General features: G+C 52.3%; 6 protein-coding genes across 7 annotated transcripts; all 6 read right to left on the bottom strand.

The window, feature by feature from the left end:
* Positions 1 to 14743: 14743 nt before the first annotated feature.
* Positions 14744 to 19424, bottom strand: KLK8 (kallikrein related peptidase 8; the record flags this gene model as incomplete). Its single annotated transcript, XM_081119023.1, has 5 exons — positions 19354 to 19424; positions 18687 to 18888; positions 18195 to 18454; positions 16129 to 16262; positions 14744 to 14905 (listed from the first exon to the last, which is right to left on the bottom strand). Exons 1-5 carry the CDS (start codon positions 19397 to 19399, stop codon positions 14744 to 14746), a joined length of 804 nt encoding a protein of 267 aa, XP_080975149.1. The 5' UTR covers positions 19400 to 19424.
* Positions 19425 to 21102: 1678 nt separating this feature from the next.
* KLK9 (kallikrein related peptidase 9) lies at positions 21103 to 25659 on the bottom strand (the record flags this gene model as incomplete). The annotated part of the gene is made up of 5 exons (XM_081120028.1): positions 21103 to 21255; positions 21619 to 21755; positions 22832 to 23097; positions 25217 to 25373; positions 25548 to 25659. The coding sequence occupies 5 exons, from the start codon at positions 25657 to 25659 to the stop codon at positions 21103 to 21105; spliced, it is 825 nt and encodes a 274-aa protein (XP_080976154.1).
* A 3555-nt stretch (positions 25660 to 29214) lies between these two features.
* KLK10 (kallikrein related peptidase 10) lies at positions 29215 to 34649 on the bottom strand. The gene is made up of 6 exons (XM_081120021.1): positions 34183 to 34649; positions 33743 to 33839; positions 32894 to 33074; positions 32014 to 32288; positions 31704 to 31837; positions 29215 to 30432 (listed from the first exon to the last, which is right to left on the bottom strand). Exons 2-6 carry the CDS (start codon positions 33828 to 33830, stop codon positions 30280 to 30282), a joined length of 831 nt encoding a protein of 276 aa, XP_080976147.1. The 5' UTR covers positions 33831 to 33839; positions 34183 to 34649; the 3' UTR covers positions 29215 to 30279.
* Positions 34650 to 35721: 1072 nt separating this feature from the next.
* On the bottom strand, positions 35722 to 40075 carry KLK11 (kallikrein related peptidase 11). Of its 2 annotated transcripts, none has more exons than XM_081120027.1 (6): positions 39891 to 40075; positions 38187 to 38262; positions 37597 to 37753; positions 36954 to 37219; positions 36273 to 36409; positions 35722 to 36123 (listed from the first exon to the last, which is right to left on the bottom strand). In XM_081120027.1, exons 2-6 carry the CDS (start codon positions 38224 to 38226, stop codon positions 35971 to 35973), a joined length of 753 nt encoding a protein of 250 aa, XP_080976153.1. In that variant the 5' UTR covers positions 38227 to 38262; positions 39891 to 40075; the 3' UTR covers positions 35722 to 35970. The 2 variants fall into 2 exon arrangements, with proteins under 2 accessions (XP_080976153.1, XP_080976152.1); XM_081120026.1 differs by lacking the exon at positions 39891 to 40075 and adding an exon at positions 39049 to 39132.
* A 765-nt stretch (positions 40076 to 40840) lies between these two features.
* On the bottom strand, positions 40841 to 44832 carry KLK12 (kallikrein related peptidase 12). The gene is made up of 6 exons (XM_081120022.1): positions 44718 to 44832; positions 44497 to 44552; positions 43865 to 44024; positions 42803 to 43062; positions 41759 to 41892; positions 40841 to 41194 (listed from the first exon to the last, which is right to left on the bottom strand). Exons 1-6 carry the CDS (start codon positions 44744 to 44746, stop codon positions 41039 to 41041), a joined length of 795 nt encoding a protein of 264 aa, XP_080976148.1. The 5' UTR covers positions 44747 to 44832; the 3' UTR covers positions 40841 to 41038.
* An 8011-nt stretch (positions 44833 to 52843) lies between these two features.
* KLK13 (kallikrein related peptidase 13) lies at positions 52844 to 60893 on the bottom strand (the record flags this gene model as incomplete). Its single annotated transcript, XM_081120020.1, has 5 exons — positions 52844 to 54047; positions 54398 to 54534; positions 55720 to 55988; positions 56254 to 56443; positions 60842 to 60893. 5 exons carry the CDS (start codon positions 60891 to 60893, stop codon positions 53859 to 53861), a joined length of 837 nt encoding a protein of 278 aa, XP_080976146.1. The 3' UTR covers positions 52844 to 53858.
* Between the last annotated feature and the right edge of the window lie 3310 nt (positions 60894 to 64203).

The raw sequence follows: 64203 nt of genomic DNA, 5'->3' as shown, positions 1-64203 counted from the left end.
CACACTTATAATCTGCTCCCTGTGTCTGCTTTTTGGCTAGGTGGTGACAGGTAGTGCGAGCCTGGGACTCAGTTGACCAGTGGTTTCGATGCAACCAACCCCATTAGGATAGGGGCTCATACAGGCTGACACCTGGGGCCTGTCAGAACCCCACAGGGAAGCGTCGAATTAGTGACTGGAAGTAGAATTTATTTTCCTTCCTCTTTTTTATAATACATTTTTATTTTAGTTTTCAATTACTGTGGACAGTCAGTGTTATTTTATATTAGTTTCAGGTGTAATACATAGTGGTTAGACAACTTTACAAGGTACACAGTTTCCCCCTAATAATTCTGCTGCCCACAGAATTCATCTTTCTGATCAGCCTTTAAGCAATAGACTTGTGGGGAGAATTGTCTACCAGGCACCTTCCTGAGCCAGGAGCTATATGCTCACACCTCATTTAATCTCCACAGCAGGTTTTGGAAGGAGGGGTGCATTCATTCATCTCATCATTTACTCATCCAACAAATTCACTCAACAAATATTTATTGAGCATCAACATGAGCAATAGAAACACACAATAAATAAAATAGATATACCTCACACAGAGGAAACCAAGGCCCCCTCCTCCCCCCAAAACAGGAACCAAGGCTCCCAGCCTGCTCCACTTTCAGACCCAAAAATTAAGGCCCTAGATTCTCCTTTCTCAGACCCAGGGGTCCAGGTCCCCAGCCTCTCCTCCCTCAGACCCAGGAATCCAGGCCCCCAGGTCCTCCTCCCTCGGACCCAGGGATCCAGGTGTGCACCCCACCCCCCCATTCCCAGGATTGTGGGCCAGCAGCACCCTCCTGACTCAGTCCAGAAAGATCAAGTCTTCAGGCCCATCTTCCCTCAACCCAGGAGTGTGGTTCTTTTTTATTTATTATAATTATTTTTCTTAGCAGAGTGAAAAGCTTTTATTTCATTCTTAACATGCTTAAGTTGTTTTTACAAAGCAATTTAAATACGACTGTAAGAAACCTAGAAGCACTTTACTTTGGTACAGTCAGTACGTTTAGAAAACCTCCGGTTGACTCTTGTTTTTATTTTCGAAGGTTCAACGTGAACTGAGCAAGACCTCCAGGTGTTTTAGTTGAGTAACAGGGCTGCTCAAGGAAATGAGATGGGAGGTCAGTGTCAGCACAATCTTGCTCTGATCCACGAAGGTGACTGCAGTGGCCTTGGCGTGGCTCGAAACGCAGGGATGCTATCCTTGGTCAGAGGCTCGTCGCCCACTATGCCGGCGCTTATAAGGCCTAACCACATAACCCTTTCCTGATTGCTGATTTTGGCATACCCTTTTTTGTTTGTTTTTACCAATTCTGGACTTTTCAGAAAATGGCCTGTGACAATCAAGAATGGCCATTCTGCCCTGGCCCACGTGACTCAGCGGTTAGAGCTTTGGCCTGTGGACTGAAAAGTCGTGGGTTCGATTCCTGGTCAAGGGCACGTACCTGGGTTGCAGGTTGGACCCCCAGCCCTGGTCCAGGTGTGGGTGGGAGGCAGCCAATCTCTCTCTCTCTCTCTCTCTCTCTCTCTCTCTCCCTCCCCTTCCTCCCTCCCCTCCACTCTGTCTAAAAAAAATCAACGGCAAAAATATCCTCAGGTGAGGATTTAAAAAAATGAAAAGAATGGTCATTCTGACTCAGGCTGCTTTTGGTGAGCTTCTGTGAGAAGAATTGCAAAATTGAGGTTTTCTTCCCATTCTTTCAGAAATGACGGATGTGAACAAAATCTTAGAATTTTATTAGCCAATGTTACCCCAATACATTCAATAAAAATTGAGTAAAATGTAAATCAGAGCACCCCCCCCCCCCATGAAGAAGTGAAGCCGCAGTGAGAAGCTGCTGCCAGGCCTTCCTGTTCCACTTGCAGTTTCCCAGAGGGAAGAGCCCGACCGACAGCCGCGCTCCTGGCGGGGTTTTGGGTCACAGGACACTCTGTACGCATATTTCGGAGACACTGGAAGCCTCCTGTCACCAGCGCGGACTGGAGCAGATGCCCCACTTGGCGCGGGTCCCTGCAGGCCGGAGCAGCAGCCGAGAGCTCTGGAACACACCGGGCGCTCCCTGGAAGACAGCGCTGGGTGAGGTTTCTGGGTCTGCTGCTCCTTGAAGAGAGCCTGGGGTGCCCGGGGTGCGGGCACTGGGACCCGACAGCCAGGGCCTGTCAATGCTGAAGCCTGACCCCCCGGAGGAGCAGGAGGAGAAGCAACCTGAGGGGAGCAGGCCCCGAAGGAGAGCAGGCACCCCCTGGACCAAGACCCCAAATTAGCGCCCTGAAGCGAGCAGCAGCAGGCCCCTGGTTTCACTCTCCAGGAGTGTGAACTTTTTTTTTTAAAATTTTATTTTAGACAGAGAGGAATGGGGGGAAGGGTGTTGCTGTTCCATGTGCTTATGCATTCATTGGTTGATTCCTGTTTTATTTACCTATTTAAAAATTTTGTTGTTGTTAATCCTCACTTGAGGATATTTTTTTCCATTTGAGAGAGACGCATCAATTGGTTGCCTCCTGCACGTGCCCGGACCGGGCCTTGGGGATCGAGCCTGCAACAGAGGTCCATGCCCTTGGCCAGAATTGAACCCAGGACCCTTCAGACTGAGGGCCAACGCTCTAACCACTAGCAAAACTGGCCAGGGCTGGTTTCTTTTTAAAAAATATGTGTTTGAATTGATATTAGAGAGAAAGGAAGGGGAATGAGAGAGAGGAACATCCGTGTGAGAGAAACATTGGTCGGCTGCCTCCTGTATGGCCCCTGACTGGGGATGAACCCGAAACCTGGGCCTGGGCCCTGACCGGGAATCTAAGCAGCAACCTTTTGGTTCACTGGATGGTGCTCAACCACTGAGCCACGCTGGCCAGGGCCACTGGTTGATTCTTGTATGTGCCCTAACTGGGGATGGAGCCTGGAACCTCGGTCTATCAGGACCACGCCCTAACCCACTGAGCTACCCTTTCAGGGCCAGGAGTGTGATTTTTAAGACACTTCTTACCCAGACTCAGGAGTCCAGGCCCCAAGTGTCTCGTCCCCCAGACCCAGGAGTCTGGGTCACTAGCCTCATCCTGTCTCTGGATCAGTGACAAGTTGAAGGAATGTCTGGGGTATTTGGCCACCCCCTCCCCCCATAAAGCTCCATCACCTTCTCCTCTCTCCCCAGCATGTGACTCCAAGTCAATATTCAATCTGAAACTTTTATAAGTAACAGAACACGGAGTTGCACTAACTCCGGAGACGCCTGGCCCTGCCTCTCAGCTCCTGTGTAAAGTCTGCGGGTGGAATCCTTTGCAATGACTTGGGATCGTCTTGCTGAATTTTTAAAAAGTAAAGCCGGGAAATCTCTAGGATTGGCTAGAAAGTGCAATGGAGAGCTGCGTGTTTCTTTTCCAGGTGATGCAGGTAGTTAGCATCTCACGTAGATAGTTTCCCAGGTTATGAGGGTAAAAGATATCGAGGAATGTCGGCGTCATCTCCTCCCAGTATCAAAATATTCGATCTAAAGATCTAAAAAAATGATATCATTCTGACATTTAAAGTATGTTATTACTTCAGATGCACAAAAACAGTGGACAGGGCTTCTCAAGGTGAAGGTTAACCTATCATACAGGGCTCAGGATGTGACTTCCCGCAATGACCCGCTCAGTTAGGAATTTTTATGATCGGAACATCTCGTTTGGTTACTTTCAGTTACTGAGCTTGTCAGACTTGCCAGATGGTCCCATTCCTGGTCCTATTTCTTTTCATCTTATCAGGCCTCGAGTATCTCCTACCCCCGCTCCTCCACCCTTCCTCATATTGTAGAAATTCTACAGCTGCTGATTCCCTGCACAAAGAACATTAAGACCCCTCCTCGCTCAAAACATACAAGCCAAGTCTCCGAGACCCTTTTCCCTCAGACCCAGGAGTCCAGGCCCTCCTGCCCCTAGAAGAGTCTGGATTTCCACTGAGGTCCTCCCTTTGGACTTTGGAGTCCAAGCAGGTATCCCTCATCCTGCTTCACAGTGAAGAAATTGGGGCTCAGCAAGAGAAACAATGTGATTCACCAGGAAGCACCAAAATCAGGATTTGGGTTGCTGCCTGTCTGACTCTCACTTCTAGGGAGACCGTGGGAGGCTGTGGAAACATGCAAAACATGGCTCTGTCCCTTTTCCCTGGACGAGTCCCTTTCCATCTCTCAGCCTCACTTTCCTCATCTGCAGAATGGGGATAACTAACCAAGAGATTTTTAAGCTCCAGAAGGGCTTGAGTTATATCTATATTCTCCATTGTGTGTTGCTAGTGCTCAGAGTGGTGATCAATTAATATTTGTTGAATGAATTTGTTGGATGAGTGAATGATGGAATAATCGAACTTATCCCTCCTTTGAAAAGCTTTTGTGGGCTCTCTGCTAATCAATGTTTGGTAGACGGCCTTATCTGCTGAGCAGTGCCAGCTATGATTCTAAGACATCATGGGGAAGGTCAGAGTAAACAGACTTGGCCGTATTTGGCACTTGAACACCAGGGCTGCTTTGAACTCTGGAAAAGTGGATATTGTCACCATCAGTGACCGCTTCATTGACCTCAACTACATGGTCTACATGTTCCAGTATCATTCCACCCATGGCAAGTTCAAAGGCACAGTCAGTGCTGAGAGCAGAAATCTTGCCGTCAATGGAAAGCCAATCTCTATCTCTGGGGAACAAGAACTTGCACGCATTGAATGAGGGGATGCTGGTGCTGAATATTCAGTGAAATCCACTGGTGTCTTCACTCCCTTGGAGGAAACTGAGGACCCGTTGGAGTTAGGAGCTAAGAGGGTCATCATCTCTAACTCTGTAGATTTCCCCATCCATGTTAGTGATAAGTGTGAATCATGAGAAGTGTGACAACCTCCTCAAGATTGTCAGCAATGCCTTTTTTACCACCAGCTGCATAGCCTCCATGGCCAAGGTATCCATGACAACTTTGACACCACGGAAGGACTGGTGACCACAGTCCATGCCATCACTGCCACCCAAAACACAGTGGGTGGCCCCTCTGGGAAGCTGTGGCATAATGGGTGAAGGGCTGCCCAAAAGATCATCTGTAGGCCCAGAGCCTTCTACAGAGGCTGCCAAGGCTCTAGGCAAGGTGAACCCTGAGCTGAATAGGAAGGTCATTGGCATGGCCTTCCCCATCCCCACCCCCAATGTGCCGGTCCTGGATCTGACCTGCCCCATGGAGAAAACTGCCAATCACATTGACATCAACAAGGTGGTGAAGCAGACATTGGGGGACAACCTCAAGGACATCCTAAGATATACTGAGGACCAGGTTGTCTTTTCAGACTTTAACAGTGACACACACTCTTTCAACTTCAATGCCTGGGCTGGCATTGTCCTCAACAACCATTTTGTCAAGCTCATTTCCTAGTATGAAAATGAATTTTGCTACAGAAACAGGATGGTGGATCATATGGTCCACATGGCCTCCAAGGCGTAAGAGCCCCCTGGACCACCACCAGTCTTGGTGAGGAGAAGAGGTGCTCAGCTACTTGGGAGTCTTTGCCCCAAATCGATTAATCCACACACTGAGAATCTCCTGACCTCCACAGTTTTTATCCCAGACCCACTGAACAATAGAAGGAGCTTAAGGAGCTCTACCTTGTCATGCAGCATTAATAAAGTTCACTAAACTCAGCCCCCAAAAAAGAAAAAAGCTGTTGGTGAAGATTAAATGAGATGTAAGCATATAACTGCTGGCACCAGAAGGTGCCAGATTGATGTTATCTTTATCAAGTCTACTGCTCAGCTGTTAATAAGAAGATAAATTCCACTTTCAGTCATTAATTCAACACTTACCTGTCTCCACCCACTGGAATGAGAGCCTCTGTGAAGGAATTTTGCTGTGTTGTTGATGCTGGGTCCTCAGAGGCCAGACTAGATTCTGGCTCAGCCAATGCTCAGGGGATACGACTGGAATGAATGAAATGAGCAAAGGTGAAAACACAGAGAAAGTCATCACATCATCATTATAATGAAAGCCATTCAAATGTACTGCAATGTGAAACAGATCATATACACCAGAATGAAACTAGAGTGTAGACTATTATACAACAGTATAAAGGAAGGAGAAATGACCTAAATGTACTAAGAGGAACAATTGTTGAAGATGTTCTATAGAGTAAATAAAATGTTACATTAGATAATGCTCAGTACAGACATTTTTGTTACAAATACATAGTATGTATAGAAATGAAAGTATAATATGAGACACAGACTAAATGAAGCCATAAACATTTAGTAGGTTGATTAGGAAAGCCTTTTTTTAGTCTTACCCCCTTAGTAGGGTTGGGGTTGGGTTCGGGCTCAAAGATAGGTCTGGGATTCCACCTGGACAAGTTCCCACAGGCTGCTCAGAGTTAGGGTGTAGGGTCTAGGCCACCCTTGAGAAGGGCTGAGGGCAAGAAAATTGGCCATAGTGGAGGACTCAGGACCTAGCCTATTCCTGAGCTGTGCAGGTCCTTAACTCCTCCTCCTGCCCCTCAGCATCAGCTCCTGGTCCCTCCCTTGGTAGCTGCCACCAGGGATTATGGAGCTAGAATGTGCTGGGGCCAAACTCATGACCTGGCCTCAGGAATGAGGGTGGAGACAGAGTGCAGGCATATGGCTTTAGTTGCCTCAGGGGTTCCAGATAAGAGCAAGTGCAGGTAGGGTAACCCCAGAGCTGGGTTCACCTGAACTCCAGGACCCTGAGAGATGGAGCGGGGCGGGTGTGCTATAAGAGGGCCACTATGCACAGAACTGGACACGGTTGACTCCCAACCCAGCCTGAAGACTGGATCAGACCCACCGCAGGTGAGGAGAAATCCCATTTTGGGTGGGGTAGGTGGGCCTGGATGGACAGCTGACTTTTGCTCCTGAGGGGAGAGCAGTAGGGGCCCAAACTTCTGGTTGTGAGAAGGAGGGGCTAGAGTTCTGGAGTTTTGGGTCTTTTACCTAAAAGGAACTTGGGACAGAGAATTATAAATGGGGAGGGATAGGAAGCTCAGTCTCTAGGTTCTGAGTAGAAGGGTGTCTCCGGCCTGGACTTTTGAGTCTGAGGGAGGAGGTGGGTGCAGACTGGGGCTTCTGAGTCTGAGTGAGGAGGTGGGAGCAGACTGGGACTCTGGGGTCTGAGGGTGGAGAAGGAGCTGGGGACAAGAGCTCCTGCTTCCTGAGCTCTTTGTCTTTCCAGTCCCAGCAGAAGAGGCCTTTCCTTTGAGTGACAGCCAGAGGCTCAGAGAGGACACATGGCAGGTCTCCTGCTCCAGTCCCTGCTGATCCTACTGCTATCCTTAGCCCTGATATCTGCTGGACAAGGTGAGGGCTGGACTGGGAGACCTAAACTTGCCTGGGCCACATAGCTCCCTGACCCTCCCCAGGGCCCCTCTCTCCAAGGAGTCCCTGAGTCAGGACCCCTCCCCTGCAGCAGCTGCCTCCCATGGAGACAAGATCTGCTGTGGCCCCTCTCTTCCTGCTCCCCCCGACTCCTGGGGTCTGGGTGCCCTCCAAGCTGCTTCCTGCCCTCAGTGTCTCTCCCATCAGATGCTGGGGTCACCTCCAGGCCAGCTGCTGTCCTCAGTGTCTGAGCAGGCTCCCTCCATCTGTCCCCATCTCTGCCGGCAACTGTCTGCACTCGGCTCAGCTTCTGCCCCTGCCCTTCTCCATGTCGCTCTCCATCACTGTTACTGGGAATCCCTCTGCTGTGGCCTCAGTCTTCCCCTGCTGCCTGCTACCCATGTTTTTTTCATGTCTCCCTCCAGCCCAAGATACCAGGGCGAGGATTGTGAATGGAGTTCCGTGTCCAAGAGGCACCCACCCTTGGCAGGTGGCCCTGTATGATAAGGGTGTGTTCCAATGTGCAGGAGTGCTGGTCAGCAAGCAGTGGGTGCTCACGGTCGCCCACTGCCTCCTGAGGTATGTGGCAGGGAGACACAGGCCTCCATTGTTCACTCTGGTCCTTGCCTACCTCTCTTTCTCTGGTTCTATGTCCCTCTAGGTCCATTTTCCCCTCTCAGTCACAGTGTCTCTCTCTGAATGTTACCTGTTTTTTTTCTTTTTTTTGAAGTGAGTATGTTGCTCAAATGGGCAGCGATCTTCTGGTTGATGAAAATGCCCAGAAGATCAGGGTCACAAAGTTGTTCCTCCACCCTCGGTATGACCCAACCACAAACATTCATGACATCATGCTTTTGAAGCTGAGCAGCCCGGCCAAGCTGTCACCCTCCGTGAGGACGATCAGTGTGCCCTCCAGCTGCAGACAGCCTAGGAGAAACTGTGCTCTCTCTGGCTGGGGCAGCATCTCCACACACGTAGGTAAGGCTGCCTCTGTGGCCCAGAAACCCAGTCTACAGCTCCCGTATTTCTAAGGCACAGGAGACAGGTGACAAACCCAAGATCCCAGACCCTCAAACCCCTCCTCCCTCAGACCAGGGGTCCTGACCTCCAGATGCCTCCTCCCTTAGACAAAGGAGTCCTGGCCCCAGGACACTCCACCCTCAAACCCCTTCCTCCGTCAGAACCAGTTGCCCAAGAGATAGGTCCCTTTTCACGACCGTAGTATTGAGTCACTCAGCCCCTCCTCCTTCAGGGCCCCCATTCTTTTACATCAGCACCCACAGGCCCACCGGACCAAGCCTCTGACTGCCCCCTAACTTCCCCAACAGTGAAAAATCCATCAGAGCTCATGTGTTCGAATGTCCACCTCATCTCCTACAAGGACTGCAAGAAGTTTTACCCGACCCTGTTGAGGAAATTCTCGATCTGTGCTGCTCCCCACGACAAATTCTCTGTTGCCTGCAAAGTGAGTCCCCTCCTCCCCTGCCCTGGGTTCGACTTCCCGCCACGCAGAGTCTGGGGGCCTGACCCTGGTGCTGAGCCTTCCCTCACACCTTACCAGTCCTGCTTTCCTGCTCTACTCAGTCCTCTGCCTGGGCCCTCGTGGGAGCCCGCGGGGAGCCAGCGTGGCCTTGGGGGTGGGCACCAAGTTAAAGGGTAAAAACTGGAGGTGGGAAAGGTGCAGTTGGGACTAGGGAAGGCAGTGAGGCACCGCCTACGGGCACAGGCTTTGAGGGGACACCAAAAGACGAAATATCAGAATTTTCAGCAAAAAGCAGCAGCCGGAATTGACTGGATTTTCCACCCAGTCTTTATTGAAAATTGGAATTCCAGATTCTTCATGGATTTTTTTTTCACATTAAATTTGATTTTTAAAATAGGCATTAAAATGCTCATTGCAGTCCCTGAGGTGTGCCTGCGGCTAATGTCCTCCTTAGAGATCTTTGTGCCTGGCCCTAATTCTGAAGAAAGGAGGAGCCCCTTTTGTTCTGCCTTCCTAACCTCTGTGACCTCCTCTGCGTCGGAGAATCGTCTTTCCTCATCTCTATTTCGCCTCGGTTTTTCCTTTTCTGGTTCTCCTGTGCGTCCTGTCTGTGCTGGGATCTCTCTGTCTCTGTCTCTGTCTCTATCTGTCTCTGTCTCTGTCTGTCTCTGCCTCTGTCTGTCTCTGTCTCTGTCTCTGTCTCTGCCTCTGCCTCTGCCTCTGTCTGTCTCTGCCTCTGTCTCTGTCTCTGTCTGTCTCTGTCTCTGTCTGTGTCTGTCTGTCTCTGCCTCTGTCTCCTGCCTGTCTCTCTGCCTCTTTCCCCACCCCCAATACTTCTGCTCCTCTGCCTCCCTCCCCTCCCCCTCTTCCCTCCACCCTTCTCTCTACCTGTCTCCCTCCCTCTCTGTCTCTCTGTCCGTCTCTCGCTCACCCTTTGCCTCTCTGCACTCCCACTATTTTTGCTCACACCTGCACCTCAGCCTTCAGGGGCGGCGAAATGGTGTGTGTTAGAGGGGTGACGGCACAGGGCTGTATGTTCCAATAAAATGGGGAGCTCTCCCTTGCTCCCCCCGCGGGACCTAATCTGTAATCGTGCAAACTGCGGGGACACAGAGCCGCACCCTCCGAACAGTCCCGCACTCGGTTTAAGGCGCTCGCTCGGTGTCTTCAACTTCATATATTTGGTCTGGTGGGACGTGCTTCTCGGTTGCACTGGATCCTGTAAATTAGGGAACTGGTCCTGCCCACCCCCCTCGGTTCCAGGACTTCCCTGCCCCCCACCCCGGGTACGAGAAGGCATCAGGTTCCCTGGAGCCGAGGCTCCCTCTCCCAGTCGCTGGGGAAAAGCGAGGCTCTGACTTCCTGAAAGCTCCGCCCCCTCCCTGTGATTGGCCGGGGCTCCAGCCAATGTCTTCAGGAACCTGGTTTGTCCGGGCCTGAGAGCGTTCGTTCCTGATCTCCCATTGGTCCACAGAGACGATGCGTCTCTTCCCATTGGACAGGGCTGGACCCAGACATGATCACCGCGGGCCGCAGGAGACCTCAGCGCTGGCGGCTCTGAACCCCAAGCTAATCTGCTCTCTCCCCCCCAGGGTGACTTAGGGAGCCCCCTGATGTGCCAGGGTTCCTTGCAAGGCCTGGTGTCCTCCAATTATTTCCCTTGTCGACCACCCTTCGACCCGGTCATCTACACCCGTGTCTGCAGGTACAGCAAGTGGATATATGAAACCATGAGAAAGAATTCCTAATCTCCAAACTCCCCTCTCTCGGTCCCTGTGCCCTGAACAGGAACTTCACAGAAATAAAGACATTCATGACTTACAGCCATATTTGACTTGACCATTTTTTTCAAAGTCACATTCAAACCTCAACAATATTCTACTAAAAAATTAAAATTAGGGGCAGAGAGGATCAATGGGGGACAAAGGGGAACATCTGTAATCCTTTCAACAATAAAGATTAAAAAAATTTTTTTAAATTAAAGTTAACAAAAATCTATCAGCAAAACAAACAAACACAAAAACCTCAGTGCTGGTAAAGATGCGGTGAGACCCGCAGCTTCCGCCACAATTTTTATGGAAAGCAGCTGGGCAAGGTGAGTCCAGAGTCTTATTCAACAGTTTTGACCTAGTAATTCTACTAAATCCAAAATGTTGGGTAAGGTTTGAATTTATCACAACATTGTCACAGCAAAACAGTGGGAACACTGAACATGTCTCAAATTATTGAATTGTTTATGTAAACAGTAAACTGATGTAGGACAAGATACTAACAAAGCTGTTCAGGATAATAATTATGCACAATTGTTAGTGTAATGCAAAAATGTGTATGCTATTTGATCTTAAATGAAAACAAGGAAGATACAAAACTATATATGCTCCCTGGCCCATGTGGCTCATGGTTAGAGCATTGGTCCAAGCACCAAAGGGTCACAGGTTCAATTTCTGGTCAAGGGCACTATATCTGGGTTGCGGGTTCGCTCCTCAGCCCCGATGGGGTCACATGCAAGAGGCAACCAGTGGATGTGTCTCTCTCACATCATGTTTCCTCTCGCTCTCTCTCTACCTCCTCCCCCCTCCTTTCCACTCTCTAAAAAGCAGTGGAAAGAATATCCTCAGGTAAGGTTTAACAACAACAAATGTATATGCATGTGATCCTCACCATATAAAATGAAATATTCACAGAATAAAATCTGAAAGAGCATGTACCAAACTGCATGTGGACGTAGCCATTGGGTATCTCCTTCCTTCCATTTCCCTTTCTGTGCCTGTGCCCTTTTAGAACCTGAAAAATACGGGTGGGAACCTCTGAAGAGCTAAGGTTGGGGAGAGGAAACCTTAAGAGAGAGACAGGAAAAGAAAATGTAATTGATTTTGAACCCTAACTCTGCCTCCTGCCCCCACTGATACAATGGAGTGTTTCTCTACATTTCCCAGGCCTCAGTTTTCCCATTCCATAAAACGAGAGAGAGAGAGAGAGAGGGAAGAAGAAAGGGAAGAAGGAAAACAGAAAGGCCTATTTCATAAGTGTGCAAAAGGGTGTGAAAATGGTTCTGAAGGCCAATTGTTTCTAACTTTCTGGATTTACTTCCCTGTCTTTCAATAACATCTTCCCACTTCTTGTGAAGCTGTCCCCTCATATCTTTTTGGTGAAACTGCTTATACTTCTCTAAGCCCTCCCACCCTTTGGGAATAGATACATGGCCCAGGCTAAAGTAACAAGAGCACGGTCTCTTCCCAGGAAATAATGATTGATTTAAGGGGAGGGATCTGTTCAAGCTGGACCAATCAGAGTTCTTCCCTGGGATTAATATCAAGATGCCAGGGGTAGGAGGTCATTGTTTTTGCTGGGTTTGCTTAACTGGGTCTGTCTGTAGCTGCTACGTTCCCTCCAAATCTACAGAGGCTAGAATGAGATACGCAAGAGATGAGGAACAGCCAAGAGATGTGGGAGAGGGAAACAGAGGCAGAGAGAGGCGGGCAGAGTGAGAGAGAGTGTCCCAGAAAGACAAAAAGGGGTGCTGATTGACTTAAGTTACCATTTAAACAACTTGAGACTCCTGTACCCATGCTACTTCCTCTGTCATCATGGAGCCATGCCCACAGCCTTCTTAGCCACCTGTGAATCCAAGCTCTCTTATGCATATGCCAGTTTGAACTGAGGCTCTGACACTTATATTCCATAGGTGCCTGACTAAGGCTGAAATAAGCTCCCTGTCTATGTGAGTCCTTCAGGGTTTTGTCTATGTTTTGTCCTCTGATCCTCTGCCAGATGCCACAGTCCACAATTCTATCCCTGAGTTTTCTGTTGACCTTGGACAAGCCCCTTCACTGCCTTGACCTCACCCACCCACCCACTTAATACCAGAAACCAATCTTCAAGTCCTCTCTGGTTTATATTCCACTGGGGACATTTAAATATTACCTAGATGTTGGGTGATAGGAAGGAATTATTCTTAACTCTGTATGGTGTGATAAGTAAGTTTGTTGTGTTTGTTGTTGTAGAAGACTTCACTTGGGGTGGTAAACACACAATACAATATACAGATGATATATTGTAGAATTGTATACCTGAAACCTATATATTTTTATTAACTAATATCACCCTCTTCTACCTCCCCCCTTCCCTCTGGCAATCACCATACTGTTGTCTGTGTCCATGAGTCTTTTTCTTTGTTTAATCCCTTCACTCTTCTCCTCCAGCCCCCAATCCCTTCGCCTCTGACAGCTGTCAGTCTATTCTCTGTATCCACAAGTCTGCCTCCACTATGTTAGCTTATTTTGTTCATTGGATTCCACATATAAGTGAAATCATGTGGTATTTGTCTTTCTCTGACTGGCTTATTTCACTTAGCATAATGCTCTCCAGGTCCATCCATGCTGTCACAAAGGGTAAGATTTTTTCCTTTTTTACGGGTGAGTAGTATTTCATTGTATAAATGTACCGCAGCCTTTTTATCCACTCATGTGCTGATGGGCACTTGGGCTGCTTCCAAATCTCAACTATTCTTTAGGTTGAGATGAGCTTTGGGTAGCCTCTGCAGGCACACATCCCTGGCACCAGGGATTTAGTGTCTGGCATAAAAGACTTCCTCCCAACTTCTGGTATTAGGGGACTTTCCTGGAGGTCAGGGAGGCCCCTTGGGGAGAATCACTCCATCCACAATTCTCATAGAACATGACTCTAAATACCCACTGATTGAATAGGGTTGGTCACCTGACCAGAATGCAGTTGAACCATTGGCCATTCAGTGACCTATGATGTGGCTGAAGGAGAAAAATTGAACTGGATCAATTTGATTTTCTTTCATGAAAATACTATCTGAGAAATCCTGGGAGCTCTGGCCAGGTAGCTCAGTTGTTTAGAACGTTGTCCCATACCCCAAGGTTGGGGGTTCGATCCCCAGTCATGGCACATACAAGAAGCAACCAATGAATGCACAAATGAGTGGAACAACAAATCTCTCTCTCTCTCAATAAATAAATAAATTCTGGGAGAATGGAGCAGTTGATGGTTGAAGGTAAAGTGGAAAGGTTATGAAGTAGAGAGAGAAATGGAGGGCATGAGGGAGCAGACACTATGAAAACACAGAAGCAGTAGAGAAAGGAGTTATAGTGTCCAATAGATGAGTTAGATGGTTGTTAGCAAGAAAGTTGTAGATCATACTGGAAGAGCCAGGAGATAGATGTGGAGGAGAGCCTTACTGCAATTTATTTATATCCTCACAACAACTACCCACTCTACACACATCTTTCCCAACAACTGTCCCAAATTTCCTCTTCTCTACACTTCAATTTGGACACCGGCACCGATGTGCCCTTGCATCCTTCTACCAGAGCAGTTGATCCCTGACGGCTCTAAGTTGTTAGAAAGATTGCTGTTTCTCCTGAAGGAACAAAAATCGGCCTTTTAGACTTCTGAGGGCTGTCAAGGTCCTATTTCTTCACCTGGGTGGTGGTTTATGGGTGTTCATGAGAGCATATTTAAGCTGTCAATATACTTCCTCCGCCCTACTCTGCGTATCTCAAAATTTTAACAATGGGGGAAGAAGAATCTCCCCTCAAAGGGTAAAAACGCTTTCACTGCTCAGGAAAAGGAAACATAAATTCTTTCAAGCCTGATTTTCACAGGAAAGGCCATTGGATATTAGAAAACTCTTACATGTCTTCCATCCCCTGAAATTAGCCTTTCTTTCCTCCAAGCCCTTCCAAGTAAAAGGGGTCCCTTCAGGCAGTGGTGATGGCCAGAGTGGCCACGGGGTCCTGGTCTCTCTAGAGCTCCTGCCAAGCCTCCCATCAGGGCACAGATCCTGTCCCTCCACCCCTCCCAGCAGGGCCAAAGCAAGACAGGCAAAGAGCCAGGCCATGGTTTGGGGTTTATTGAGGGGGATGCAAAGCTTGTCCTAGGCTAAGCTCCTGCTGCCCATGGTCTTCTTGATCCAATCCAGGTAGCGGCAGAGGTTGGTGTAGACGCCAGGTTTCTGGGGCTGCCCACAGGGGTCCGATCCCCAGGATGTGATACCTTGGAGAACGCCACCACACACCAGTGGGCCCCCGGAATCACCCTGCGGGGAGGGGGTAGGGGGACAGTTTCACCTACGATGCCCAGCTGTGCTCAGCATTTAGCACCAGCTCTGTACCATGATTGGTCCCCTCCAGCCACTGGGGATAAGAGCATTGTCCCCTGGTTCCAACCCTTGGCTAGGATGAGGGAGAGGTTGAGAGAGAGGGGTGGGGCCTTCCACATACAAGAGAACAGACAGATCATGTAAGGACCACGAGGGAAATCCTGGCCAATGAGAGAAGAGAATGCTCTGGAGGGTCCAATCTAGAGAGAAGACATCAGGACCTGAGCTGATGTGTCCTCCATTCTTGGCTTTTGGTGAACGGATCACTGAATCCAGTTACCAAACACAGGAGAAAGGAGCAGGGTTCTGTGGACACACACACACACACACACGCACAGGACAACTGCAGGAAACTCTGAGGGAAGAAACCATTGTCTCTAAGAACCATCCAGAGAAATTGGTTTCAAGGCAGGATCAGTGATGGAATGACTAATGACCGTGTTCCTGGCCAATGGGGAAGAAGCAGTGGAGCATTGTCTTCAGGGTCCAATCATTGGCAAAGGGGGTGAGGCTTCCACGAAGGGGGCAAAGCCAGGGAGAGCCCTGAGGACGGAATGGCAGCCAGTAGGAAAGAGAGTGTTATATCTTGGCAAAGCCCAAGATCTGTCACTTGGGGACCGGGCGTCTTTGAAGGAGCACTGAATTCCATGACACCACTCTCTGGAAAACTGGGAAGAGAGCGTTGCTCCCCAAGAAACCAATCCCGGGAGCAGGCAGCTGTGCTGGGGACCCAGTCAGGTGCCAAACCAAAGTGGCCGACTAGCTGGTCGATGGCAGAGTGGGCACAAGTGTCAGGAAGGGAGTGGAAGGTTGTGTGTCCTCTGGCCTCAGCCCCCCTCCTTCGTGGAAACGTCCTCTCACCCCCTTTCACGACTCCCTCTCTGAACCTCATCCTGCAGACAGGGGTGTCCATAAAAACAACAACGACCACTCAAGGCTTCTTGTTCCCATGCTGTGTGACCTGCAGGGAGAGTATGGCCTTCTCTGAATCTTCTTCCCCCTTTACAGAGACGGGAACAACCTCTCTGAGCGCTAACCTTTCAGGGTCACCAGCTGCCATGCCTCCAGCCTCTACAGGGGGTAAAGGAGGAGGGGAGGAAGGGGTTTCAGGTTGGCTAATGCAGAAGTAACTTTGATTAGTTAATTAGGAAGTCGCTCACCTGGCACGAGTCAGCCCCGCTGCTGTCACCTGCACAGATCATACCCTCTGTGACTTTCCCAGGGTAGACATCTTCACACCGCTTCTGGGGAAAGATTTCTACATCTGCACAGTTGAGGGTCTCAGGAAAATTCTCTGGGGGTGGGAGAGGGGGTAGATAGAGGTTGTAAGTTCCCAGAGAGAGCAACCTTGTCCCTCTATCCCTGTCTGGATGTAAGAATCAGGGGGCTGGAGGAGTTGGAGGTGCCCCCTTGTGGCACATCTGTCCCACTTTCTCTAGTCTTCCCACCCCCAGACCACTAGGTTCTCAATCTCAGCTAAATCCTACTTCTCCCAACAGTCACCTCCTCCTAGAAGCCTTCTCTGACCATCTTAATTAAAACACCACACCTCTGCGACTCCCTATCTTCCTACCATCCACGATATTTCAATACAGCCCTTAACTCTAGCTCGTATTTCATGTTATATGTATTTGTTCATTGCCCATTTCCCCCACCTGGCGTGCAACTCTGTAAGGACAGGACTCATACAGCACAGCACCTGGAGCTGCCAGATCCTCACAAGTAAGTGTTGAATTAATGACTGGAGCCCGGCGTGGCTCAGCTGTTGAGCATCGACCTGTGATCCAGGAGATCGAGGTTCGATTCCCGGTCAGGGCACATGTCAAGGTTGCGGGCTCCATCCGCAGCAGGGAGCGTGCAGGAGGCAGCCGATCAATGACTCTCATCACTGATGTTTCTGTCTCTCTCTCCCTCCCTCTCCCTTCCTCTCTCTCTGAAATAAACAAAAATATATTTTAAAAAAGAATTAACGACTGGAATTGGAATTCATCTTTCTTGTTAGCCTTTGAGCAACAGATTTGAGGGGGGAAATGTCTATCTGGCACCTTTAGGAGCCAGAAGCTATATGTTCACATCTTCACACAGCTTTCGAAAGGAGGGATGGATGGACTCATTCATTTCATCTTCACTCATCCACATAATCATCCAACAAATATTTTCTGAGCACCCCTGTGAGCACTAGGAACACCTAATGAATAAAATACATGTAACACGAGCCCTTATGGAGCTTAAAAGTCTATCAGTTAGTTTTCCTCATTTTGCAGATGAGGAAGGTGAGGCTGAGAGATCGGACCTGCTTGGTGCACGAGCAGGTGGGTTTCCACAGCCTTCCCCGGTCTCCTTAGAAGTGAGAGTCGGACAGGCAGGGACCTGAATCCTGGCTGTGCAGCTTCCTGGTGAGTCACACCGTCTCTCTGAGCTGAGCCCCAACTTCTTCACTGTGAGGCAGGACAAGGGGCTACCTGGTCTCCAAAGTCCCAAAGGGAGGACATCAGTGGAGGTCCAGAGTTTCTGGTCCCGAGTGAGGAGGGAGCTGGGAACCTAGACAGTGGGTCTTGGGATAGGAGGGGCCTGGACTGTGAGTAACCTGGCATCAGTATTAATGGTACAAGAGGAAAAAAGGGATCGGAAGTCTGGTTTTTTGGGCCACTGCAAATCCGTTGTATCCCAAGTCTATTTTTTAAAAATATGTCTTTATTGATTTCAGAGAGAGGAAGGGAGAGGGAGAGAGAGAGAGAAACATCAATGATGGGAGAGTCATCAATCAGCTGCCTCCTGCACGCCCCCTGCTGGGGATGGAGCCTGCAACCTGGACTTGTGCCCAGACCAGGCATCTAACCACAATCACCTGGATCCTAGGGCGATGCTCAACCGCTGAGCCAGGCTGGCTGGGCTGTGTCCCAAGTCTACTAATGAGATTATATAAAATCCTGTACAGCAGAGCTCTCGTAACATGGTACCCTCCACCGTAAAGGAGGGATGTATTCATTCATTCATTCATTCATTCATCCATCCATATTTCTGAGCCCCGCTTAACAATGTGTTACTTTGCCTTCTTTCTCCCAGCACTCTTGTTAATGTTCTGGCCTTCAAGGATTCTAACGTGGGCCACTTGTGAACTGCAACCCCATCATCATTTTTCCCTCCTCAGCTCCTTTTAGGGGTAGAGTTTTGCCAGTGGTTTGGGGTCCACTGGGCAAACCAGCTCCTCCTTCCCTCCAACTACCTTCGGGGCTGGTGACAGTGCCCCAGCCCGAGATGGTGCACTTCTGGCCAACTTGAGGGCAGTGATCTGTCAGATTGATGGGCTTCACTGTGGGCCCTCTGGACGCTGGATCACGTAGCCGAAGGAGCATCAGGTCATGGCTGTGGTCGTCGTTGTTGCCGTTGTAGCAGGGGTGTGGGATGGACCGGGCCACAGCCTTTTCTTGCGCTGGCTCGTTCCTGTCCTTCAGGCTCTGCTCTCCCAAGTGGACCGTGTACCTCCTGTGATGATGGGGTTAGTGTGGGACCCAGCCCCATCATTACAGCTCCCTCATATCCCAGAGTCCAGGCCCCCAGCTGCCCCTCCCTCAACCCAGGAGTCCAGGCCCCGAGCTCCCTCTTCTCTCAGACCTCCTCTCTTAGAGGCCTGACCCAGCTCTCTCTTTCGCAAGGCAATTCAGCAGCCCCTGCTTTCACCAGGCCCAGCCCTCCTCTGCCCCAGGCACCCACTCACGGTTTTTTACAGTGGGCTGCCGTGAGGACCCAGTAGTCATCTATGAGGACACCCCCGCATAACAGCTGGCTGCCCTGAAACAAGGCCGTCTGCCAGGGCTGCGAACTGGGCTCGCACTTCTGACCCCCCAGCACCTTGTTCTCCTGTGCCCTCCAGTGTCCCGCAGCAGGAGGGAGAGAGTTGGGTCGCCACCCCTGGGACACTGTAGGGGGATGAGGGAGGAGGAGTGAAAGAAAACCACTGTGGGTTCAGAGGGACACACCCCAGGTTCTTGGCCTGCCTCCTCGTGTACTCACACACCCTCACATGTGGGGCCCCGGCTTGCACATGCTTCCATGCGCATACACACGTACATTCATTGAAGCCCATGAGTCATCACACAGAATCACACACCGGAGCATGCTCCCACATGCTCCCACACGCGTCCACATGCTCCTGCACTCTCCTGTGCATCTGCAGCCCTCAGCAGGTGGCCCGGAAGGCTTGATGTGCTCAATCAAATGTGTAGCGTCACCTGACACACTCCTACCTGCTGCCCCCAGGAAAAGCCAGCCCACAGAAGCTCCCACATGCGATCACACTCCACACATCCGACACCCCACCTCGGACGCCCACACAGCCCCCATGGCCTGCACCCACGCCACCGGTGCCTTGTGGGCCTCCTTACCTGCGCAGGCTTCCAACAGCAGGAGCAGGACTATCCAGGTGCGCATTGCAGCAGGTGGTGGGTGTCCCTGGCTGGGGCCTGGGGGAGCGCAGCTGAGAGGGGTGGGGAGGAGCCTGCAATCCTGGTAGGATGTTGGGATTGGGGAGGGAGCAGTGCATCCAAAGCTGTTCTTCGGGGTCCTGAAGAAGGAAGGAGCTGGGACCCAGATTCTTGGATCTGAGGTGGGAAGGGGCAGGGCCCCAGGTTCCTGAGCCTGAGGAGGGAGGGCACTGGGGGGGTCTGGATTTCTACTTTCCCAGGAGGAGAAAGTTACTATCCTGTACCCCTCCTGAATCTTGGGGAAGGAGGCTGGAGCTCAGATTCCCAGGTCTTGAGAAAGGAAGGAGTCTGAGGTTAAAGTCCTGACCTGAAGGAGGAGGGGCCCCAGGTCCAGATGCCAGCGTCTGAGAATTTAGAGTCCGGGGGGCGGGGTCACCTACTGATTCGGACCGAGAGGAAGAGGTCCCAAGGCTTCAACTCCGCCTGGTACAGGAACCTGGGGCCTTTTAACTGGGAATCCCCGCCTCCTGCTCCGCCCCCTCGGGCACCGGCGCTGACCCAGCACCCCTGGGCTTGACTGAGGAGAGGCTGAGGGGCTGGAGGGAAATTCTTGAGCGAGGAGGGGCTGGAATCTCGGGTTCACAGGCCAGGGAGGGGAGCTCAGAGCTGTGACTCCTGGGTCTGAAGCAGAAAGGACTGGGGGCTCCGACGTCTGGGTCTGCGGGAGGAGGGAGCTGGGGGCGCTGAATCCTGGGTCTGAGAGGAGGGGGCGGGATCCTTGACCCCTGGTCTGAATGAAGAGGGGGCGGGAGCCTGGACTCCTACATACCAGGGAGGAGAGGGTTTGGGGCCTGGGCTTTGGGACTGAGGGAGAAGGGGGGGGGGGATGCTGCCAGTAGCCCCGAATAGAAGACAGGCGAGTCTTCTTGGTCAGGACATCTGAGGGCGGGTCACCCCGCCTGCTGTCCTCTGAGAGGCACGGATCTGGGAAGGCAGGTTTGGGAGGCACCTTGACCTTGTTTCTCCTTCCCCTGGGGGCGACGGGACCAGAGTAAGCAAAACCCACTAGGCTTGCTGCAACAGGGCCGATGGAGACAGACTGCAGGCAGGACCGATTAAGGGCTCAAGGGACGTTCCACCGCGGTGGCGGCTCCCTCCGGGCCCTCCACCGCCCATCCGCGGCCCTTGCTCCATTCCACAACGCGGGCGAAAGCAGAAAGGGCTCCGCGCCTTTATTGCAAAATCATCGTGGGATCTGAAGACATCGAGACCCTCCCCTGGGCTTCTCCCGGACGGTCCGGGGCAGAATTCAAACCCAGGACACGCCTAAGGCGGGGCCGCGAGGGGCGGAGCCAGAGCCTGCGTGCGTTCCCCGGGGGAGCCCGCCGCGCCCTGACGTCACGGGGCGGGGCCTATGGCGAATAAGGCGGGGCCGCGCGGGGCGGAGTCCAGCGGGGACGTCTCATTGGGCGCAGCCCGAGGGGCGGGGCCACCTGGCCGTGCGTGTCTGGGCGGAGACGCCAGGTGGCGGTGCGCAGGTGGGGCGGGGTCTCGGGGGAGTCGCGGAGAGTCCTCCGGCTCCATCCAGACGGGGCGGAGCCTAAACTCCAGGAGGCTTCTCGGGGACAGCTGAGGACAAGGGTGGAGCCCTTGGAGGCCGCAGCCCCCGCCCTGCGCCCACCCTGCGCCTTCGGTCGCCCACGCGAGGGCTCAGTTTTCCTTCATCGTCTTTTTGATCCAGTGCACGTAGTGACACACGCTGCTATAGACGGCGGGGCGCCGCGGTCTGGAGCAGGGCTCCGAGCCCCCCGACACCACACCTGCCAGAGTCCCATGGCAAATCAGCGGGCCCCCGGAGTCACCCTGTGCACGGGAAAAGAGCGGAGAAAGTGTTGAGCCAGGCTAATTATGACATTTCACAGACCACTCCCTCCTGGCGACCCCCCCTCCCCCCCCCCGTTTCTAATTCCTCTGAAACCCAGACATTCAGGCCTCCCATCCTTCCTCCCTCAGACCCAGGAGTAAAAACTTATAGCCTCCACTTCTCCCTTGGACCTAGCATTCTGGGCCCCTAGCACCCTTTCCCCCCAGGACTTAGAGTCCAGACTCCCCCAGTTCCCTCCTCTTTTAGATCCAGAAATCCTGATGCTGGCCCCAAACTCTCCCAGGACCCAGGTGTCCCAGGAAGATACCCACCCTCCACCTCCTCCCCAGAGTATATCTCACCTGGCAGGAGCCCCGGCCCCCCTGCCACAGGCCCGCACAGAGCATGTGCTTGGAGATCTGGCCTGGATATGCCCGATGGCAGAGTCTAGGCTCCAGGATGCTGATGTTGGCACACTGCAGCGTGAGTGGGTACTCCACTGTCGGGAAAGGGGTCATAGAGGATCAGCAGCTGTACCCATCTCACTCAGCACCCTCCCACCCATTTCTTAAGGAGAATCCATGGAGCCATCACATATGATTCACTAAGATAGAAACAAGAGACAGAGACAGACAGAAGCATAGCATGAAAGAGACACAGATGTATATGAAGAGGGAGAGAAACAGAAAGGTGCAGGGAGCCACGAGGCACGTATATAATCTACATGGAGAAAAATAGAGGCCATGGCAGGAGCTAGAGACCTCTTAAGGGGAAAGCAATTCTCAGAGGAGGCCATGAAGAAATAGAAATGGGCCCAGAGATATCCACGGAGAAGGCCATGAGTTATAGGGGAGGAGACATTTATAGGGAGATGGTCATTGATACTGACAGAGATAAAGACTTAGAGATACTTGGTAGAGATAGAGGGAGTTCAGCATAGAGAGATAGATATGGATATAAATATACATTTATCCATGTATATAGTGCATGGGTGCAAACTCAGATGCATACAGGGGCTTGATTGGTAAATAGAAGTGGGATGCTGGGCACTGTTGTGGTTTGGTCTGCAGGGGGCCACCTCCCCTCTCTCTATCCAACAAAGGTTGCTCTTTGGGGAATGTGAGTGGGAACCTTGGCTTTTATGTAAAATCTCCCAGGTTTTAGATATTGGCAACAGCAATTCAGACATGTTTTTTGAGACATTTTGAAATCCAGCACTTATGTGGGGAGCCAGATTTGGCTAATAGCTTGTTGATTTGTGACTCTGAGAGATGTAGGCCTTATCTGGATTCTGCGATACATATATTTTCACATTTAAACATCCTGAAATCAAGATGTGTCTTCCAGTAAATGGTGTCACACAAGGATCAATGGGACCTCACCCCCCCCATTCAGTGGATTGTGAAATAATTATGCACCTTATAATTTATAGCACCTTAGATTTGATGGAATATATAGCTGGAGAGATAGATCAATAGATAGAGGATAGAGATGAAAAGGCAGAGACAGAGAAGGAGGAGGGATTTAGACCCTCAGCATGAGATGTAAAGGAATGTGTCATGGACAAGGCTGTACCCATGGGGCTGGACACGGCCCCCCAGCCTGAGATGAGGCACTGGGTGCCTGGGGAGACACAGGTCTGGCTGAAGTTGAGGGGCTGCACGGCAGGTCCCAGGCGTGCCTTCCTGGGCAGACGGATCAGCATGATGTCATTGTTGTGATCTTGAGCTCTAAGGTCCTGGTTGAACCCAGGGTGGGGGAAGAAGTCCGTGACCCGGAACAGCTGTTCTGGGCCCTCCCATTTCCAGAGGTGATGCTCCCCGAGGCGGACCCACAGATACCTGCTGGGACAGGTCTCAGGGGTCAAAATGAGTATCCACCAGGGTATTGTGTGACTCTCCACAAGCTACATATCCTCTCTGGGCCCCCATCATATGAGTGATCCAAGAGTGCTGTGTGATTTTAAGCAAGGCACATACCCTCTCTGGGCCCCTGAGCCACACTCCATCCCTTTGTCTGCCTGTGTTTTTGTAGCTCTATCCCCAAAACTCACACTCTTTCCTAGGTCCATGCCAACAGAGCCACCTGCTTCCTTGCCCCACCTGGTGCATTGTTGGTGACCTGTGTCCCCTGGAACTGTGTAGGCACATGGGGGCTCCACCTACAACACAGAAAGAGCCAACACCCCTGCCTCCACAGGTTTGGTGGCTTCTGTGGGGAGTGACTATGTATCTTCCAATTTGTATGCAGGAAGTTGATGAGATATGGAAAATCCCCAAGTTTGGGGTCATCTGTGGCCTTGGGCTTTTCCTGTCTGCCATATCTCTAACCCCTCAATGCATTTCCTCCTGAGGTGTAACCCCAACCCTTCTAACTGCAGTTCTAGTTCACTTGTTCTTCTCTGGGTCCATGCCCTGGACAGCTAGGGACCTTCTAGGAGTCTCCATATCCACCCCCAGTCTCTGACCTCTCACATTAGGGACCAGGCTAATGACTGAGAGCTTCGGGTTTGAGGAGCATGAAGTTATTTCTATCTCTGTACCCCTCTGTCACCGTGTTGCTTCTGCTCTGTGTCTGGGAAACTAGCCTTTCTCCCCTTCCCCTAACTTGTCTTTGCCCCTTAATCCCTTCTACCTCCACATCTCTTTGTTTCTCCTTCTTTGTCTTTGGGGCTGAAATCTAGCTTGGTGTACAGACCTTGAGCTGAAAGAGGCCCCATCATGGAGCAATGCATGATGGGAAATTCCCACATAGCATCCTGTAGCAGCACCTGTGCTTCATTCCTGGAGGGAAGAACACCAGACAGGATGGACAGCCCATCTCCGGAGATACGCAGACAGGATTTCTGCCTCAGGTAGATTCTAGGATTCTACTAGGGTGCCCAGAATATAAAACTCTCGTACTCTAGGAATCTAACACACTAGGAACCCACACATTCTAGAATTCTATAAGGCTTGAGTTCTAGAATGTTATGAATCCACGATTCTAATGTTCTCGATATTTCTGGATCAGAAATTCTAGGATTTTAAAATTGAGTTAAATCTAGGACTTAACAAGCCTAGAATTTTAGTATTTTTGGACAATAAGGTGAGAATGTCATCATCCTAGAATTCTATAAGTCAATGATTTTGGAAATTTAAAAATAGTTGGAGACTATAGTAGAATTCTCTGAATTAAAGGTGTGGGGATTTTAAGAATCTGGAATGATAGCATTCTGGGATATTAAGTCCAGCAAATTCTAGAGGTTTATAAATATAACCTTCTAGAATTTTCTTGGTTCAAGATTCTGGAATTTTACAAATCACAGTATTCTAGGACTATGAACATCTAGACTCAATGAACCTAGCCAGAATACTCTGAATCTAAGATTCTAGTATTGCTCTATCCAGTACAACTAGTTCAAATAGAGATGTGTCATACATGTAAAATACATGTTTGATTTCAAAGGCTTACACAAAAAAGAGATATTCTTAGATATTTAAACATTGATTACATGTTAAAATAATACTTTGAGTATATGAAGTTAAATCTATTATTTCAATTAAATCTTCTTGTTTCTCTTTTACTTTTGCAATGTGTCTATTAGAAAACTTAAACTTACCTGGCCAACATTATAGTTCATTGGCAGGGCTGCTCTGGCCTTCTAAGATTCTAGAATTCTCTGAGGCTAATGTAGAATCTCGTGTATCCCAGATTTTAGGAGTCTACAATTCTGGATTACCCTGGATCAGAGTCTAGGCTTCTAAGAGTGTAAATTTCGAATCTTAGACTCTTAGAACCAAATTATTTAAAACTCTAGTATTAGGAAAAGTTGACTCTTTGTAGTTCTGAGTTGAACTTCTGGGAAGAGAAATAGAGGCTCAGCCCTTCTTGATTACAGCTCCCTTCCACTTCTACCAGAGTCCCTTGCCCACCTCACCCTTCTCTAACCCCAGCCCCCTCCCCAGAGTGGTCACTCACGGCTTGTAGCAGTGGGCAGCTGTGAGCAGCCAACGGTCACTGATGAGGGTCGCCCCACAGAAGAGGTGGGTGCGGTAGAAGAGGCCAGCCTGCCACGGCTGCGAGTTGGGTTGGCATTCCTGAGCCCCAATGGCTCTGGTGTCGGCCCAGCTGCTCCCTGGGGGCAGGTGAGAGGCAGAGGGGTCAATGAAGAGCGAGGTGGGAGGACTGGGGAGAGATACTGTTCCTAGAGGGCAGGAACAGAAGGCTGGAGGAGCAAGGGCAATGTGGGGAGGCTGCTGGGGCCAGAGAGGGGCAGCAGGATGGACAGGATGGACAGCAGCAGCCTCACCTGCCAGGAGAGAAAGCAGAGCACAGACAAATCCCAGCTTCATGACCTCTGGGTGCCTGGGTCCTGGAGTCTGGCTCTGGTGTCCCTGCTTCTTTATGGTAAGCCATGTCATCTCCTTCCTCCTCCCTCAGGCCACCCTGTGATTAATTGGGGTTGGGAAATGTCACTGGGGGAGGAGGAATCCCTGAGGCCTTGGCTGGAGGCCTTGAGAAGGAGGCCATGCAGGAGGACCCCCTGCCAGGAAGAGCTTACTCCTTGCTGGGTCAGGGCTTGGCTAAATGGGGAGGGGGGCCTGGGATATAGAATCCTCCCGGGTGTCTCCAAAGAAGGGGCACCCTCATTCCCCATGACCTCCGGATGCAGGATCTGGGTTCAGGATATTCCATGGCCTCAAGGAGGAACAGAGTGAGGAGGAAGATCCCTAAGGCGGGGTCCTGGGGTGGAAGCAAGTTTATCTTGAATGAAGCGGTGGTGAGCTGGGACCAAGGAACAGGAGCGCTGCACAGAGATCAGGCACACAGGCAGACAGGATGGGCCGAGGTGGGGAAAGACAAAGAAGTAGTTGGGAGAGGGAGGTAGAGATACAGAAAGATGCGGGAAGAGAAGACTCAGACTGAGAGGCAATGACCACAAAGGTGCTTGAGAAATATGGGCCCAATGGAATTAACCTACACTTGTCATAACCGACTACCTTCCTCATGTCCTCCAGCGCCACAAGGACCTGGGTGGCCAAGCTACCTGGGACCCAGCACTTTTCCCTCTCTCTTATTATCACCAGATCTTGGCCAAGTCCAGAGAACATTCTCTCATTTTTCAATGTCATCCATCTCCTCCCCTCTGTTGTCCTTCCCATCACCCCATTCTTGTTGCCTCTCTTCTTCTCCCTCCTCATCAGATGGGCAGCCCAGGAAGGGCCAAACCCACGTCTGACTCATCTCTCCCCAGAATCACCCAGTTTAGCCAGGGCTCACGGGAGGTTTTAGGATATGTTAATTGAATGAGTGAATGTCTTTCTCAATATCCTTCTTTTCCTGGTGAACTCCTACTCATACTTCAAGACCCAACCTAAATACCACCTCCTACAGGAAGCCTTCTCTGATTTCTCCAGGCGGAGTCCATCTCTTCCTCCCCTGAGCACTCACAACCTCTTCCACTTGCCTCAAGGCCTGATTAACAAGCTGGGCCTGGCATTCCTTGGAATGCATCCTCACAATGGTATAGCAGTTTGGAGCATGGATTCTGGACCTGGACTCCCTGGCTCCGAATCTCAACACAGGCAATTATTAGGTGTGTGAACTTGAGCAGGTCACTGGGCATCTCCCGGTGGCTCTATCTAATGAGTAGCAATAGTAACCGGAGTTGTAAGGGGATAAGTGAATTCACACTTCCGAAGCATGACAGTGTCTGGCACATTGTAAGCATTCCAAAAATATGTCTGTCCATCTCCCCCAGAGCCCTGCACTGCCTCCCATGACTGGAGTTGTCCTACTCCCTGTCTACACAAGCAGGTCTTGAGACCAAGGACTGAACACCCACTACTTGCTAAGTGCCATCCTAACTGCTTTAAGAACATCTTGATAGCTACCTTTATGGACTGGTTACCCTCTGCCTGGCAGTCAGGTAAGCACTGCACCTATACTCTCTCACTTGCTTCTCACAAGAGTCTTCCCAAACTCAACGTCACAGGAAGTGGGGAGGGAAATTGAGGTAGCGCATTCAAGTAATTTGGTCAAGGTCAAACAGTACGTGATAGAAACACATTTCCTTCTGAAACCGGTGAACTCCTACTTGTCCTTTAAAACCCCATGCATCCCTGGCCAGGTGGCTAAGTTGGTTGGAGCGTGGTTCCATACACCTAAAGGTTGCCTGTTCAGTTCCCTGAGTGGGCACGTGCTTAGGTTTCGGGTTAGAACCTAGGTCAGGCATGTATAGGAGGCAATCAATCGATGTTTGTCTCTCAAGTCAATGTTTCTCTCCCTTCTCACTTCTCTAAAATCAATAAAAACATTTCCTAGGGTAAAGATTTAAAACAACAAAACAGGCCCATGCAATGCCCCCTCATCTGAGAAGACTTCCCTGATTCCTTTGAGAATAGACCTTGGTCCCTCTTCGGGCCACACTCTACCTCTTTCTCTTACAGCATTGATCAACTTGTGTTATTGTTATTATTTTTTAATTCAACAGTGTATTGAGTGGCTTCTGTGTGCCAGGTACTGTTAGAACACCACAGTGAATAGATTAGAGTCCCTGCCCTCGTGGACTGGGTGGGAGAAGGGAGGGGACAGATCATCAGGGAGTAAATAAATAAATGAGATCATTTCTGCTATAACGAGTGCTGCAAAAGGAATAAAGCAATGGATTGGTGACTTGAGGGGACACCTCTTTAGCCAGGGCAACCCTGGAGGGCCTCACTGAGGAGGTGACCTTTGCATGGAGACTTGAATGCCAAGAATGTAAGGCTTGCCTATCTCCCTGACTTGACTAGCATCTCCTTGAGGGCAGGGCCCAGTCTGATTCATCTCCAGGAACTGATGTAGGACTGGGTTCAATAAACACGTGCAGCATGACTAAAGAAACGGGTGAATTCCCTTTAAAAATGAATCAAGTTTTCGAGTCCCCACCCACTTCCTCGCATAACCAACTCGGCCGATGTGCCTCAGTGGCCTTTCCTGGGCGTGCTAATAGGAGCAGGGAAGGAGTAAGGGACTGTGCACCAGTCCTCTGTGGCCTGTGAGGGCAGGGACCTTGTAGGTACCACTACGCTCCCAGCCCAGCACCGGGCCTGCCATGTAATAAATACTCAATAAATTGTTGTTTGAATGGGGAAACAAGAACCACCTGCGATGAATGGAAAACTTCTGTTGTGCGTATGGTCAGCTGATGTAAGTGGAGCTTCGAGGGCATTTTTAGCTCTGCCTGGACTCTGGGTATAACTTCCCCACCTCCCCACCCCCACGCCTGGCATAGGAATATTTACATGGAGACAGTTTCTGATAGAGACGAACCCATCTTCCCGCATTTTCAGAGCAGTCTCAAAGACATTTTGGGAAGGGGCGTGGATGATGGAGTTGGACTTGGGTGCTGGGTGCTGGGTGAGGGATGACAGTGGAGATGTGCTGAGCTGGGACTGCAGCCCTTGGTTGGTGAGGGGATGCAGATGGATCTAACAAACAGAAAAAATCCCCCTAAATTTCAGAGGGCTTCTTTGCGTGGACTTAACAACAAAGGCGAGGAGAGTTCCTCTGGTCTTAGAGGCTGGGATGGAGACAAGGTGAGGTCCCTTGGGTTCCAGTGGCCCCAGGAAGGCAGAGAAGGTACCAAGTGACTCAGAGCCGGCCCAGCTCCTGCTGGGACAGCACCAACGGGTGCTGGGTGGACTCAGAGGTGGGAAACAGTGGGAGGGGAGAGGGAAGTGGTTCAGAGGGGTGGACAGTGCGATGTTCCCATCAGCCCCGAGGAATGGAGATGGGGATGGTGTGTGTGTGGGGGGGTAGGATTGGGGATTACACCTGTGCGTTTTCCCCAGGACACAGTCACACATGCTGTCACCAGGACCTGTTCACAGGTCATGATGTTATCATAGGATTACATGGGTGGGATCCCTCCATTGCTAGTGGGAGTGGGGTTCTTGCGATATCTTGAGAAAAAGAATTTCTAAGACTTGCATGGGAGGGTGAGTCATCTTTATTTGTGCGAAATTACATCCCTCGGTTTCCAAAGTCCTGGATCTCTTAACCCAGTCCTAGAAAATGTCCAGCTGGAGCTTCAGTAGAGCCAGAAGCAGAGCCGGTGTCCAGAGTCTCAGTGTCATGGTGGAACTGAGTCTGGTTCAGCATCAGGCCAGCCCCAGCCCATCAGTCCATTGCGCAGGGGGGTGCGCCCCCCGCAACAGGAGAGCCAGGGATGCGAGGGGGCCAGGAGAGCGGGAGAGGGCTCCCTCAGTGTAGGAGTTCAAGCCTGCCCGCTGGGCAGTGGCCACGCCTGTTCTGGCCGGTGCCCTGCCCCCAGGTGTGACTGACAGATAAGCACCGTCCCAGTCACCCAGACCTCACTGGGCACCAGTCTACTGTCCAGTCCCTTTCCCCACAATCACCCAGACCTCAGGGGGCACCAGTCTATTGTCCAGTCCCTTCCCCCTGCAATCTTGGAGAGAGAGGCCGAGAGGATGCTAAACGGCAGCCTCCTGGCACAGGCGGCAGGCCTGTATTATCCTGCTTTCCCGTCACTCCTTCCCGGTTAATTAACAACCAGGTTATTACAATGATATCAAGGACACCAAATAACATTTAGTGAGAGCTCACCTCCCGCTATGCTAATGCTTTACTGAGAATGACCATAAAGATCTGCACACACGTACACACACATTATACCATTGTCTCCTCACGACACGTCTACGAGGTAGGCACTTCTTTGTCCCCATTTTTTCAGGGAGGGAACTAAAGCCCAGAGAAGCCCCTGGCTTGCCCAAGGTCACACAGCAGGGAATGGTGGAGGACGCCAGGTTGGGGGGTGACTGAGAACTTCTCTCGGAGACCAGGTGCCCGCCGGCTTCCTGGCTCCCCTTGAACAGAACTTTACCCGCACTGTCTGCGCTCCGCTGGGGAGGAAGGGGAGGGGAGGGGGATGTTCACAGGCAGGGATGGCGGCAGGGGTCTGAATGGGGCAGGGGGAGGTGGCTGGGCCGTCTGTGCAGGAAGGATGCAGACGGTGAAGCGGTGGCTGGGCCACTGGGTCAGTGAGAGCGAATGGTCTTCTCGATCCAGGAGGTGTATTTGCAGATCTGCGTGTAGACAGCTGGGTGCTGAGCAGAGCCACAGGGGTAAACACCCCAGGAAAGGACACCCTGCAGGGTCTCATCACAGACCAGGGGGCCACCGGAGTCACTCTGGGGTAAGAGGGAGAGATGGAATAAATATACCAAGATGAGGGCTGCCACTTGGGGGCCTGAGGTAATGATGGGGCAGGAAGGGGTTGGAATTAGGAATGAGGTGGGGTGGGGTGGGGTGGAGCTGGACCGGGGCTATGGGTGTTGGGTTGGGCAGTGAGAGTGGAGACAGGAGGGAGCTTAGGTTCTAGCTCCTGATAGGTGAGGGGATGGAGATGGATGTACAGAGAGACACGGGGTGGGGGCCTAGGAATGGTTTAAGGGATAAAGTTCAGGATGGCATGGGAAGAGGGTAGGGCTGGGGGCAAGGTTGGACGTAAAAGATGGGCCCAGGGAGGCAGAGTGGGACGTGGGGGATGTGAATGAAAAGGGGGATGTGTAAGAAACTTGACAAGCTCAGGGGGCTACAGGGCAGGATGACCCACGCAGAGACTGAAAGGAACCTCATGGGACATTCTGATCACAAACTCCCAACGGGCAGGTCATAGCGGGTGGTCACATCGCAGGCCTGCGGCTTCCTTAGCGAAGGTCAGTCTTTACCTCACCAAACCCTGCCCGTGGTTCTTATGCATCCAAAACAACATTCCAAACCCCTCGGAGGTACAGGGCTGCACCAGATCGACCACAGAACTCGTTACCTTGCGGCCCGCGTGCCGTCCCTGAGCTATTAACTGTAAATGTGAGAGGTTAACTGTCCTGTACCCCCAGTGGAAGAGAGGTTTGGATCTCCCCGTGTTACTTTGAGTCCACTTCTAGAGATTTCCCGCTGTGCTTTCTCCTGCCTCCTTCACCTACCGCCAGCGGATTCCCTGCAGCCCTGCTTACTTCTCTCTTTGATTCTGAACACATGAAACAGACGGCGAAACTGCGATTCTCCGGAGCTTCTCAATCTGTGGAGGTCTCGCTTCCAGGCATGTCCTCAAAATTTTTACTCAGATAAACTCATAAAATTTGTATATATATTTTGGCAAACTTTTGTATATATATTTCGGCAAACTTTTTTTGACAAACAAGAGCTTGTCAAATTTCTTACACATCCCCCTTTTCATTCACATCCCCCACATCCCACTCTGCCTCCCTGGGCCCATCTTTTATGTCCAACCTTGCCCCCAGGGATGAAGTTGAGGTAGGGTTGGGGGAGTGATGGACGTGGGGATTGATGTGTGTTTGGGGTGGCTGTGGGGTTGGGGACAAGGGTGGATCATCTGCTTTCTCATAACCTCCCTCTGCTCACTCCCACAAGTCAGAGACCCTCCCTGGGCAGCCCTTACCTGGCAGGGGTCCTGGCCCTGGTCCAGTCCTGCACACATCATGTTGTTGGTGACTACGCCAGGGTAGAAGACGTCACACTCTCTGGGGCTCAAGATAGTGACCCTGGAGCAGCTCAGGCCCTTGTTGTACTTCACTAATGGGAAAAAACACCAGGTTGCCTTGGGGTCCAGCCTAATTCTCCAGGACCCAGGAGTCCAGACACCCAGATTGTTCCCATCCCAGGTCCCAGGCCCCAGGCCCCCAACCCCCTCCTCCCTCACAGAAGTCCTGACCCCCCCTTGCCCAAGATACAAGGCCCTCAGCTCTTACCTCTTCGGTTGGCCGTGGTGCCCCAGCCAGCGACCTGGCACTGGTCTCCAGGCTGGGCACAGCGGCGGGGCAGGCGCAGGGTCTGGATTCGTGACCCGAGCACAGCTGGCCTAGCCAGCTTCAGCAGCATGAGGTCATGCTCATCTGTGCGCCTTGGCAGGATGGGGCCTGAGCCATGGCGGTATTTGGGGTGCGTAATAAAGCTAGTGGTTCTGCGGAGCTGCTCTCCCTGGAGAAGCAGCAGGTGGTCATCCCCAACTCGAGCCCACAGCTGCCTGAGGAGGGAAGAGCCACATGGAGGCAAAGCCTTTGTAGAGACTGACTGGACAGTCCCTGGGAAGGAGGGTGCAGGCAGTGGTGGTGGTGGGGGGGGGAGGTTAGACACTTGGATCCTACAAGGGGGCTGGGACTCCTGGGTCTGAGGGAGGAGGGGGCTGGGGACCCACACTCCTGGGTCTGAAGCAGGAGCGAGTGGAGGAGGGGAGAGCTGGGGACCTGAATTCTTGGGACATGAGGAGGAACAACCAGGTGTTGGGGTCCCTGGCTTCTGCTGGGGGTCTCCCTGGGTAGGCCTATCCTTTCCTGCCTCCCTCAATAGGGACTCATGAGATGAGCAATTTCTTTTAGTTCAAAATTCCTAACCACGCGAAACCCTGAGTTCTGCCCTGTTGCGCACAACTATCTGCACCTAAGTGGAACCCAAGTAGAATCAGGTGGACAGAGGTGATGGATGGGCCTAGAAATGCTGAGAGGGCCACACCGCCCCCTGGCGGCCACGGCAGCGCCCCGTCTCTCCTTCGGGAAGCTCTCCAGGGCTCCCCGCAGGCGCCCGCCCTCCCCGCCCCCGGGCCCCCGGGGCGCCCCCAAAGAGCTCCCTTACTTGTTGTTCCCGCAGTGCGCGGCCGTGAGCACCCAGCTCTTGTCCACCAGGACACCCGCGCAGTGGAACGAGAGGCCATTGAAGAGGGACACCTGCCAGGGCTGCGAGCCGCGCGCGCACGGGGCGCCAGAGGCCGCCAAGTCCAAAGCCGTGTCGTTTTGGGGGAACACCGCCTCTGCAGCTGGGGACGGGAGGTGGCCATCAGAGCGGGCGGGGCAGGGCGAGGGCTGGGTTTGGGGTCCGAGCGCGGCCACGGGACGGAGCGGGGGTGGGGGTGAGAGGCAGCCAGAAACCAGGGAGAAGGTGGAAAGTCGGGGGCGGGATGGGGGGTGTGGGGGGCGGCTCCTGCTGGAACCTAAGGGAAGTGGGCGAAGAAAAGAAGGCGTGAAAGGGGAAGAAGGCGGGGCCGGGGCGGAGGGGAGAAAGGGGACCCACAGGGTGGGTCTGGAGGGGCCGGGCGCACGGGGGGCGGGGGCAGGACGCGGGGCGGGGCAGGCGAGGGGTAGGTCGGGGGGCGACGCCGCGCGCCGGAAAGGGGGCCAGGGCGCAGAGCTCCGACAGGACTTGGGGTGAAGCAGGGCGGAGCGAGAAGGGCCCCGCACGGAACGGAGCGGGGCGCGGGGCCCCGACGTTAAGGGCGAGGACAGGGCGCGGGGAGGAAAAGGGGAGAGCGGACGCGGGCGGCTCGAGGGGCGCGGCCGGGCGGGACGCAGCATCCAGGGCGGAGCGGGACGGGAGCGGGGCTGGCCGTCGGTGGCCGAGCGCCGGGGTCCCGAGGGCGGGCGGGAGGGCGCGCGGCCCGTCGCCCCCGTCTCGGCGCCGCCCGTCGAGCCCTGACCCCCGCCTCACCCCGCAGTTGCGCCATCAGCGGCGGCAGCAGCAGCAGCAGCTTCGCCGCGGCCCAGGCGGCGGGGAGGCGGAGGTGCTGGGGTCTCATGGCCGGGACCTGGGTGAACGGAAGCCTTAGCGGAGACCCTCGCCCGGCGGCCCGCGCGCCCCAGCGCCCCGCGGGACCCGCGGCGCCCGCGCCCCAGCACCTCGGGGGCGGGCGGGGGCAGTCCCGGCGCGGACAGCGGTAATGGGCGCAATTATCCTAATGAGGCCCCTGGCCGCGTCCCCTGCCCTCCCTGCGCCCGAGGGGAGCGCGCTCCGGGCCGGGGCTGCCCCGCGGAGCCTCTCAGCGCGTGGGGTTTCGCCCCCGTTCCCAGCGAGGGAAACGGAGGCTTGGGCAGGGCTCCTGCCCGCGATTCGACGGTCCCCCCAACCAGAGGGAGGTGCACCCGCCTCACCTGGGAGTCGCGCAGGAAAAGCAGAGTGGAGACCGGGCCGCGCTTCTGCCCCTCGGTGCGGGCCGCCAGGTTCCTCTGCCCAGGGACCCCTGGCCCGTGCTTCCCTTTTAACCGGCGAGAGCCCGGAAACTCCCCCACCTTGCCCCCGGGGGCTCGCCCCCTCCTTTTCCGTCTCCCTAATTACACCGTGGGTGCGGCTGGCATCCAACCTGGGCCCCAGATTCCTGCCCTGGGAGGGACCGAGGAATACAGGCTTCTCCCATTGCCCAAAACACCCTTTTTGGAGCTGGGTCCCGTGGGGATTTCCCTAGGTGTCCTGTCCCAGGAAGTGTGCCCAGGTGGGGAGAGAGGGTGCCCAGGGAGCCTGAGGGCGGTGGGGACAGCGTTGGGGATCAGGGGTGGTGAGCACAGCGGGGAATGTAAGCGGGGAAATGCGCAGCCCCGAAAGTAAACAGACAGGGAAATGCACCTCTGCAGTCACAACACCAGAAGAGCCAGCCGGCTGCCAGGGAGACAGGGAGGCAGAGATAAGAGAGGCTGACGGAAAGAGTAGGAGCTACAGGGACAGAAAAAGGACACGGGAGACAAAGGGAGAGGAGACTGCTCCCTGCTTGAGTCCAACCCCACGGCCAGGGCAGTGGGCTCAGTGTGTGTCCCAGTGACCAGCATGACCCCCCCCCATGTGTAATCCCCATTTGTGGTCACTTCACATCCCCCCTGCCATCCGTGTGTTTCCAGGTGACAAGCAGGCCCGTGAATCACGGGCTGCAAGGGGCGTCCGCATTTTCTCAGCCAACTCCCTGGTTTCAGGCGAGGAATGGGAGGCTCAGAGAGGGCAGTGACTCACGGGAGGTCACACAGCCAGTCTGCCTAGCAGCCAGGAGGCCTCAGTTCCAGCTCTGGGCTCTTCCTCCTCATGCCAGCTACCTCTCCCGCCAGCGTAGCAGAATATTGGAAAGGAACCTTGGGTGCTGGACTGTTTGCCTGGCGACTTCTCCATGAGGCCACACGTGGCTAAAGTGGGACTGAAGAATGACACTTCTGGTTTTCTGTAATTTTAATTTAAAGCCACATGTGGTTAGTGGCTACCGTGTTGGTCTGCGCAGGTCTCAGTGAATTACCTACCTATCTGGAGGTTGGGAACAAAACAATGACGGCTGCCTTTCAGTCAGTCTTCTCTGCGCGCGCAGATGGGCTTCACGTGCTAGGGTACTTTTTGCACTCGGGACTCTACAGGCAAGGAAACTGAGTCTCGAGGCAGTACAGCTCAGTAGTTAAGAAATCAGCCCTGCTTCAGACTCCTTGCTTTTCTACTTACTGGCTGTGTTACCATGAGCAAGTAACTTCATTTCACGGTGCCTCAGTTTTCTCATCTGCAAAATAGGTATAAGAGTAGCACCGACCTCACGTTAACTGGGGTACGTGAACTGATACATTTAAGAGCCCTTTAGCCAAGGGCTGGCACTCAGTAAGCAGGCAGGAGATTCGTCCTAAATATTTATTGAAATCTTGTTCCACTACTGTCTTTGGGTTGGGGATACCACAGTGAACCAAACAGCTCTTAATAATCACTCCCAGAGTCACAAGTTAATGCGAGGTTGGATTTGAACCCAGGGCTCTTTAATTCCAATGAGTTGTTTATTAGGTTCCAACATCTAGCTAGTCAAGGAATCCCAAAGAAAGTACTGAAAGGGGTGGTGGCTCAGGCTTCACTGGGAGCAGAATGAACAGGAACCACATTGCCATGTAGGCGTGGGGGTGTAGGTGAGGACGGTGAGCTGGTCCCGGCTAATTGTTCTTCATTGTCTCCCGAATCCAGTCCACGTATTTGCAGACCTTAGTGTAGACACCGGGCTTTCTGGTGACGGCACATGGGTCCTGACCCCAGGAGATAATGCCTTGAAGAGACCCATTACACACCAGAGGGCCTCCAGAGTCACCCTGGGGATGGGGGGGAGAGAACCAGTCAGAGAGGACGGGAGGCCTTGGAAGAGGGGAAGGTGTTGGGCGTGGTGTGAGGGAAGAGGTAGGGATGGTGGGTGCAGATGAAGACACAGCTGAGGTTGGAGACCCAGGCCCTGCCCTCTGACCTGGCACGAGTCCTTGCCTTCCTCCTGAACGCTGGCGCACACCATGGTGTCTGTGATGTTGCCGGGGTAGGCGTTCTCACACTCCTTGTGATCGATGATGGTGATGTTGGCACATCGCAAGGTATGGGGCAGGTGCACTGTGGAAACGGCAGGAAGGGGTGTGGAGCACGAGAGCCTCCTGGCTCAGTGCCCTACACTGCAGGGCTTGCTCTGCACCCAACACCTGGGAACTTGCTCTGAATCCAGTCCCCATGCCTGCTGACAGCCAACTCATCTCTCTGCCTGTAACAACAGCTATCGAGTAAATTCTTAGTTGCTCTATATACTTTATCTCTAATCCAGCCCTGGTAGGTGGGTGTAATTATTCTCATTTTACAGAGAAGAAAACCAAGGTTGACAGAGGTGAAGCCACTGGCCCAAGATCCTACAACAGCAGGTATGGATCAGGGACTGAACTTCCCATCTGTTTCCCTGCAAGACCCAAATTTCTGTCTCCACCTCCCCCCGCCCCAGACCTTTACTTTCCACTCCTCCTTTCACCTGATCCCACTGCTGGCACCCCAATATAGCCCCCTCTTTTATCACTGTGACTCATTTGGGAAGATTCTTCTGGTTTCCTATGTCCTTCTACTAAATCATGACCACCCTGCCCCCCAGCACGTTCCCCCGTGGAGCTCCTACACTGGGGGCTGGACGTGGTGCCCCAGCCGGAAATGAGGCAGCGGGTGCCAGGGGTGACGCAGCGTGATGGCAGGGCCAGGGCCCTCACGGCCCAGGTGATGATGGCTGGTGCCACCATCTTCACCAGCATGATGTCGTTGCGGTGGTCTTTGTTGGGTAGGCTGTTGTTGAAGTCTGGGTGGGGGAAGGACTCCGTGGCCATTCGGGTCTGCTCCCAGCCATCCCGTCGCTGAAGGTAGTGCATCCCCAGGTGAACTATGTATTGGCTGAGGTGGGAGAGATGGTGGTCAGAGATGGAAGGGTAGGGAGAGACGGGAGGTGGGGCGAGAGACACAGGGTGGTGGTGTGGGGAGACAAGAGTGCACCTCCACCTCCACTTCCAACCTCACCCCCGGTCCCATGGAAGTCCCCTTCCAAACTGTATCCCCACTCAGCTTCCAGCCCCATTTTCAACCTCGTCCCAGTTCCAATATCACCCATCTCTCCTTCCTCAATCCCCAGTGGCCTCCCACGACCAATGCTAACCACCCCACCTGTGTGCCCACCTTTCTCCCCCGTTCACATTCTCCCCATCCCCCAGCCCCTCCCATGCATCTCTCCAACTCCAGCCCCCTCCCATCCCCTCCCCAGCCCCCGCACCCACGGCTTGCGGCAGTGAGCAGCTGTCAGGAGCCATTTGGGGGCGATGAGGGTCGCCCCACAGAGCAGACGCGTCTTCTGAAACAGAGCCACCTGCCAGGGCTTGGAATGAGGAGGACACTCGTACCCCTTGATGATCCTGGTCTCTCCCCCTACACGCCCTGGAGGGGGTGGGGGCAAAAGAGGGGGCTCAGGCATGAGAGGGCTCCCAGGGGAGTCAGAGGGCGGGTATCTGTTCCCCGGCCTGGTGTCTCTCTGGGATGCACTGTATGGATGACTGCATTGAATGATTGGCATAGCGGTTGGCCAATAGCCACTGCCCTGAGCTCTTTGGATGGCTCCCACTCCAGCCCGGGGACCCTGGCCCCTCCCCTGGGACCCCCCTGGGCCTCTCCCCATTCTAGCATCTATAGGGTTTACACCTGCTAAAGCCAAGGGCCTCCAGGACCTCATTATGGCTCATTTGTCTATTCAGACGCCCTCCGGGTTAGTCTGTATTTTGAATATCGGCCCTGTCCACGTCCAGGCACAGAGGGTTGGGGGATGCTAGAGGTGTGAGAGGGAGGCCCCTACCTGTCCCCATCACCACCGTACCTGTCACCAGAGCAAGCATGATTAATTGCAGAATCGTCATGGCCTGGAGCAGGGGGAGGGCAGGCCCCAGGTTCTTCTGGAAACAAGGAAGTACAGGGGCCAGTTCGCTTTATGGGGAGATCGCAGGTCGGCTCGTGCCCTCTCCCGTCTCCCTCGCCTGCTCCTGCTCCGATGGTCCCCAGGGAGAAACAACAGGGCTTGAAGAACCCCCTGGTTCTCACAGCACCCCAGCCTCGGATACCTTGAAATGAACCTTGGGGACGGAGGGCAGCCTTGGAGGGACCGGACCTCAGCTAGAAGCTCCTGGCAGCCCAGGAGGATGGCTGGGAGAGGCTTTGCCTTGTTTTAGGTCAACCACCGAACCTCTGAGGTTCATTTTGGAGAATGTTTTCTCTGTGCCCACCTGAGGCCTGGCTAGGGCCCAACAGCTTGGAGCAGGAGGATAATGGGGATTGGCATCATTCGGAAACCACCCAGGGTGACGTGGGCCCTTCACGGGCTCCCTGGGCCGCAGAGGCAGGTCCGCCTGGGATGGTGTTTTGGACCCTGCCCTGCTGCACCCCTACCCCTTGGACGGGCACCTGGACAGAGATGGGCAGGGCTGAGCACAGGAAGAGTCAGTGTCCTCAGCTGCCCTGGCCAGCGGGGGTAGAGGTGGAGGGCTGGGCTCAGGGACAGAAGCTGGGGTCAGAGGTCACTGGGGTTGGGGGCAGCTGGCTAGAGAAGCAGAGAGAAACAGAGAACCTCCACCCAAGCCTAGAAAGATAGAGCAGAGGGAGAAATGGTGCTGAGGCCCAGGAGGCCTGGTGCGCTCCGTCGGGTACCACCTGGAGTGGGACCTTCCCTTCCCTCCCAGACTCACAGGCTCTGGGGCTGGGGCTCCTGGGGCCCACAGTGGTGGTGGCAGCTGCGGCAGGCTGGGGCAGGCTGGGCCGGAGCGAGAGGCACCAGGCAGGCAGGCGAAAGGGGGGTGGCCCGGATGACTGGGCCTCCTAGCCCTGCCTATTGCCCTGGGGGCGGGGTGTGCGAGGGGGCCCTACCCAGACAGGCCTTGGGCCTCAGGCAGGCGCTGCCACCCGCCGTCAGCCTCCGTCACCTCTCCAAGCCCCTCTTCTCTCTGCTCCTCTCAGGTTCCCCTGTGCATCCATCTGTCTACATCCTGCCCTTTTACTCTGAGTTGCTCTCTTCATCCGTCACCAGCTGCCTTTCTGTAATTCTGTGCGCGTGTCATTTCTTGGTGCGTCTGTGCGACAGTGCCTTTCTGTCCGTCTGTCTCTGTTTTCATCTGCCAGTCCCCGCAGGTCTCCTCTCCTGCTCCTGCTTTATCCCTGTTTGGGTCTGTTTCTGCCTCTGTCCCTCCATCTGTCTCCTTCCCTCCCTCCCTCTGTCTCTAAACCCCTCATCTCCTCCTGGGCCTGCCCCTCCCTCCCCACAGCCTGAGCCCAGGTGGGCCCCTGGCCTCCTTTTGGGCCCCTCCCTTCTCCATTCCAAGGAGGGGGAGAACTGGGGCGTCGAAGAGGTGGGGCTGCTGCCGGGCGAAGGGGCAGGACAGAAGGGTGGGGGAGGCAGGTCGGGGCCTGTGGGAATCAAGGCCCGAGAATGGGAAATCAAGGCTCCTCTGCCGACCCTCCCCTCTGCCCCTCTCTTCCTGCTCCCAGTCTGCCAGGAACCCCAGCGTCCTTGGAATCCAGCTGTGGCACTTACTCACTGTGTGGCCTGGGTCCGATGACTTCTCAAATCTGAGCCACCTCGAGTGACAATCCCTACTTCTTCAAGCTTGTTATCGGTTGGATCTCCTCCCTGTCTTGCCCTCCTCTCTCCCCTAACCAGATGCGGAGCAGGACTGCCAGGTAGGCCTGGGTTCTGACAGCAGCCGGCCCTGGCCCCACACTTCAGCTCTGCCTCTTCCTACCATGGTGACGTAGGACGAGGGACTCCACCCCAGTGAGGCTCAGTTTCTTCATCTGTGACCTGGGGGTGACAGCCCTGCCTTGGGTGGTTGGGGTAAGGACTTCAGGACAGCCAAGGACAGTAGGTTCTCAGCAGATGTTCCCACGGCTGTCATGATCACACCTCAAATTCCTCTTCCATTCACTAGGGAGAGGTTCTCTTTGCATCTCCTGGAGAGGCAGTGATGACAGACCCCAAGGGGGTGGGCAGGACTATTTTAAGACATAGGCTAGTTCCTCTTGCCTTCCCACCTTCCATGATCAACAGCAGGAAGACCAACCCACATCCCACATTAAATCATTAAATATAACCCATGCTCCACTCCAGCAGAACCAAGTTGCCATTGGCTAGTTGGAGGAATGTTACGTTTTATAGCCATTTAATTAAGTAGTCATGAATTTTGATTTCACAGTTGTCATTTGGTATTTTGCAGCCAGTAATTTTTACCCTTCTTCAGATTCTTATGCTTATGGGCTCTTGAAAACCTTATAAGCATTTGGTTACTGTTCCTGTTGTGTCAGATGGAGAAAAATGTTCCTTATTTTTATTGATATAAGTAACTTTCTCTACACCATCCCTATGTGACCCCTGAGGGAAAACCCCCACTCTCTCTGATCTCTATTTCTACACCTGTGAGTAGGGGAATGAATGAGCCCCCCCTCCACCTCAACCAGCACGGGGATACCAGATAAACAGACATCACCCCTTCTCCAGTTGTATTTATTCCAAATAGTCAGATACTCCCTCCTCCCGGAACCATGGGTCTTAGAAGGGCTGGCTGGAGTTGAAGTTCTGAGAAGACGATTCCTCAGACCAAGAAGAGTGAGAGCTGGGGTTGACGATGGAGGAGGTGTTGGAGCTCAGAGTGGCCCCAAGCTGAGGGCGGAGGCGGAAGGAGCAGGTCAGTTGTTCTTCATGACAGCCCGGATCCAGTCCACATATTTGCAAATATTGGTGTAGACTCCTGGGATGCCTTCTTGCCCGCAAGGCCCCACAGACCCCCAGGACACCAGACCCTGAAGGACTCCTCCGCACACCAGGGGGCCACCAGAGTCACCCTGGAAGGAAAAGGGGAAATGAGCATGGCCTGAAAATGGGAGAAATCCTGTTCCAGTTTTCCTCTCCCCAACCCATTCCTGGGCCTTGAGAACTGTGGCTCCAACCTGGTCATCAGAGAAAGAGCACAGCCAAGTTCTGGAAGGACAACAGCAATGGCTGGACCATGGAGAAGGGCACATGGCTCTAGGCACCAAACCCAGGGATGGTGGGCGGGAGTCCACCAAGGGTAGAGTTCCCTCAAAGACAATGGCTGGGCCCTGACCAATGAGGGAAGAGTATGGGCACAAATAATCAGTCCCAGCAAAGGAGGGCGGGACTCCATGAGGACAGTGGCTGGGGCCTTGGCCAGCAGGAAGGGGCAGGCCTCCCCTCTAGAGGGCCCAAAGGGCAGGGTAGCAGAGTTTGAGGGTGAGAGAGCCCTAGGGCCCCCTTTCCTGCCTCCATCCTGGAGTCTCACCTGGGCCGGTATCAACTGGAGGGTGGTACGGGGAAGACTCAGAACCGGAGAGGCAGTAGGTTACCTGCCTGAGCCCCCCATGCCCGCTGGTTCTGCATCTGCTCACCTGGCAGGCATCCATTCCCAGGTTGCCTCCCGCACACACCATGTTGTCCGTGATTCTCCCGGGGAACACGGCTCGGCAATCGGCATTGGAGACGATGGTGATGTTGAGACATTGGAGCCGGTCTGGGAACGGGTCTGGGGGGGGGGGGGGAGATGGGTGCTGCAGGCTCCTTCATAGCCACGTGCCTCTCAAGGAAACTCAGTCCAAATCTGCACCCCATCCCCTCCCTGTGACCTCCACTGTAATCCTTGAACCTCCAAATTTTAGATTTATGATTTTATTTCCTAGTGACCCTTGACCGCAGTCCATTGGCCCTGACCTTTAACCTCTAACTTTGAGTGCATAACTCTAGACTCTCCTTGTCCCTCCAACCTCAGGTTCAATGAACACAGACCTGACCTCCTCCTTCAGTTTCAGCGACTGTGACCTTTGACCTTCAATCCTATCATCCTTTGATCCCAACTTGACCTCACATCTTGTCTCCCGAACCCGTATTCCTTGTATTCACCTTGAGCTCCAACCTCAGTTCTGCACCCTCTAAGCCATTGGTCTCTACTCCAAAGTGACCTCTGATCCTAGGTTATTCGAACCTTGACTCCATGACCCCTAGTCTCTGGCTCCACCCCCAAACCCTATGGCTTCCAATCCCAGACCAGTGACCCCTGGTTTCCATCCTTAGATTGTGCCCAGCTTTTGCAACATGTGGATCCCATGACTTCAACTCGTCAGCGACCTTGACCACCAGAGTCCATGGCCCATGACTTCATGGCCCCATTTATATATGCCTTTTGCTCCAGTCTGATGATCCCTGGCAGCACTCTGACCTCTAACCACATCCCTGACCCATGACTCCTGACTCCAGATTCAACCCCTTAACCGCTTTGACTCTCAGAACCTGATCCAACATCATCTCTGACCCCAAACTACAATCCTGACCCTTTTGACCCTTTAACGATCCTTCCTCCGAGATGGTGTGACTCCTGAACTCTTGCCCTATACCCAGACTTTTGCCCACTTTGACCCCTGACCCCAGAGCCCCCTTACTCCATGGTCGGTTGGTGGTGCCCCAGCCCGAGATGTGGCACTCGGTGCCAGCCGCCGCACAGGTGGTGGGCAGGGCCAGGGGCTGGACGCTGCGGGTCAGGAGGACGGGGGTGCCCAGTCTCAGAAGCCGCAGGTCATGTTCGTGGCTCCTCTGGGCTCCCTGGTAGCTGGGATAGGTCATGGAGAAGCCGCTGCGCCGGATCTGCTCTGTCCAGTCCAGGTGGCTGAGGCTGTGCTCCCCCAGGCGCACCCAGTACCTGCTGGGGTTACATTGTTGGCTCAGCGGGTGGCTGCCCCCAGGCTCCCAGGCCCTCCTGCCTCCGTCTGGTCTGTCATCTTGGTTCCTTGTTCACTTGCTCTCGTTCCCTGTCTCGGATGCTCTCTCAGTCTCTTAGACTCCTGGTCTCTATCTCCATCTCCGCAGCCCCCCCTTGCCCCCCCCGCCACTGCATCTGTGTCCCTTTCTGATTCTCTTAGCTGGTGAGGCCCACAGGGGTAGGGGCAGCTGTCAGTATTCATTCTTCTCTGCGCTGTCCCCACCACCTGGGAGGTTGCCTGGGCTGTCGACTGAGTGAACGCTCTCTGTCCTGCTTGTGTCTCTCCCTGTTCCCAAATCTCCCCATCTCTTTGTGTCCGAAACTTCCCTTTCGCATAAAATCCAGAGTGTCAGACCTAGAAAGCCCCATCGTGCCATTTTACAGATGGGACCACTGAGGATGCACAAAGTGTTTGGGTCAGACGTGGGCCCAGGGCCCAGCCAGGGTCAGGAAGTGGTTGAGTTTAGCGACAGATGCCATGTAGAAAGGGAGTGGGACTTGAAAGGATAAGGGGAGGTGGGTGGGCAGGTTCCAGACCCTTCCCTGCCCTCCACCCCGCTGCACCTCAGCCAGCCCCACCCAGGCCCATTGCTGAAAAAGCCCTACTTGTCTAACCTCAGGCTCTCTTGCGGCAGGACCATTTCCTTTCTCCTTGACGCTCCCTCCTGTGAGCCCCTACCCCCAGGGCTCTCCTCTCATCACCCTCCTTGCCCACCCCAAAAAGCGACCCACACAGGGGGCTTACCTGCCGCTGCAGTGGGCGGCTGTGAGGACCCACCGTCGGTCAATGAGGACCCCCCCACAGCGCAGGTTGGCACCTTCAAACAGCCCCACCTGCCAAGGCTGTGAGTGAGGCTCACACTCCGTGCCATTATAAATCTTCTCGGAGGCCCCGTGGCTGAGCCCTGAGGACAGGGGAAGGGGCCAGAGAGGTGAGGTCAGAGACCCACAGATTGTGGGTCAGAGACAGGAAGAGAGATACAGAGAGAGAAAGAGGCGAGAGAGACGGAGACCCCGAGACAGAGCCAGACACAGGGAGACACCCAGCGATGGAACACGAGTGACGAAAATACACAGTATGACACTCAAGAGATACAGAGAGGAAGAGAAAGGGAAACGGAGAGATGCTTAAAGACAGAGGGGAAATACGGATGCAGAGAAAGAGAGGAAGGACAGAGACATAGGGACGGGGAGACAGCAGGGAGATGAGTCAAAAGATACAGGAGGGGTGAGAAGGCCCTGGGAGCTGGAGGTAAGTGGAGGCACAGAGCCAACGCCCCTCCCTGCCTCCCTGCCAGGCTGGGCCAGAGCCGAGCTGGGGAGATGGGGGTCCCCTTGCGGAAGAGGGGGGACTCTCCTTTGCCCTGGGGAACTCACCAATAATACACAGGAGCAAAAAGATGCTGGTCCCCACGGCTGGCCACCTCCAGGTCCTGGGGGAAAGGTGAGGGGTGCTCAGAGGTGGCCCTTCCCCTGTCAGCCAGCCCCTCCCTCCCTCCCCCTTCCCACGTCGGCTCCAAGAGGAGGGGGTGCCCCTTCGCTCTCCCTGCCAGTCTCCCGCGGCCACCCCCGCCAGTGGCTGCAGGCCCCCTCCTCACCTTGTCTCTCTGCCCGCTGGGCCCTCCATGTGGCTGTCGACGTCCCAGCCTGCCTGTGCTCTGTTGTCTGTCTGCCAGCCTACCTGCCTATCTTGTCACCTGCCGGCCAGCCAACGCTCCCACTGTCCACCTGGCTTCTCAGCCGCCTGTCATGCTGCCTCACCTTCCCCCTCCTTCTGTCCGTCTGTCCCAGGTCAGCAGCTGACACAGCTTTTAACTCTCTTTGTTCCAGCCCATTCCATTTCCTGGTTGAGGGTAAGAGACACGGGGTGGGGCACCCCCTAATCCCCTACAAACTCTTCCTCACTCTAATGACACTTAATTGGGCTTCAGGGCTGAAGGGAGGAAGGGGGAGCAGGGGAGAGACCCAGGAAGGCTGTGGGGGGAAGACCCTGCCCCACACCTTCTCCCCTCTTCTCCAAGCCAGCCAGCAGCCCGCCCCTTCCAGCTGGTGACTCAAGGTGACCTGGGAGCTGGGTTCTAATCCCGACTCCAGTGACGAAGGCTCAGGGAGGGTGGGGCAAGGACACCCGGGCCCCTCCCCATGCAGTGCAGGGAAAGGTCAGGAGGGTGGAAGTGAGAGGCAGGGAAACTAAGGCAGAGAGAGCCCGGGGAAGGAAGGGATTTCACAGGAGGCGGCAGGAAGAGACAGGAGAGGTTTTCCAAACTCTGTGAAAGTCTGATTCTAACTGAATTTTTTTTAAAAAAATTTTACTTATTGATTTGGGGGGTGGGGAGAAACGTCAATTTGTTGTTCCACATATTTGTGCATCCGTTGCTTGAGTGTTGCGTGTGCCCTGACTGCGGATCAAACTCGTGACCTTAGTGTATCCGGACGACACTCTAACTCACCCAGCCACCTGGCCAGGGCTCATTTTTCAAACGCACAGTCAACGTGGTTCCCAGCTTCAAGCAGCACAGGCCTTCTTATACATGTGAGGCCAATTTACTTAATTCCACAAAAGGTTTTTCTTTGCATAAGGGCTTCCACTGAGAAAGAGATGGGAGGTTGGGGGGGAGGGAGAGAGAGATAGGAGCGGCCTCTCTTTCTTGTGTGATCTGAGGTCTCCTTTCCTCTGAATTCAGAATCACAAAACTTCAGCTTTTAATTCGTTCCGAAACCACCTAACTCAGCCTCTCCCTTTTGGTGGATTTTTGGGAGATCTGGTTTATTGGGATGCAATTTACATGCAATAAAAGCCACACTTAGCTTCCATCAGGAGCTGCCCTTCTGGAGCCTGGGCCCAGCGTTGCCCAATCCTCTGACGCTTCCAGAAAAGCAGGAAATTCAGATTTATGTGGGGATGTTTCCCAACTTAAAATATTGGCCAACCTGCCCCCCTAAAACAACCACCACCACCCCCAAAAAAACAACTATGGATCCAACACAGTCTCCTCCCTTCCCACTCCCCCCTCCCTCTCCTTCTCTCTGCCTTTATTTTTTTTTTTTTTTGAGTAAAATTCACATAACATAAAATCCGGCGTTTGAACCATTTTAAAATCTACAATTCAGTGGATCCCACTACATTCACATGTGTGCGACCATCACCACAATCTAATTCGAGAACATTTTCATCACTTAAGAGCCCTCACGCACATTAAGCTGAGGTCCACCAATGGAGAGATGGGCTCCATCCACACAGTGGAATATTATACAGCCATAAAAGGAATAAAGCAGTGACACATGCTACACCATGGATGAACCTTGGGAACATGAGGCTGAGTGAGAAAACACCCCTCTCCCCCCCCAAAAATGGACTCAAGCGGCCACATGCTGTAGGACTGCGTTTATCTGAAATGTCCAGAGCAGGCAACTCCACAGACACAGAAAGCAGACTAGCAGCTGCCTGGGACTGAGGGCAGTGGGGGTGAGGAGTGATTGCTTCGTGGTTCTCTTTGACACACAGGTGCAGCCTGTGGCTTCTGGTTAAAGCCACTCCCACTTTTAGTAGCTGGAGGCGCAGAGAGCAGGGATTGGCTGGTAGCTCTGAGCACCTTTGTCAACTCCCCCAGGAAGCCCTCGGGGCTCTCCAGTCCCAAGCCTCCCACTTTACTCTTGGGTATCGTCATTGAACCCGCCACCCCGCCACCTGGCCATAGGTGTGGAAACTGAGGCACCACTAGATGAAGTCACGCACACAGCTGGCAAGTGGCAGAACCGGAGTTTGAACCCAGGCAGGCTGTCTCCAGAGCCTGTGTTGTTCATTGTTATCCAAATATATGAAGCAACCAATGACTGACTGACTGAGTCCTTGTGTGAACAGATGAATGTGAGCCCTTTCCTGCAGGTTTCAAAGAAAGGCTTTAAAAAAAAATTGATTGATGAGAGAGAGAGAGAGAGAGAGAGAGAGAGAGATGGATTGGTTGCTCCACTTATTTATGCATGTATGTGCCCTGAATGGGGATCGCACCCGCCACCTTGGTGTATCGGGATGATGCCCTTACCCACTGAGATACCCCGCCAGGGCAAGAGGATAGCTTTTGGAATCATACAGACTGGGTCGAACATTCAGCGCATCCCATGACTCACTGAGGGCCAGTGAGCCCACTTGCTGGTCCTGACCTTGGTGGGCCCATTTGAAAAGTGGGGCTGGGAGGAAGCTAAATATCTACACACAGCTTCCTCTCAGGATCATCAAACATGCTAACAAAGATGGGTGGGGATGTCAGGTAGGTGAGCTGTAGACACTATCAAAATTATCCTTATCAATTTATTTTTTATTTTATTTAAAAAAATTTTTAAATAGATTTTTACAGAGAGGAAGGGAGAGGGAGAGAGAGAAACATTGATGTGAGAGCATAACATCGATCAGCTGCCTCCGGCACATGCCCCACGGGGGATTGAGCCTGAAACCTAGGCATGTGCCCTGACCAGGAATCGAAATGGCACCCCCTTGGTACATGGGACAGTGCCCAACCAACTGAGCCACACAATGACTAGTGGCTACCATACTGAACAGCGCAGCTCTGGATGGAAGTTCCTTGAAGTTAAGGTCTGTATCTTATGCTTCATGCTCTCTTTTACAAATAATTAATAAATATCTCTCTAGCTCTTAAAATTTTTTTCTTTGCATTTTATTTTTTCAATTTTAATTTTAATTTTTTAATTGCAGTTAAGTGTCTATTAGTAGATGACTGGATAAAGAAAATGTGGCCCAGCCCAGCTGGAGTGGCTCAGTGGTTGAGCATCGACCCATGAACCTGGAGATCAAGGTTCAATTCCTGGTCAGGACATGAGCCTGGGCTTCGGCCTTGATCCCCACTAGGGGGTTCACAGGAGGCAGCCGATTCATGACTCACTCTCATCATTGCTGTTTCTTTTTCTTTTTCTTTTTTCTTTTTTTTAAATATATCTTTATTGATTTTAGAGAGAGGAAAGGAGAGGGAGAGAGAGAGATAGAAACATCAATGATGAGAGAGTCACTGATTGAGCCCGCAACCCGGGCATGTGCCCTGACTGGAAATCAAACCCTGATCGCCTGGATCCTAGGTCGATGCTCAACCGCTGAGCCACGCCCGGCAGGGCAATCATTGCTGTTTCTATCTCTCTCTCCCTCTCCCTCCCTCTCTCTGAAATCAATAAAACAATTTTTTTTTTTTAAAAAGAAAGAAAATGTGGTACATTTATACAATGGAATATTAGCCATAAAAAAGGAACGAAAACTTACCATTTGTGACAACATGGATGGACCTAGAGGGTACCACGCTAAGTGACTTAAGTCAGACAGAGAAAGTTAGTTTCTTTATAAAAAATGTGCGAAGCTGACTTAGATGACAAGAATCTTTTTTCCCCTTGGATGTGAAGAAATATCAGCTACAACTTGATGCTACAACTTTCTCTTTTGTCTATCTTTCCACCTCTCGCATTCGATTCTCTGCTCATTCATTCAGTCACTCAACAAACACTCTGAGATCAGCCCCACAACCCTGTCTTCCTACCACCCTTCCCAGCAAAACATCCCTTTGGAGATCTACTCACTGCTTGCACCCTGTGGCCACACTCTTTTTGGGTTTCCACAGACTTTCATGTTGAGCAACCGAGTGGTCACCCGCCTGTGCTTTTCTTACTCAAATTTCCCACAGCATTCCACATGCCACCCGCTCCTCTCCCGGCTTCCGGACGCCAGGCATTTCTGGTTTTCCTCCTACTTTGTTGACTCTCCTTCCTGGCCTCCTGCATGAATAGGCCTTTTTTCCCTTCACAGGTGTCTGTACAAACAAGGGTGTTCCCAGGCCCCATCCTAAGCCTGCATATACCTGACAGTTTCACCTGTCACCTGTCAGTGGGGCAGATTGGTTCTCAGGCCTCTCCCCAGCTTCAGGCCTGTGCCTCCAACAGCTTCCTGAATGACCCAGACTTGGCTCACCTTCTGTCCCCCATCGGCCTGTTCTCAGACCCCACTCTGTCTGTGTGGCGGCCCCACCTCCACCCAGTCCCCTGGTTCAGACCCTCAGGAGTCCAATCTTATCTAGGACCCAGTTTCCTTTGTTTCTTCTGAGACATCCCATCAGCTCCCAGGATTGTCTTAACTACCCACTCGCTCCCTGTCTCTGAAACCTGTCTCCTGAGCTCCTGGGGTCCCAGTCCCTTTTGCTTCCAAAAAGCCTGACCTGGGTCTCCTGCCTCTTCAACCCTCCCACAGCCTGTCTGCTTCTCTCACCTTATCGTTGAACTTGTTAGAATCAAAGGTTGGCTTCAAAGCCATTGTCCCCTGTGATATAATTTATAATAACAAATCTATGTTTGGCCCTGGCCGGTGTGGCTCAGTTGGCTGGAGTATCGTTCCATACACCAAAAGGTGGCAGGTTTGATTCTCGGTCAGGACACATGGCCAAGTTCAGGTTCAGGTTCAGTCCCAGGCAAGAGGTTGATTGATGTTTCTCTCTCTCTCTTAAAAAAAAAAAAAAAAAAAAATTTGAAAAATACCATTAAAAAAAAAGACTTTCTAAAGAAAAAAAGAAATTTGTTAGGTTTTCATCCCAGTTCTGGCACAGAACCCCTAAAACCCTTGGAATTTCCTAAGTGAAGAGAGCATAAAGGTATCTCTTGTTAGGTTAATGAGGTGACTTTTGGAAAACACCTAAGGATGGGGGCTGGTTTCCTGGGGGAACCGACCATGTGATTAGAGGGTTGGAACGTTCAGTCCCACCCCACCTCCCCCTCTGGGGAGGCGATAGGAGCTGGAGGTTGAATCAGTCACCAATGGCCAAGGGCTTAATCAATGAAGCCTATGTAATGAAGCCTCCATAAAAACCCAAGAGGACAGGTTCAGAGAGCTTCTGGGCTGGTGGACACATGGAGATTTGGTGAGAGTGGTGCCCCTGGAGAGAGCATGGAAGCTACGCACACCCTCCCACAGGCCCTGCCCTCCGCATCTCTCTCATCTGGCTGTTCCCGAGTTATATCCTTGTATAATAAACCTGTGATCTAGTAAGTAACATGTTTCTCTGAGTTCTGTGAGCTGCTCTAACAAATTAATTGAACCCAAGAGGGGTGGGGGGTCAGACTTACAGCTGGCCGTCAGAATCAAGGTGACAACCTGGACTTTGATTGGCATCTGACACCGGGTGGGATGGGGTGGGGGGCGGTCTTGTCGGACTGAGCCCTCAGCCTGTGGGATCTGACTCTCTCCTGGTAGACTGCGTCTGACTTGAGTTTCAACTGTAGTACACCCAGCTGGTGTGCGAGAATTGCTGGGTAAAGTAGGGGAACCCCACCCCACACATTGGAATTGGGTGAGGAACTCAAATCCTCCCATTAGCCCTGAAAAGTCCAGCCTAGTTCCTTATACAAGGCCCACTGTTGAGGCAGTGACTGGGCTTGGCCTGGACCCTCCAGATTGAAGGGAGACCATGGGGGGAGTACGGGAATGTGTCCCCATCAGCCCGGATGGGTTCAACTCACTGGTGAATTGTCCTTAGTCTAGGCGGGCACTTCTGTGAACCGGGGAGCTGACATTTCCCCAACAGGGGCCTTGAGAGCATGAAAAGGGCTTCACATGCTGGACTAGTGTCTGGAAGTGCTGTAATCCTTTGACACCCCTCCCTCCTGGCTTTTCTGTCTCTTTGGGTCTCCACCACTAGCTTCACACATTTCCCACTGCCCAGGTCCCCATTGTTATTAAGATTTCCCCGGGCAGGTCGCCACGGGAAAAGGTCGGCACGTTTCGCCTCCCGGGAGAGGGAGGGAGGAAGAAAGGCTGAGCCGCCCAGAGCTCGCCACCTGGCTGCCTTCCTGGTTTAAGGTGTGGGTGGTCACAGTCTCCAGCTCAGGTATGTCTTTAATTTTCTGTTCCACAGGAAGGATCTGGGCGGCCACCTCTCACTCTCTCTCTCAGATCCCAGCTGTCACCCCAGGCAGCTGGCTCGGGACCGGCAGCCTTGGAGACGGGGCATCACAACAATTATATCAATGGGAGCAGCCGTGCTAATGGCACCTGACACAATAACCCTCACTCGGTACCCGGTGTTCTCTCGGGAGCTGGCCACACACCAACACTATTCACCTTCCCAAGAACACCCCGGAGCACGTGCCATTAAAAAGAAAAAAAGTTTCTTCATATATTGAGCTGGTTCGTAATCGTTCAGCAGAGAGAGTTGAGCTGGTGATGGGTGCGAGAGACTCCTTGTTTGTCTCCATTCCCTTCCGCTGTCTTTAAAAACTGATTTAGAGAGAAAGGGGAAGGGAGAGAGACAGACAGAGAGAGAAAGAAAAACACCCGTTTGTTGTTCCACTTGTTAATGCGTTCACTGGCTGACTGTTTTTTTTAATTACATTTTTTTAATGTTGACGTTATTGCAGGCTTTCCCATGGCGCTCCTCCCTCTGCCCCCCACCCCGCCTCCCCCGCTTTGGCCTTCACCACGCTGCAGTCCCTGTCGCATATGTTCTGGAGCGAATCCCTCCAACTGCTCTATCGCTGGTTTACTCTTCTGTGTGCCCTGACCCTGGTTCAAAGCGGGAACCTTGGTGCATGGAGACAACACTCCCACCCACTGCGCCGCCCGGCCAGGGCGGCCGTTCTCTCTCATTGTGTATATTCATTGTCCCTCCTTTGCTATCTTTACTATTGTGTATCTTTGCCACTGTTTTTATTATTGCGTATCCTTTGCTCTTATCTTTGCTATTCTATGTCCTTGTTATCGTCTCTATTACTGGGTATCTTTTGTTATTGTATTTATTTTTGTGTAAATTAAGATAAGGCCTTACACTGAGGTTGAGGAAAGGAAAGTAACCTCTATGTTTTCTGCTAAAAAAACAACAAATAAACAAAAAACCCTGGTAGTTTAGTTGGTTAGTGTCCTCCTGATACTCCAAGGTTGTGGGTTGGATCCCTGGTCAGGGCACATACAAGAATCAACCAGTGAACGCATAAATACACGGAACAACAATCGATGTTTCTCTCTCTCTAAAATCAATAAAAAGGAAACACTTCGGAATGAAAAAAGAAAAACACACCAAACCCTCCATTAAAAAAAATTAAGCCCTGCCGGGCGTGGCTCAGCGTTCGAGCATCGACCTAGGATCCCGAGATCGCAGGAGGCAGTCGATCAGTGGCTCTCTCATCATTGATGTTTCTCTCTCTCTCTCCCTCTCGATTCCTCTCTCTGAAGTCAATAGATATATTTATATATAAAAAAATTAAGATGAAATGCACATATAAAAGTAACTATTCCAGGTGCACAGTTCAGTGGCATTTACTACATTCGCAATGTAATTTTATTAGTATATGTTATAACAAATTGTGTATTGTTTTGTGTGCAATGTCTTCTTCCCAGAACATCCTATTTAAAATAGCAACTCCACCCACTCCCCTAACACAACTTCCTTTTTTCCTCTCATTTATTTTATTTTTTTCAACGCAACTTTCTATCCCTTCAACTCCACTTTTTTGCTGCCTGACAATGTATTTCTTTACTCACCTTCTTTATAATGTGTCTCCCTACAAAAAAAAAAGTAAGCTCTGCAAGAGCAAAAGGTTCTATTTAATTAACCTCTGTCCACGATAGTGCCTGGCTTATGATAGGTACCAACATTTAAATAAACAAAAGTATATTTACCCACACTCAGTGTCAGCACTGAATACGTTTGCTGAGAAAAATAAATAAATACAACACCCTTGGACACTCAGCAAAGGGGTTATTATTGACATCCAAATGTAGTATTTTATAGGGAACCTTACAAATAATAGTGGTAAGCCCTCAACATTTATCCTCACAGCAGTGCCCTGAGGGAAAATGAGAAGCCCTGTTTTACAAATGAGAAAAGAGGCGGTGAGTTTTATGACTTGTTCAAAGTAGGCACTCCGGTGGCTTGAGCATCTGACCATTGTGTTCTGGGGTCACGGGCAAAGGTGTAACCATAGTAGGGGGCATTGAACAGGGTGTCCTTGGAGGAGACAGATGGACAGGATATCTGGTGGACAGCGGGGTCCAGGCATGGGGCCCCCCTTGGGATACTGAAGCCCATCGCTCTAGATCCTAGAATGGGCATGGGGATTTGGAGACGGGGAATATTGCCAGAGGCAAGATGTTGACAGAATGTGGGATGTGTGTTGGGGTGGGACATTTGGGAGGTCCAGAACTATGTGAGAATGAACTGTTATGAGGGTCAAGGTTAGCTGTGATGCCATTCAGAAGGGCATAGCATAGAGGATTGTGGGCACAAGAGAATGTTTTCAGAATGAAATGTCATGGGAGTCTAGAACCTTCTTGAGTACCAAACGTAGAAGGATCTAGAATGTTGGCAGTGAACAAGTATCTGAAGGGGTATAGGATGTTCTCAGGAATGGGCATTCACAGGACATGAATGTCATTGGGATGGGATGGAGGCATCAAAGCATTCACAGATAAAACATTTGGATGGTGAGCTGAGTTTATGCTGAAACAATTGGGAGACCTGGAACATGTCTGGGTTGGGACTCTCGGGGGACTGAGGTATTTCAGGGATACAACGTTGGGTAGACTGTGATGCTGGCAGGGACTGAGTGCTTTTGAAACTCAATGTCAGTTGGGATGGGACATTTTGAGAACATGGACCGCTGGTTCAAGTGGAATGTTCTGGAAGGGGCAGAGAAGGGCTGGGCAAACTGAGGAACAGGGGCTCGATGGATGGAAGGAGGCTGGCAAGTTGACCCGCCTTTTATTGTGGGCCCTTTGTCCATTTCTGCTCCTGAGTTTTCTGTTCTCGGATCGTTTCTTGAATCCATGAAACATACTGAGAGACTCGGGTGTAGACGCCAGGCCGGTTGGGCTGCCCGCATGGGAAGTCTCCCCAGGAGATGATACCGTGGAGCACTCCGTTACAGACCAGGGGGCCTCCCGAGTCGCCCTGAGTGGGGGAGACAGAAAGGTGGGGTCCGTGCTGAGGCCAAACAAAGGCAGAGATAGGGACTTGTGGGGAGAGAGTAAAAGGTGGAGAGAGACAGGCACGGAGGCATGTCAACACCAGGATCTGGGCAGCCAGTGTCAGTCAAAGCCCAGGCTTAAGATGAATTATATTTGCCATCCCTGGGGACTCCTTTTTGTCTTGACCTTCTACGCTAGGGGATATCTCACCTTACAAAGACTGGTTCCCCAAAGGCTAGAAGCAAGTCCTTTCCCTCTGGCATCTGTCCCCACCTCCATCCTGGCTTCCCACCCTGGCCCCTGGCAGCCCCCCCCAGCCCCACGTGGCTTCACCTCACAGGAGTCCTTGCCGCCCTCTTTGGTGCCGGCACACAGCATGTTGCGTGTGATCTTCCCCGGGTAGATGTTGCGACACTCCTCATCGGAGCGCAGCTGGATGTTGGCACACTGCAGGGTTTGTGGAAAACTCACTGGGGAGGAGAGAGAGAAAGGTCTTAGGGACATCTGTCTTGGACAGGCCGTGAGGTGGGAGTTCAACAGGAGAGTTGGCAGAACACAGAGATGGAAAGAGGGAGATGGGCGGAGAGATGGAATATAGTTCGGGGGAAAGTGACGGAAGAGACAGAAACGGGGGGGAGAGTGAAAGGAAAGAAAAGTGGAGGGAGAGACGGGTCAAGGAACTGAGCGAGAAGAGATGCACATGGGGAGGTAGAGGAGAGAACTGACGCAGAGAGAGTTGGGAGAAATAGGGAGACACAGGAGCAACGGAGAGAGTTGCAGGAGAGTGGGAGGTGGGGGGAGAGATGGGGCATGCTGGGCATGGACAGAAAGGTACAGAACAGGCCGGGAGAGCCCTGGGGACAGCACGGGGCTCCACTGCTGGAGACCAACTTTATGTTCACATATATATAACTTATACACAGAGTATATAGCTGCTTACATTTTATTATATTTGATAACTACCTATCAAAATATTTACTTTATAAATTATATATTTATGTATGCATTTAAGTATATTTACTCATAATATACAACTTATATACAAATATATTTAAATAAATGCATATAGAAATATAATTTAGAAAATAAATCTAATTTTTATAATTTGCATATTTATATAAGAGGTATAATGTATATTTTTATAAATATTTACATAATATATAGAATATACTATAATTTTATATACTTAAAGACATATAACTATATAGTATATGATCTATAACATTACATAACTTTATATTTATAAATTTATATAAAGTATATATAACATAACTTTATATAGTTATAAATTTATATTTATATAAGATATAGACAAATTTATATGTTATATGTAATATATGTAACTATATTTTTCTTGTTTCTTTATAACTATATATTTTTTATTTTCATTTTTATATATAAAGGAATCCTTGTCCTGGCCAGGTAGTCAAGGTTGCAGGTTCGATTCCCAGTCAGGGCCCACACAAGAAGCAACTAATGAATGAATAAATAAGTGGAACAACAAATCAGTATTTCTCTCTCCCTTCTCTCTAAAAATCAACAAATTAAAAAAATAAAGGAATAAATAAAGGAATCCTCCTCCAACCTACTCTCCCGTATCTGCCCATTTCCCCGGTCACCCTGTGAGACCCCAGGCCACCCCTGTGGATACCTACCCCGGGGGCTGATGGTGGTGCCCCAGCCGGACACCCGGCAGCAGGTGCCGGCGGGGAGGCAGTCGCTGTGCGGGAGAGGCAGTGTGCGGATGCGGCTAGTGAGCAGCACCGGGGCCTGCAGCTCCAGGAGCATGATGTCGTGGTCGTGGTTCAGGTGGGTGGGGCTGCTCTGGTACAGGGGGTGGGGGATAGAGCGGACCACGTCCCTCACCTGCTCGCCCGCCTCCCTGTGCCCCAGGGCGTGCTTGCCCAGGTGGACTCTGTATCCGCTGCGGGCACAGGAACAGGCTGGTTAGAGACGACAGGCCCCATCCCAGCTCTAGCCTCTTCCCCAGCTCACCTTCCTCATCTCCAAACACATCTCCCTCCACATCAACTGCAGTCCCATCCAAATCCTCTACTTCGAGTCCATTCCCACCCCCAACCCTCTCTCTCCACCCAAATCTCATTCTCACTCATTCCCCTCCCAACCCGAACGAACTCCCCACCCAGTCCCATGACCAACCCTACCCCATTCACCCTGGCCCCACTTACTCCTTCAGACAGTGTGCTGCCGTCAGGACCCATTTGGGGTGGACCAGGACTGCCCCACAAAGCAGCCGCTCCTGCACAAGCAGGGCTGCCTGCCAGGGCTGAGAGTGGGGAGCGCAGGTGTAGCCACCTGGGAGAAACCCATTGGTCCCATTGGTGCCATTGATAATCTTGGAATATTCCTGAGAGATGCCTGGTAAAGAAGAGACGATGTTAAATAACTGGGGTTCAGGCAGAGGAGGAGGTGTGGAGGTGGAGTCCCTGGGCTTGGGGGGAGGGTTGGAATTTGCCCTTGGTGACCAGGAACTGATGATTCATTTCTTGGGCTCTGGGAGTTGCTGTTTTCTAAGTAGTGGAGATAAGTCAGGGCAAAGAGATGACAATGCCCTTTTCCATAGAAGTGCCATACCCTCCATGGCTGGGATGAAGGCAGAGTTCACCGAATGAGGATGCTTCTGATGTGCAGAAGTCTGGCGTTCCCTCACCTGCATTTTCTCTCATCTCACCATGGGGATGGATTTCAAAAGGTAGAAGTGAGATGGACCTCCACAACTACCTAGGCAACATCCACCCACCCATCCACCCACCCATCCACCCATCCATCCATCCATCCATCCATCCATCCATCCATCCATCCCTCCCTCCCTCCCTCCCTCCCTCCCTCCCTCCCTCCATCCATCCATCCATCCATCCACCCACCCACCCATCCATCCATCCATCCATCCATCCATCCATCCATCCATCCATCCATCCCTCTATCCATCCATCCATCCATCCATCCATCCATCCATCCATCCATCCATCCCTCCATCCACCCATCCATCCATCCCTCCCTCCCTCCCTCCCTCCCTCCATCCATCCACCCATCCACCCATCCATCCATCCATCCATCCATCCATCCATCCATCCCTCCCTCCCTCCCTCCCTCCCTCCCTCCCTCCATCCATCCATCCACCCATCCACCCATCCATCCATCCATCCATCCATCCATCCCTCCCTCCCTCCCTCCCTCCATCCATCCATCCATCCATCCATCCATCCATCCATCCACCCACCCATCCATCCATCCATCCACCCACCCACCCACCCATCCATCCATCCATCCATCCATCCCTCCATCCACCCATCCATCCCTCTATCCATCCATCCACCCATCCCTCCATCCATCCATCTTTCTAATACCTATTTACTGGGTTCCTCTATGGTTTTAAATATCATCCATAGGCTAACTACTCCCAAATTCAAAGTTTGCAGGAATCTGAATCATCTGACCTTTGCTAATCTTTTTGACCCCACCTCCCACCTCTCTCCTCTTCACTCACTCTGTTCCAGTTTCATGGATCTGTTCCCCAAACAGACCAGACCCTTTGCACTTGCTGCTTCCTCTTTCTCAACAGCTCTTTCTCCAGACCCACACTGTTCAATATGGTAGCCAACTAGCCACGGGGGCTATTTAAATTTAGATCCATTAAAATGAAACTTAAAAAATCAGCTCTTCAGCCACACCAGTCATATTTGAAGTCCTCAAAAGCTCCAAGTGGCCAGCGACCACCACATTGGGCACTTCAGAGACAGGATGGAGCTAGACCTAACATAGTGTCTGGCACACAGTAGGTGCTCAACCAATGTTGTATGCACCAGGCACTGTGTCTGGCCCTGGACACAGCAGCTGAAAATGGAACAGAGAAAGTCCAGTCCTGAATCTGCCGCTTTCCAGCTGGGTGATCCTGTTACAAGCTGCCAACCTCAATCTTAGCTATAAAGTAGGGAACAGTTTCATCTCTCATTCAGTAAAATATTACATCTAAGACACACACTGCATTCAGTAAGTGGGGACTGTTGCTATTATTAGCTGCAGCAGGAGGGCCCCAGCTCCGTGGCCGGCAAGTCCCTTCCCCACCTACGTAGCAGTGGGATTAGCCAAGTGGTTCTCAAAGTTGGGGACAAAAGTCATTGGTGGGCACAGGGTCATTTTAGGTGGTACCGGGATGAAGCATAATTAACATCAAATTGCATCCTCAGACACCGTGTCACTGCCCAGTTCTCTTCAAATTCTGATTTTATCGATGGTGCTGATATGTTTTTAACACCTCTCTAATCCTCTCTGAGCTCACTTAAAAAAATGTTTTCATTGATTTTTAGAGGGAGAAGAAGGGAGAGGGAGAGAAGGAGACACACACACATCAATGAGAAAGAAACATTGATCAGCTGCCTCCTGCCGCCCCCTACTGGGGATCGAGCCCACAACCCAGGCATGTGCCCTGACCCGGAATTGAACCTGAGACGTCCCTGTGCATGGGCCAACAATGAACCAACTGAGCCACACTGGCCAGGGCTGACTCACTTTTTAAAACCCAAAGGGATGCCCTGGCCCATGTGGCTCAGTGGGTAGAGCATTGGCCCAAGTACCCAAAGGGTCACGGATTCGATTCCTGGTCAAGGGCAAGTACCTGGGTTGCAGTTCGATCCCCAGCCCCTCCCTGGCCCTGATCACGGGGGTGCATGGGAAGAGGCAGCCAGTGGATACATCTATGTATCTCTTCCTGTCTCTCTCTCCCTCCCTCCTTCCCTTCCACTCTCTCTAAAAAAAAAAAAAAAAATCGATGGAAAATATATCCTTGGTCAAGGACTAACAGAATAAATAAATAAATCCCAAAGGGAGCAGAGCCCTCGGCCTGCAACCTGAAATTTCTTAAGTTGAACCATCTGCAGTTACTGTTTGGGGGAAGGTTAACGATTTCAGGTGGTCCAACCCAATAAACATACTGTTTTCATTTCATTGTGCAAGATTTATTTCTTTTTCTCTTTTATTTATAGCAAAGAATGCAGTTTTCCACTTAGGACCATGATATAAACTTTACTTTTAATATGCTTTCATTTAAGTTAATAATAATAGACTCCCTTGGCTGGTGTGGCTCAGCGGTTGAGCATTGACCTAGAATCCAGGAGATCACGGTTCAATTCCTGGTCAGGGCACAGGCCCGGGTTGTGGGCTCGAACCCCAGGCGGGGGGCGTGCAGGAGGCAGCCGATCAATGACTCTCTCATGGCTGATGTTTCTCTCTCTCTTTTCCTCTCCCTTCCTCTCTCTGAAATCAGTAAAAATATATTTAAATAATAATAATAATAGACTCTAAGCAGACCATCAGGTTTAAAATAATGAAGATGGACTGCCAGGACGTGAAGTCCAGAATTGGGGGGCGGGGACAGGGCAGGCATGGGTTAGGATTCTGACTCAGGCACCACTGCTGTCTTTGGGGCAGGACTCTCCTGTCAATCTTGGGTTTTTCAGCTGTGAAACTAGAGTAATTATAGTTCATGTACCTCTTAAGGCTATTGAGGATTCCACAAGCCAATGCATGTGGAGCTCCTAGCCCAGGGCGGGGCACCCAGGAGGGGCTGGGGACTTGGGCAGGAGTCCTGGGAGTGTAGCCAAAGGAGACAATCCACCCCACCTCTAGGCCAAGGGGTGGTGCTGAGTGCCAGGTGCCCTTGGACCCCTCCCTCCGTCAGGTTTCAGCTCAAGGGTCTAGTCCTTGGAGGGGGCCTTCCAGGCAGGGAGCTGCCATCCCTAGGCTCCTGGCTTGGCCCCTTGAAGCCATCCCCTCCTGTAAGGATTGTAACTAATTACTCACTAATTATTTGGGTAATTGTTGGAATGAGGTCTGCACCCGCTAGGCTCTGTCTCTGCTTACACATCACTCGGCACATGGCCAGGCAAGCAGAGCTGTTGTTCTACAAAATTATTATTCAATTTACTGGGGTGACATTGGTTAATAAAATTACATAGGTTTCAGGGGTACAATTCTATAATACATCGTCTGAATGAATGATGCATGAGTGGGAGAGAGGGCTTAAATGGGAGGGGATCAACTCCGGGTACAATCAGGTAGTTCTGGGGTCACCCCAAGAATGAAAGGAAGGACTGGAAGGTTCTGGAAGGGGCTGAGAATGGATAGAGAATAGTACTAATAAAGTAATAGTGACGACCAGCTTTCCATCCATTCTATCTGCCGGGCAGTTGGCGCAGACAGGTGTTACCTCATTTTAATATTCACAACAGCCTTTCGTGGAAAGGACTGATCCAGGGGTGGGCAGAAGCAGGTTTACAGAGTTTGCTCTTGTAGCATTATTTAGTAATCATCGTATTATTTTCCATAGGAACACCTGTAAACCTACTTTTGCCGGCCCCTGTACGTTCCCATTTTACAGATGAACAACCGAGGCACAAAGAAGCGAGGGCACTTGCTCAGAGCGGCCGCGGCAGGATTCGACCCTGCGCGTGCGCGGCTCCTCCGGCTCAGGGAGGCGGGGGGCGTGGGAGGCGCAGCCGCGGGGTACCTGGGGGGCTGGCGGGGGGATTTCCAGCGCAGAGCCGGACAGACAAGGGGCCTGGCGGGGACAGGGGGATGACCCCAGCCGGGAAACCAGGTCACTCAGGGATAAGCCGGAAGCTTTCGGGGCTGTCCCCGCGGGACCCTGCCCGGAGTGGGCGGGGGCGAAGCTCGCGGCCTCCACGCCCCCTCCCCACGGGGACCCTCCTACCATTGTCTGGGGTTCGCCACCGCGCCTCCGCCCCCGCGCATTCTTACCGCCTGACAGGGCCGTGGTCAGGAAGGCGATCACCGGGGCCAGGGGCCACATGGCGGCTGGGGTGGGGCGGGACGGGCCTGAGGAGTTGAAGGGAGGCGTGAAGGGCTGGCCACCCCCATCTCTGACCCCCCCCTTACCTCTGCTCCTGAACTTCCCAGCTGTAAGTCTCCTTTCACCCTGAAAACCCTCACCCAGGAATCAGCACCTCCTCCCCAAAGTCGGGGGGGGGGTGTGCACACCTAGGGCACTGGCCTGCTGCTCCCCAACCCTGGTCCACCCCTGCCCTCCAGCCAGCTGGGTCCCTGGTGCACTCTCCAGCCCCCCTCTCTGTCCCTTGGCCCCCCCAGGGTTGGCTCTGGCACCTGGTCCCGGGCTGAGGTTCGCACCTTCCTGCGGCTTCAGCTCTCCATCCCTGCAGGTTCCTGGCTACAGCTGAGCCTCGGGTTTCCCTCGTCTCCCTGACTCAGCGACGTTCCCCTTTCCCCTTCCATCCTGCCTGCCCTCCTCCCCTCCAACGCTCCAGCCCCGGCCCCAGGCGCAACCTACCTGGGCGAGGGGCCCGGGTGAAGAGCTTCTGCAGCCAGCTGCCTCCAACTTCAGCCTCGACCCATGCCTTTTAACCCCTGACACCCTCCCCCAGCGCCCTCAGCATTTCCCGGTCGCTGGCCTACCCCTCTCCACCCCCAATGGCTCAGCAGGCTGCGCCAGGCACCCCCCAGCCTGGGCTTGGCCCTCTGCTTGGGGGTGGAGCTTTCAGGACAAGCTGGGACCCAGATTTGGCTCCGCCCAAGCCGGAGTTGAACCCACTGTGAACTTTGAGGCAGCAGGACCCACCTAGACGGAAGGAGAAGGCCCTTCACTGCCTTCCCCAAACCCACCCTCAGTCCTCAGGACCCTTCCTTGTGACATAACTCACCTTCCAACCTCCACTCCAACCCTGTGCATGTTCTTAATATACATCAGCTCTCAGAAGGCCATTTTCCACCCTATTTCCATCTCCCTCCCTAATTTCAGCCATACCTGTGGCCCCCCTGGCCTAGCCCTCAAAACCAGTGCCATCAACAGCTTCATCTCAAATTTATCTCTCAACATCAAATCCAGCGCATCTGAATTCCAGTTCTTAGCCTCATCTCCAGCCCCATCTCCCATCTCCAGCCCCTTTTCTTTGAAAAACACTGGGATGCCCCAAGTTACTCCCCCCCCACCCACCCAACCATCAGGCACAAGAAGGGAATCTTCAGGTAGGTGATTGAAAGTCACCCGTCCTTGAACTGGAATGGAAGCAGGGATTGGGCCTGGGAAAGCAATGTTTCAGATAAATGGCCTTTTGGGAGCAAGGTCAGATGGGGTCAGAGGGAGTCCATGGGGACATGAGGCGGGGGAGGGATGAGCTCCGGGGGCTGGGAAGGGGGAAGAGGAAGCAGGAAGAGGGCTTTTGGGAATGAGTAGGAGTCTCCTGGAACTGTGCCTGGGTGGGGCTGTGAGTTCACCCCAGGGGGTGGGGGGCAGGATTAAGGATTAAGGGAGGACCGAGGTGGGGTCAGGATTTGGAAGAAAGCCAAGGATGGGGGCCAGATGAAGTCTGGAAGGAGAGCAGTGGTGTCAGGTTAAGGATATTTGGGGAAAGTTTAAGTTTGGATATAGGGATCAAAACTAGTGTTAAACGATAACTTTCTAAAAAGGATCTAACCAGAGGATAAGGGGGGGGGGTGTATAAATGGTGATGGAAGGAGACTTGACTTGGGGTGGTGAACACACAATACAATATACAGATGATGTGTTATGGAATTGTATACCCGAGACCTATATAATTTTATTAAGCAAGGTCACCCCAATAAATTCAATAAAAAATATAAAAGGATCTAACCATGACTCTCCTATATATAAAAAATGAACATATATCTAAGATTTCATTTTGATTCATTAATAAATGATATAACTAGCAAGATGTTACAAAGAACCACACATGTATAGGCAATAAGGTTTTGCTGAAATGAATTTATAAATAGATGTAAAACTGTCCTGTTCCACATGGTGGGGAAGGAAATTGTGCTTCTACTTGACAAAACTCACTTGCATCTCTGGACAAGAACTGTTTGCATTATGAGCTATCTATAATTTACAGAGTTGTAAAGCAGCTCAAAGACAGTAAACGAAGCAGAGACCTCCCAAAATCAGCTGATCCATCTAGTTTTCCATTGAAGACACTTGTTGCATACATATCAAGGTATTTCACAATTTTTCCATACACAAGGGAGAAAGTTTTTGGTCAGGTTTAGGATGGGTCAGATGACGGCATTGGGAGTGCGAGTGAGGGTGGGGGAAAGAATGGGCATGCGGTGAGGATGGGGTTGGAGTTGGCTTAGGGGATGGGGTTGAGTTGTGGTCGGAAGGGATCTGGCAATAAGGCTGTTGATGGAGTCCTGTTGGATTGGGACTGGAGATGGGGCCAAGGCTGAAGTTTTGGATGGGGAGGTGTTGAAATACAGTTGAGTTGGTGTTGTGGGTTGACATTGATAATGAAGACCAGACATGACATTGAGCATCTGTGTTGAGGTAGGGTTTTGGCAGGACTGGGCTGGGCCATAGCTGTGAACTCCTCTCGAGGTGACAGAAAACCAATTGTCCTTCTGCACCTTGGAATTCACCCCTCACAGGCTGGAGCCCAAGGTGGATACCGAGTTCACTCTTTCCCGGTAGAGTTGGGTTCTGGCTGGGTGGCAAGAGGGAGGATGCCAGGTTACGTGAGGTGACAGGCTTGTGTGGGAAGCCAGGGTACCTGTGCCCTCTTGTGGCCTGGGTCCACACTTCCACAAAAGCCGTTCTCAGTTGGGAAGGGCTGGAAGGAACCTGGAGTGGGGGTGGCTGGCATTGGCATTTGCTGAGGGGTGAGTGTGAGGTCAATGCTGATATTAGAGCCCATGATTGGCTGGGACTTAGGTTGGCTGACTCTCATTGAAGTGAAGACATGGACCCACAGAAGGCTGAGCGTGTTCCATCTCCTCACTTGACCCATAAGATGACCGCAGACCATGGGGGACAGCGAGCTGCTGAGAGTCACACACTAACTAGACCAGGTGTACTGTCTCTCAGATCAGGGTCTTACCCCCTTCAGACAGTAGGGCCAGGGAAAGAAAGACTAGAAAAAGAGACAGTGTTCCTAGTGGTGTAGAGCTGAGACTCTGGAGTTCAAGGGCACTCTGTGCCTCAGTGTCCCCATTTGGTGCTATCAACAGCACCTACCTCATACAGGAGGGTTAAATGAGTTAATATTGGAAGGTGTTTACACAAGAGCCTAAAGTGGACCTAGGGCCGCAAATGTGCTTGTTAAGTAAGTAAAGCTGCAGATGGAGGCAGCTGA

The sequence above is a fragment of the Miniopterus schreibersii genome, assembly GCF_964146895.1.
Source record: "Miniopterus schreibersii genome assembly, chromosome: 18".
In the NCBI taxonomy this organism is placed as follows: domain Eukaryota; kingdom Metazoa; phylum Chordata; class Mammalia; order Chiroptera; family Miniopteridae; genus Miniopterus; species Miniopterus schreibersii.
This window is presented reverse-complemented; position numbering and strand designations above follow the sequence as displayed.

Excerpts from the sequence above, each read along its gene's own strand:
- KLK10 (XM_081120021.1), bottom strand. The coding sequence starts at position 33,830 with ATGAGACCCCAGCACCTCCGCCTCCCCGCCGCCTGGGCCGCGGCGAAG. Across the intron at positions 33,075-33,742 it reads GCTGATGGCGCAACTGCGGG|CTGCAGAGGCGGTGTTCCCC; the intron begins GTGAGGCGGGGG and ends TCCCGTCCCCAG. Across the intron at positions 32,289-32,893 it reads GCGCACTGCGGGAACAACAA|GCAGCTGTGGGCTCGAGTTG; the intron begins GTAAGGGAGCTC and ends TTCCCTCCTCAG.
- KLK11 (XM_081120027.1), bottom strand. The coding sequence starts at position 38,226 with ATGACGATTCTGCAATTAATCATGCTTGCTCTGGTGACAG. Across the intron at positions 37,220-37,596 it reads GCTGCTCACTGCCGCAAGCC|CCAATACATAGTTCACCTGG; the intron begins GTGGGTGCGGGG and ends CTCCCACCTCAG. Across the intron at positions 36,410-36,953 it reads CACCACGTCCAGCCCCCAGT|TGCACCTGCCCCATACCTTG; the intron begins GTAGGAGCTCCA and ends CCGTTTCCACAG.
- KLK12 (XM_081120022.1), bottom strand. The coding sequence starts at position 44,746 with ATGGAGGGCCCAGCGGGCAGAGAGACAAG. Across the intron at positions 41,893-42,802 it reads CACCACCAACCGACCATGGA|ACCCGTTCCCAGACCGGCTC; the intron begins GTAAGGGGGCTC and ends CCCCCCCCCCAG. Across the intron at positions 41,195-41,758 it reads TGGGAATGGATGCCTGCCAG|GGTGACTCTGGTGGCCCCCT; the intron begins GTGAGCAGATGC and ends TTTTCCTTCCAG.